Genomic DNA, 60,603 nt, shown 5'->3' with positions numbered 1-60,603 from the left:
AACGCAATATTAAAAAAAAGCACGAGATCTGTGAATCAACTTACTATTAAACAGGGCACTCCAACACGTGATTCGAGATTATATTTATAAATTAAAATTGATTTTATACCTGATCCAGACGTAAAATTGGTTTTTTATATGATCTTGTAGGATATGTGGTCAGTAATATGTTATTTTCTGTCATCGGAAAAATAAATAATTGATAGCATAGGTAATCTAGACAAACTCGAAAGGCTAAGGAGGTCATTTATACATGGGCTAAAATTCAAGGTATTTTAGTATAATTTAATTATTATCATTAATGAGTGATTTTTTTTTACTAAAATACAATAATTTAAAACAACCTGTACTTAAAGGTCATAGCTAGACAATATAATAAAAATCAATTTTCTTTATTTGATAGTCGAAACAGGTAAATTTTAAGATGGTTACTCTGTTCGGCGAATATATGTTTGTTTTATTTAATGTAACTAAAAAAATAATGATTCCCTGACAACTTCGATATAAATTATGAAGCCACACAACTCCCGAGACCAAGAAGCGTCCAAACGACGCCGCATAAAGGTGCAGTGTCAGTGTGTGGCATTCAGGACGCGACAGGGTTCACATGGCGGAAGATCAGCACAAGCATCTGTATTTTCTGGATGCTGAGAAATTTGGATATTTTTGCCCATTTCGCTACTTTTTATAAAAAAAATTCAAAAATTATAATTAATTGAAGTAATTAATCACAATAATGATAACATTAAGTCATTACATAGAGAGACACACACACAGAGAGAGAGAGAGAGAGAGCTCCCAACAAAAATGTTTTATGAAAAGAAATAGAAGGAAATCCTATAAGTTTTAGTTAGAATTGCTTTTAAGCAAGCAATCTTTTTGATATTTATATATTATTCTGGCCTTTCGAATTTCTTGTTTTTCCAACTGATCAACTTTCAACGTATTTTTCAAAACAATTGTCAATTCCAATGGAATTTTTAAAGGAATTTCAATATAGCTTTTTGGATTTCCACGTGATATTCCAACTTTTGTATACACATCGGGGTGTGTTTGTTTTTAATAAAAAAAAAATCATTGAAGGAACAAAATCCTTAAAAAAAAAAATTGACATGCATGTTATATAGGAGGCCAGCTGAGTTGTCATTATCCTCATTCTTCTCATATTTTTTCCTGGAATGATCTACAAATAGCCTCCACATCCTTAAAGCTTACTAGTGGGGCAGTAATGGCGGCTCGCTTGTTATTGGGTGTTCTTTGTCTCCTTCTTTATCTTCCTCCAAACTTAGTATCAGTCGCCGGTAATAAGATTCCGAAGCTTCCACCACCGTCGCATGGGAAAATTGTTACCATTCTCAGTATTGATGGAGGTGGTCTCAGAGGCCTCATCCCTGCCGTCATTCTCCGACGCCTTGAAGCTCATCTTCAGGTTCCCACCCTCATTTCAGCTTTTTTTTTTTGAGTTCATTTTTTTCATATACAGAAATTACTGGCTTCGGTCCTATGTAAAAGTTGCAACTTTTGGAATAGAGTTGGTCCTCTTTTTTAATTTAAAAGACAGAAACTAACGTCTTCTCAAGGTTTTCTCTTGTCATCCTCGGCTTCTTTAGATTATAGGCAGGATTGAACTAAGACCTTCTACCTTTAGAGAAGCTTTCATATCAATTTGGCTACAAAGTTATCGGCAGTGCTAAATATATATATATATATATATATATGTATGTATGTGATTCACTGTATATCCACATTGGTTATATGTTACTAAATTAATTAATTATTTTATTCTTTCTGTTTTAATTTGATAGACTTTCTCTTTTTTTTCTCACTCGGTTTTTCTTTTTTCTGTCTCTTTCTTACATAATCTCTCTCATCGTGTTTTCTCATTTATTAATACATTTCTTATACATTAATTTTCTTTAACTAATTTTAAGCAATTTGTTTATCTACATAGTTCAATTATTGTATTTTATATATGGCACACGGATGAGTAATTAAACCCATCAAAATGAGTTCAACCTGACGAGTTAGCTCATTAATTTAATGAGTTGGTTTCAGGAAATAGGCAAGAACGAGGAATTAAGGATCGCAGACTTTTTTGATGTAATCGCTGGAACCAGCACCGGAGGACTAATTGCTGAAATGCTGACAGCTCCAGACTCAAACCAGCGACCTTTGTTCGATGCTTCTCAAATTGTTCAGTTCTACAAAGATGAAGCTGCCAACATTTTCCCCCCACTTACACCGTACGATTATACACACACACACACACACATACGCAAATTCATGATTCATAAAGCCACATATTTTTAAGACTAATAGACTAACATTTGAGGTTTTATTTATGTAGCCCAAATCTGTTGAAGCCCAAGTACAGTAACGCTTACTTGCGTTATGTTACGCAAAAGATGTTGAATCAAACAAGACTGAATGATACTTTGACGAATGTTGTGATTACAGCTTTCGACATGAAGCAACTTTCACCTACGCTATTCTCAAATTATAAGGTACCATGTTTGTTCGTCGTTTCCTTGATGTTGTTGTCTTGCCTTTTGTATTTCATCGTGTGTCAAATTTTCGGTGTTATTTTTCTAGGAAGATTGCGTATCAACTTTTAAAGTTTGAGCCTTTTGGATTTTATGATACGTGTAATAGTAAAATCCAGCTTTATGGGACTATGATTAACTCTGTAAAATTTTAATTAGATACATTAATCATTGAGGAATGAAATTGTATCCCATTGTCTGAGTCCTGGGAAGTGGGAACTCCTTTTGGTACAGCTCCAAGTGTTTTCAGCCCAAATAGTTCCGATTCGTTGCTTTCCCATTCTTATCTCTCATCCTCCTTCCAAAATAACAAAAAGGACCTAAGGTTACATTGTGTTAGGAAGAACTTCATAATGATCATGCAACCTCCTATTCATACATAGGAGGGGCGGGGGGCCCTTATGCCAGTAGGTTACAAGCAACGAGTGGCAAAAACATATAGCTTAGTTATGAATTCTTATGAAGATAAGGGCAATTTTGTCAACTCACACATCTTAATTCCAGGCAAAGATCATGGTTCTTTAATTTAATGAAAATTCTATAATTGGAGGTTTGTAAGTTGAATCAATGGCTTAACAAGATCTTTAATTCTAATTTTGCCCAACTTTTAATCTTACACAATCAACTTGGTTTATATGCAGTTGGACGAAGTGCCGCAATTGAATGCTTTGCTCTCAGATATTGCTGTAGCCACTTCAGCTGCACCAACGTATCTCCCTCCATACCTCTTTGAGAATGCTGGCCAACAGTTTCATATGATCGATGGTGGAGTCATCGCAATTAATCCGGTAATGCCCCCCCAAAAGAATATTTATAATAATGCTAACAATTTTTTGGTAAATAAAAGATTTACATTGTTTAAACCTTGATGTTTGCCTCATTTTCATCTTTGTCGGCATAATGCCAATATTTAAGCGTATAAAATTGTTAGGGTCAATGATTTCGACTCTAACCAGAGATCGATGCATTCTCTTGGTCAACAAAAGCAATTATTTCCCATGCATGGGGGGAACAAAACAAATTAATAATAGAGCAAAGTAGAGGCTCGAATAATTTATTTTTTATCTGTTAAAGTTATTTTTGTGACAAATACTATGAGTATTTATTATTCACAATATTCTGCAGTATGAATCATGAAACGAGATAGAAAAACCTTCTATAAGATGACTTGTAATAGTTAACAGAGTGCTTTGAGTCTCATATTGGGATCTTTTGCAAGTTTAGTATGATTTATGAGTTTAAGGAGTTTTTCATCCTAATAGGCTAATATTTTAGCTTTGGCTCTTCTTTTGCAACCTGTGTTCATAACATAGGGGTAAGAATATGTGTATATATATGCACATGCACACACACAAATGGCCAAATTACGTAGGTCAAAAGATTTGTTAAAATTAACTAAAGACAATTAATATGTAAAAAGTATATTTTATTTTCCAAAAATTTCCTTACTTATTTTGGGGGGGGGTGGAGTGAGTGACAAAGAGAATGAGCAAAGTAAAATACTAGTGAAAAGATGTATGTAATTAATGTGAACATATATAACAAGTAATTATTGGGAGCAAAAATGAAAAAAAAAAAAGAATCGGTTAAAATTTCAAACATTTATTATGTGTATACTCCATTGTTTTTTTCTAAGGTAGAAAGAGAAGATTTTTTATAGTCTTATATGTAAGTTACATCATTAAAATTTTCATATAAATGTATGATTTTACCGGTTATTTGTTATTGTGTAGACTTTATTCTTATGAGATATAATGTAAATTAAATCAGGATAAAATAAAAAAATTATTTAATTTTAAAATAAAATTAATGAGATTTCAAATTTTCAATGGTCTTAGTGAAACGAGTTGGTAATAACTTATAATTATGGCAAGAGAAGTGTTATAAATAGATTCACATGTACCCAAAAGCTTTATCGGAGTGTATATTTACATATATAATTGATCTTCTTGGACGCTTATTATATATATGCTCGTAGGGTGTGGTTGCTTTAAGTGAAGTGACGATAAAGAAGAGGAAAAATCCAGAGATGTTCCCCATGATGAAGAACCCAAATGATTACACAAAATTCCTGTTGCTTTCATTGGGCTGTGGAGAAGCTGCCGTGAAGAATGAGTACAGTGCCGAATTTGCAGAATCATGGGGAGCTATGAAATATATTTTCAATCTGAAGACTTCTGCCAGTCCCTTAATAGATTTTATGTTTGATGGAAACATGGACATGTCTGAGTATCACCTCGCTTCTCTTTTCCAAGGCCTCAACGAGGAGGACAATTACCTTCGAATTCAGGTATTATTAATTAAATGAGATTATCAATTAATCTTAAAAATTAGTTTGTAACGGTGGTGATGATTAATTAGTTATTACAAGTATATATTTATATTAATGATTCCATCATTTTGCAGGATCATTCATTAACACAAGAGATGGCTCAAATGGACAACTCTAAACTAGAGAATTTGCTGAATCTTGAAAACTTCGCAGAGAATCTGTTAAGGAATGTGACTAAGAGATGGAACGTCAACACTTTCAGGCTTGAGGAAGTTCCCAACAAGGTTACAAATGAAGTGAATCTCAAAAGGTATCTACACACACACACACACCCCACAAGTACAAGTAAATATCCATGTTGGATAATTGAATATATCATAGGTTTATGATGTGGGAATTACACATGTAGGGTGGCAAAGATTCTGTACGAAGAGAGAAAGAGGCGTTTGCATAAGATGACGAACCGGAAGATTCAATCAAGAGTTTGAATATTGAAGAGATCGATCAAGAGGCGTTTGCATAATGTGGCCTTTGAAGAATCCAGTTATGCTCTAGATGCTTCCAGGTTCGTTTCATAACATAGGTTAATTTGTTCATGCTTTGATGATCTATGACGCGTTTTAATTAGATGAAGTTAAAGAGAGGCTTACATTTTGTGGTGTAATTAAGCTCATAGATTAACAATCTGTGATCCGTTTTGTGTATTAGCACAGAATAATGTCGCAGCCTTGCTGGAAACAATATATGGCTGAATAAAAATTAAACGTTATCTTCTTTTTTTGTTTTAATGGCAATAAAATTTTAGAAAGGGGGTTGAACTCACCCACAATCCAAGGGCAGGGAAACTAGCCCTTGATGCCCACCACCAGGTGCTGTGCCACTCCTGGCCAATCAATTTAATGTGGCTTCAAATATATCTCCCCAAGCGCCGCCGTGACAGTCTCAAGAAACAAACCTCTTTCTTTTTGGTGAGAATGTCCAATCCTTTGATCGTTGAAACCATGCTACGACTGGTAAGGTTCTCTTCTTCAATACACGAATCTTTCCATTTTTGAAGGAAAAAAAAGAAGCTTATTTTGAACCTTAAGTTATTTTAATTAATGCGGCCTCTGACATATCTCTCATCTCGGTATTTTTATAATGGGTATACAGGATATCAGAGCGACGAGAACACGATATTTATGATTATGATGAAATTTGGACCATCTAGAATTTTAAATTAAAATTTTTAATTTATAACTTTTTAATAATAAATTCATTTTTTAAAAGTGTCAGTTTTAAAATTATTTTTATTTTCAATTCTCTATCCATTAAAATATAAAATTGTTTAAAATACAAAAAATTTAAATTGAATCTGGATCATTTAAAATCAATTTGAATGGTTTAAACTAATTAAGAGGAGTACTCCATGCTATATGGAAATCAAGAGTTCATCATTTCTCTGAAGACATGATAATATCTCAGTCTTAATCTCTCATAACTATGCCTCTAATCGATCTCTTTAGCCATATGTAGAAAGCTAATCGTGGTCTCCATTACAGAATTCATTCTTTGTCACCTGAAAATGGTCCCAAATTAAGTTAATTATGGCAACTTGCAATTAGAAGCATTTCCCTCAAGATGGATGGAATGGGAATTAAAGTGCCCTCCTTATCATTGATAATTCAAAAAACAAAATTTTTCTTTCTAAGATAATTTATAACTCCCTCTCGTCTTTTATGTAAGGTCATATTAACGACTTTCCTGACATTAAGAAAAATTAATTAGCTAAAGTTAGTTAAATGTTGAAAAATTTAAATTACCTTTTGATTGATATAGCTCATTAATTAATGAGAAAGGACGAAAAAGCCATTATAAAGGGACAAGAGCATATTTATAGATTTGTTACAAATGTTTTATTGAATTTCATGAAGGGCCTTATATTAAAAATAATAAGCATAATGTTATAAATAGTATCGGAGAGCCTATTAATCATTTGAAAGAATAGGAATGTACCCGTGACTCTCTTTCTATCGGCGACATTCACGAGACCTTATCCACTACACGGCATCCAATTTTATTAAAAGCTTACCACTTCGTGCATAGATTTCATTTAAGCTTATAATTAATATATACATACATAAAAACTTACAACTTGATGTTTAGTTAAAAAAAGAGTGAGCTATGTTCTCTTCCTATTTTTTTTTCTTTTTTTTAATATAATAAGTTAGAGTATCTTTAAGTCATTTGTGGTCTAAGAAGCCCTCCCAACAATTATACTTTTCAGAATTTGAATTTGTGTTTTCTTCTTTACCATGGTGAGACCACTTACTATCTCAACCAATAGTTTGTTGATGTTTTTTCTTTTCTTTACTTCAGGCAAAAAAAAAAAAAATCAAATATTACTGCTTTGACCTGTTCAAACTTTCAGATCATTCTTTTTTAATTTTTTATTTTCCAATTTATCTGTCATAAGCACAAAATTCCACGCTTTCTGCCGGCTTTTTTTTTTTTTCCAAACCTAATTTGGGTATCTAAAATCCTTCTCATAAGAGTTCATCAGCAGGGTCCCTTTTGTAAAAGCAATTCAAACTTGTTTTTTTTTTTCAAATGGACTTTTTTTATTGGTTTTTGCCTTTTCAAATGAACTTTTAAAAACTATCCAAACGATAATTTGTCAAAAAGTACATCTGAAAAGGACTTTTGATGGCCAAAGTGTCATGGATCCAGACCTCAGATGAAAAAGATACAGATAAATAAGATGAAGGACAAAGATGAAATATATCTTCGCATATAAAAAAAATAAGTTCAAGACAAAAAGAAGTCAGCATAAAGATAACCAAAAAGACTCAATAAATTAGAGATAAATTAATCAATGTAACCTTTTGTTTCTTCACTTTTAATTTTAAATTTTTTCAGGAATATTCTTAACAATGGTCATAGTATAAACTAAAATATGATTATTTTTAAACGAAACAGAGGAGAGTACTGAAGAGGTCTCTCGAGACAAAACAGAAAGGATGCACAAATTTCTTTATTAGTCTATTAATAAATAAGCTTTCATATCCATGTGGGACTGCCGAGGAAATAATAATCTATGGATGGAAAATTTGAGGACTTCAGAGCAAATAATATTTGTGGGTGTGTGTGTGTGTGATTATTGTCGGTAATTAACTCATAGTTGAGATATCGTTCACGATATAGTCACATGCATTTGTGAGATTAGCTTTAATTATATACACTCACAGTATAATATGATATAAAGTCATTTTTGCAAATATTGATCCAAATAAGCTCTAATCAAGTCTAAAAAAGATTTTAAAAAATTATATAAACTGAATATCATTGCCCTTTGCCCCAAATCAAGACTGCCATTTTCAGCATGGGGGCCATGAAATCACCAGGACTGGATGGCCTGAATGCGCTGTTTTTCCAACACCAGTGGCAAGCAGTCGGAGAGTCTGCGGCTTATACATTACACAAAACACTTATTACCGACAAGATTAGTAATAAACGTTAATTTCTGATGGATTGCTAACAAAAATTTCATTGCTAAATTTAATGACAAATTAGCAATTGAATAAAATTATGTCACTAAATTTTATCACTAATCCATTAAAAAATCTATCAGAAAATATTTAGCGATGGAATTAGCCATGAAGTTTTTTCTGTCAGAAATTTCTGTCACTAATTTCATCACCAATTTTAATTATAAAATTTTAGCGACAGAAAAAATTTCATCGCTGAATTGTTTGTCAATGAAATTTTTGTCACTAATTCCATCGCTAAGTCTATTCCATCATAATTCCATCACTAATTTTAAATTTCATTATTTTAGATTATAACCTTATAACAATTTACTCCTCCGGTCCTAATAAGACCCCTTTTTTAGTATAATTTACACTACAAAATGGGTCTTATATTTAGGACCAGAGGGAGTATATAATAGCATAATTAATATTATAATGACTTAAATATATTTTTTATTGTAGAATAAATTGATATATTTGTGGAGTTGGTGTTAATAAAGATATTATCATCATTTATCTCATCATTAGATACATACTTAGAATAAAAGCACAATTTCTTAGAAAACTTGTTTATATTTCATTAAAATTAATTCCTCTTGATTATTAATAATAATTAAACAAATATGATATTAATAACATAACTATCTTAGAATTTAGTAGAAACACTCCCGTTAGGCTCAATTTCGATTGAGGATTGTAGAAAGGAAGATATCATTACCAAATTCAACCATTTGGACCCTTATCAGAAGCCAATTTGGTTTTATCCTTTTTTTATGCCAATAGAACAAAAATCTTGTCACTTTCTCATAATTCAGTAGAAACACTCTTGTTAGTCGCGATTTGGCATGTTGGTCTTCAACGCAAATACAAATTGCATGTAGAAAAGATTGTTAAAAAATAAATTATATAGGATACATATATAAGTAAGAGAATGTTGCTTGTCATATTCTATTCAAATCATTCAATTTTTTTTATAGAATAATTTATAAGATTTTATTATAGTAGCTATTTTTTGAATAACAAGATTTTTTTTACTAATTATAAATGGTTTTCATCAAATATATAAAACACATATAGATAATACATATATAATTAAATTATATATCTTATCAATGTTAATTTAAAAATTTAAATTTAAAAAATATATTTATAAAAAAATAATTTATGATTTAAAATTTAAAATTAGTGTCATTGGAAATTAATATTATATCAAAAAATTTTAAAAATAAAATATTATAAAATAAATAGTAAAACAAAATTATCATTTAATTTATTTTTATTTTTTAATAATACATGTGTCTATATAATTGTTTGTGTAAAAGAATATTATACATATATATATAATTTTGTGTACTAAGTAAATAGGTTCATTGCAGTTTAATTGGTAAAGCCTCGGGCGTGCACAAATGAAGTCTTGGTTCGAGCTGTGATGAAGTCACTTTAAGGAGGAATTATGTGGTGACGACACATGTCAGTTTCTTGCTTGCCACCTCACATGTCACCTTGTATTGACACGTGTCGCTACCACATAATTCCTCTTTAAAGTGACTTCTCCACAGCTCGAACCAAGGATCTCATCTATACACGTGCAGGGCTTTAACAATTGAGCTACAATGAACATACAAACTTATTATGCAAAATTAAATATATATATATAATATTCATTTACACAAATAATTATATACACATATATATTATTAAAAACTAAAATTAAACTATATGATAATTTTAATCATAACTATTTTTATGACAAAATAATTTTTAAATATTTATTTTATAATTTTTATTTTTAAAAAAATATTTTTAATATAATATTAATTTTCAATCACACTAATTTTGAATTTTGAATTGTAAATTATTTTTTCATAAATATATCTTTTAAATTTAATTTTTCTAATTAAAATTGATAAGATATATAATTTAGTTATATATTTATTATATTACATTATATTATATTATCAATATTTTTTTATATATTTGATGAAAATTATTTATAATTGGTAAAAAAATCTTGTTATTAAAAAAATAGCTACTATAATAAAATCTAATAAATTATTCTATATATAAAAAAGTAAATGATTTGAATAGATTATAATAAACAACATTCTCCTACTTATATATGTATCCTACATGATTTATTTTCTTAAAATCCTTTCTATATACCATTTGTTTTTGCGACAAAGATCAAAATCAATTTATATTATGAGTACTAATTATATCATGATTAAATTTTATTATTTAATTATTGAAATTCAAAATTTACTTTAACATTAGTTTGGCTTATAATCATATATTGAGGTGTTAATATAACTTTATTTTTTATTTTAAATTTCTATTATATATTACTTCTTTCAACATATTGTACATATAATAAATTTATTTCTTTCTTAGATCAATTTGTATAAGAAAGTTATTAATATTCTTATCATATTTCTTTAATTATTATTAATAATCAAGAGGAATTTATTTTAATAAAATACAAAAAATTTGTCTAAAAAATTATCTTCCCATTCTCAGTATGTATCTAATGATAAGATAAATAATGATGATATCTTTATTAACACTAATTCGACAAATATGTCAATTTATTTTATGATTGAAAATTGACAAACTCAATTATTTTTATATATTTTGATATCTTTCATACGGGTTTTGTCAACTTAATTAGTTCTTTTGGCCTTAATTGATTGTTAATTGATTTAATATGTTTTATTTTGAATTATTATTTTATATGGGCAAAATTGTCATATTTTGGTTTAATTATGATTAATTGATTTTTAAGGACAATTAATACTACCTTGTTCTTGAATTTTGTTTGTAGGTTTTTGAAAGATTTAAAAATAAAAATAAAAATAAAAAAAAAGAAAAAAAGAAAAAATATAATTAAAAAATAAATTAAAAAATATAATAATAAAAAGAGGGAGCAAAACGTTGTGTTTTGCTCTCCCTAACCTAATACACTAAAATCAGAATCATCATCATATTCGTTCAGCGAGAGAGGACGAGGACGGCGCTGGATAGAAACACACGAACAACTAGAGTGACGGCGAGCACAAACAGAAGAGAGCACAGGAGTGGAGACGTGAACAGAGCTTGACGGTGAGCTCCTCTGTTTTGCTGCCTCTGCTCGTGTCTCCATTGCCACCATAAACTGTATCTTCTTCCTCTCCACGTTGCATGACAGAACCAGTGACGACGTGACAAAACGAAGGACCAGATAATAGTGAGCTTCCATGGCAAAATCACACCACCAGATTCCATCTTCATTGTTCTTCATGGCTGGACCCAATTGGAATTTTGGTGGAGCTGTAGTGATGGTTAGGAGCAGCTAAATCCTTTCAACTCTCTAGAGCAATGGTTATGGCCTGAACTTAGAGTTTCAAAGGGGAGTTTCAGCTCTTCCAATCTTTACTTCTTTCATTGTAATTGTGATTTCTAGGTCTTAGAATGAATTTTACAATATTTGAATGTGCTGTGATAATTTATATTTGTATTGAGATTGGTTGCAACTGCTGGAATTTTTTATTAGCATTTGATATTATGCTGTAATTAGCTTTAATTTCTTTACATTGTACTAGGTCAGACTATGTTTTGAAATTATCGTGAATATTTAGTGATAATTCAAGGTGGCTTGGTTATTGGACTAAAAATGTTAATTGTTTTTCTTTGATTCTCTTTGGCTAATTGTACTGAAACAGTTTAATTGTGAGTAATTAATATGCAAAGTGGCTTGGTGTTGATTATTCTAATTAAACTGAGTCTAAGGGGTGGCCCTTAGAGTTTTTTGAATTTAGCTAACTCCCAAATTAATTGAAGTAATGATAGCCTTAATCATTGTGCTAGAGGATTGCTTTTCTATTTGCTGTCACTTGTTAATTCTCTTTACTTATTTCATTCATATCTATTTTATAAACTAAAAATCTAAAAATTATTTACTTATTTTGCACTCTTTTAAATTTCGCTAACTAGTTAGTTAAAAAGAAAATAAATCCCTTTCCAAGTCAATTCTTTATTTTTGATACTTCGTTTGCTTAGGATTTCAAATAAAGGCTCCTCAAAGTGAAACGACCCGAGTTTTGCACTATATCGCATTGTTTGGATTTATTTTTGATCGGGAACTTCAAGACGAACGACAAAGACTCTCATTAAAAATATATTTAAATCATTATATTCTTAATTATGTTATTATATAAATTATTATAAGATTATAGTCTAAAACAATAAAATTTAAATCTAGCGACAGAATAGACGTAATGACAGAAGTAATGGCAGAAATTTCATTGACAAACAATTCAGCTAGACCAAATTAGCAATGGAATTTTTCTGTCACTAAAATTTTCTAATTAAAATTAGCAACAAAAATTTCTAATAAAAAAAAATTCTTTCACTAATTCCATCACTAAATATTTACTGACAAATTTTTTCACAAATTAGCGACGAAATTTTTGTGAATAATTCGTCAAAAATTACTAACAGAATAATTTATTTATCACTAATTATGTCTATAATAAGCTGTTTTTTTTATAGTATGCCTTGAGGAACTTTAGTTTCCTCTCAACATCAAAAGCGGGATCGGGGCTTGCATCTCCTCTCCCTCAATGCAAATTATTTAGGAGGGAAGCAAGCTGAGCATTTTAATCCGTTGTGGGGACTAAGACAAGGGAACTCTCTTTCTCCCTACCTCTTATTTATTTGTATTGAGAAGCCAGCCCACCTAATTCAGGAGGAGATTGTGAAGGGAAATTGGAAGCCTATCAAGCCCTATAAGAATGGCCTTCCCAGTTCCCACTTATTTTTCACTAACAAATTGTTGACTTTTGTAGAAGCAAGTCTTCAATAGGCGCAGATCGTCAAAGAATGCCTACACAAGTTCTATCAAGCCTCAGGGCAGAAAGTGAGCCATGTAAAGACAAAAGTGTTCCTCTCTAAGAATGTGAGTGATAACGTCTTGAAATTCTTATCAATTAAGCTTGTTTTAATACTCTTTTATGGTTTTTGGAAGCTAAATGTGCAGGCTTACTCCCTTAAAGATGAAAAATATGATTTGAAAATGTGAAGCTTGATATGTGCTAACATTTGGGGATTATTTATGCAATACTTCTAAAATTCTTATTGTAGGAAGTAGCGAGAGCTAGATGATGAATGATAAGAAGAAATATTTAACCTATTTTGGTTGATTAGAAGAAGATTATGGGAGCAAAGCGAGCAAGGAACGAAGAACTAAGTGAAGAAGGCTAAGATTGCATAATCTGCTACGGCCCCTAAAGCAATCCGTCATGACCTCTAAAACAAAAAAGAAAGGAGACGTGTTTCATACAAGGCGCCATAGCGCCTAGCTAAATCTGCTGTGACACTTGTTCCTTTACAAAGAGCTTCCCTCTCTGTTCAATCCGCAAAGGCAAATGAGCCTATTTGCCGCACCATCTATCCCTGCGCAGCTATGCATTTTGCATTGTAACTAAAAATTTAGGGCATATAAAAGGAGGAACTCGGGATTTCTTGGTAGACTTCAACTTGAGAACCTGCTTAGAGGAGTTCTCTACTAGGGTTTGGAGGTTTTGAAGCTTGGGAGCTTTGGGCTTGAAATTTGAAAGAGGTTTGGAGCTTCATTCCTTATTTTCCTTTTTTTTTTGTTCTCCTTTATTTCTGTAATGGCTGTGAAATACCTTTGTATTGTGGCTCTTTGCTAAATACGTGTAGCTAGAGTAGTCATTCTAGGATTATTTTGATCTATTGTATGGATTAATACTTGTTTTAATGATAATGTTATGTTGTTTTTACCTTGACCTTAGTGCTTTCTTGTGATTGGTCACTACTTGGAGTGATTTATTTGATTGGTTGGAGCTTGAGAAAATTAAGCTAGTCCTTGAATTTGTGTAAAAGCATGCAAGATTGAAAGTTTATCTATTAAATGGATGGTTTGTTGATAGAATAGAAATATATTATTGACCTAACATTGTTCAAACAAGGTTTTGGTTTTCAAAGTGCAATCTTTTTAACAAAAACAAGCACTACAAAAAATTTGACTTTCAGTGGTGAAAGTTGCCGCTGAAAGTCCAAAAGTCACAGTTGAAAAGTTTTAGCGGCGACATTTTGTCACCACCAAGTCGTTGCTGTAGCGGCCGATTAAGTCGCCGCTGAAAGATGATGAGTTTGCCATATGGCAATGTCGCTACTGAAACATAAGAATTGCCGCTGATTGAGGATTCAGTAGTGACAATCTTTGTCACCGCTGAAACCTCAATTAGCGGTGACAATATACATCGTTGCTGAAAGCACAATTGGTGACGACAATATATGTCGCCACTGAAACCTCAATCAGCGGCGACTGTATATGTCACCGCCTATTACCTTTTCAGCAGTGACAAAATGTCGCCGCCGATTACCATTTTCAACGGCGACATTGAAAGTTTAATTATTTTTATAATATATTTATTGTACAATTTTTTATTTATATTTCTGATAAATATGATTGTAAAGTTTAATAAAAATAAAGTAATTAACTGACAAATATAATATATTAAATAATAAGATTTATAACCATCAAAGTGTTTTTATGTCCTTAACAAAATAAAAATTGTTCAATTAAAAGATACATTATATAATGGAAAAAGAAAATTACTTAGAGAGATCAATACTAGGGACGCTAGAAGTAGGAGTATCCACAGGAGCATTTAATTGCATCTTTTGCATAAAAGCAGTGAACTGAGCTTGTATTCTCTGCTCCATCAATTGCTCCATCCTTTGTTCAAGTTGTGTGCGCTTTGCTTCCATCTTTGCTCGCTCTGCTACACGTTCTGCTTCCATTTTTTCTCACTCTGCTGCACGTTCTACTTCCATCTTCTCTCGCTCTGTTGCAAGATTTGCTTCTATTTTCTCTCACTCCTCCTGAAATCTTCTTTCAAACTCTTCATACAATTGGGTATGCACATTCTCAAGTGAATCACTAGATTGAGTGTGTGAGGTCTCTTCCTTTGAGGCTCTGCTCTATAACCTTTTCTTCTAACATATCCTGACCTCTCACCAAGAACAGTTGTCAATATCTCATCAGAGGTCATTCAAGCATCACTCTCTAAGGATTGCTGCTGAACAAGCTCATGCATGCGATCCTATAATTTCAAATTACAAATAAAATTAATGAAAAAAATAAAGTTATTTAATTAAACATAAAAGATAAATATAACATATACACGAATCTCTTCAGATTGTGGATTCGTCCACTCTAACTGGCCATCTGCAGTCTTCCTAGTATATGTTATCTCCCAAACCTGATCTGGGGGCACAGGTTGTCCAGTGGTGGGGTCTCTCTATAAAACATAATATTCAAAAATAACAAATCTTGGAAAATGAAAAAATTGATAAGAAAAACAAAGTCAAGTGTTTGGCAACTTATTAGAAAGAACTCAACCTCTGCAAATGATCGGGGACCACATGTATGCTTTGTCACTTGTTTTCCTCGGTTTTGTGTGTTTCTAGCACTTTTATTCTATATCAAATTTGAGTAACTACTAAGTATATTGAATGATATAATTGTATTATCTATTTAAATAGTTAGTATTTAGTAAGATACCTTAAATGGATCTAACTGAAAATATGTTAATAACCACTCCCAATCTTCAAAACTTATAGTTTGAGGTGGATTTGCCAACCTTTCTTCATCAGTGTCAAATTTCTTATAGTGGGTATGCAAGTTGGTCTTCCAGTTTCTGAAAGCATTTTGCAATGTAGTCACTATCATTTTTTGAAACTTTTCTTCATTTGTTGCAACAGCAAGTTGAAATTTTTCCTAAAATAAAAATCAACATCAACATCAATACTTGTCTTGAAAGCATAAATAAACTAAGATATATATTTACTAAACATAAATTGTACCTTCACTTTTAGAATCATGACATCAATATAATTTGCGTAAACATTCTTCCATTCAGCACAATCCTTCAAAGATATTGTGGTTCTAACAACATAACCACAATAATTAGCTAACTCTCTTGCTCCTGACCCTACTGCTCATGTCATGTCATCAGTAAAAGTAAGCTGAATCTTTGCTCCAAATTTAGTCATTAAGTCCACATTGAGTGACTTATAAACTCCTCTACCTTTCTTAATTATATTAGAAGAGCCTATCATTCAAGTGAAAAAATAATACAATCAAAAGCATGTGATGTTGATTAGTTACTTATATTATATAAAAGTAAAAAAAATTTACCTGCACTACTGTTTTGAGTAGGGGGAGAGTCGGCAAGCAATTTCTCAAATTGTGCTTGTAGTGATTGAGGTGAAATGATATGTCTAATTGCAGGGGTAGAGTTAGTACCTCCACTACTTGTGCTGTCATGTCGTGTGAAGGAAGAGCTTCTCCCACCTCGTCCTCTCTTTAGCCTTGACATATCTTGCAATAATGAACAAAATGATTATTTTCTATGATAATAAAAACTACTCTTTAAGAAAATAGTACATATTAACAAAAATTACAAAATCTAACTTGTTAAGAATATATTACTAAAAACTACCATTTATAAGGATTGGAGTTTCATTCTGTTGAATCCTCTGTGGTACTGTCACTTGTATCATTATCTTCTATTTCATCTTCTATGTCACTTTCTTCTTCAGTATCACTATCATTACCATCAAACACATCTTTTTCATCACTATCTTCATGAATTAGTGAATTAGATTCACTATCATTAATAAATCCAATCTCCGTAGTATGAATATTCCCTCTTTGTGATGGTTCTCCTACTTGAATGAAGGTTTGGGGTTGTACATCTTCTCCACACAAGTCAATAAAGATATCATGTTGTATAAGACTTGCATTTAAGTCAACCACCAATTGTTGATAAGGCTTTTCATCAATCATTCCAACATTAATGCCATTAACAACATTAAAATTCTTAATCGGCATATTGAACAAGTCACGTGGATTCGTTCTAACAACAACAATCCAACCAGGTTCAACAATGTCATCCACATAAAAAACTTGCTCTGCTTGAGATGCTAAAATAAATGGTTCGTTGGTTTGTAATGAACATTGAGTGTTGATACTTGTGAACCCATACTTATACACCTTGTATCCTTTGCCATAGTTAGCGACATCCCACCAGTGACACTTAAACATGTATAATTTTTTGTTCTCTATGTAAGATAACTCATAAATATGCTCTAACACACCATAATATTCTTTATCAGCATTAGTATCATCACCCTTAGCCATGACTCCATCATTTTGAGTTTTTTTTCCTGTTGCCCGATCTTTTGCATGAAAACAAAATCCATTGCCTATGAACATAGAATAATGATTGACCACTCGCGATGGACCAATTGATAAACTTCTGAGTTCAGGACCTACAAGGCCTTGTGTGGACAACGCTATCACCTATTAAAGAAGAACCATTCCTTAAAATGTATTAATATTATTAATATAAACTCCAAAGTTCAAAGTATAGAACTTACTCGTGAACGAAACCAATCAGGAAACTCTTTATACTGTCTTTGCTCACTCATTAATCCTCAAGCTTCAAGTTCTCTTCTATGTTCCCTAAATGTTTTTCACACAAGTGAGAAAAAATATAAATTATAAAAAATTCATTCTTGTTAAGTTGACGTACTCTATGAATAGCCAAGTTTCTTCACAACTTTGGAGCACATACATTCTTGCTTGATAATACTCTTCATGAGAAAGAGAGATTGACTCAAAATGTCCTTTAGCTTCACCACTTTTCTTGAACACTGAAAGGTCATTACTTATATGATTATCATTAATGTCATCATTCCGATGTTGCACATTAAATTTAGTAGGAATGTCTTTCAATTATCATGAAAAAAAAGTTAGACTTTCATCTGCCAAATATCCTTCTGCAATTGATCCTTTAGGTTGAGCCTTATTACCAACATATGACTTGAGAGTTCGCAAATACCTACAACAAAAAGTTGAGCTTTATTGAATGGTTTTAAATGATAGATTATAAATATAATTATAAAGTAACCTTGTTAAAGCGAATTACCTTTCTATGGGGTACATCCAACGATATTGAACTGGCCCACCAACTTTTGCCTCTCTCGCTAAGTGTATAGGCAAGTGAACCATTATGTCAAAAAAGGCCAGTGGGAATATAGTCTCTAGCTTGCACAAAGTTATTTCTATTTGACTTTGAAGTTTGTTAAGTTCTTCACATGTTAAACACTTTGAACAAAGATTTTTGAAAAATCTTCCCAATTGTATTATTGGTTCACATACTTGGGAAGGTAGTAACTCACGTATTGCAATTGGAAATATTTCTTACAATAGTACATGGTGATCATGACACTTCAAACCAAATATTTTTTGCTCATGAATGTTGACACACCTTGAGATATTAGATGCAAAAACATCAGGTACCTTTAAGTTAGCCAAGAATTTACAAAAGGATTGTTTCTTTTCAAGGGACAATGTATAAGGAGCAGGAGGCTTATAAACATCATTACCATTCTTAATTGGGTGCAAATTACTTCTAATGCCCAAGTCCACCAAATCATACCTACTTTTTAATGTGTCCTTTGTCTTTCCAACTAAATCCATCACCGTCGACACAAGATTATTAGAAACATTTCTTGCTATATGCATCACATCAAGATTATGTTGAATCAACAAATTTTTCCAATAAGGCAATTGGAAAAAAATACTTTTTTTCCTCCAATTATAAGCCTTACAATTTGTAGGGCGCTTTCATTTTTGGCCTTTCCCAATTATTAATTGACCATCCTGAAAGATTTCCATATGCAGGAAAGTCATTTATTGTCCACAATACTGCTGCATACATAATAAAATTTGATTGAGAAAATGCATCATATGTTTGCACCCCTACTTCCCACAATTGTTTCAGCCCCTCAATCATAGGTTGTAAGTAAACATCTATTTTATTACTTGGACACTTTAGACCAGGAATAAGAAGTGTCATCATAAAGTATGGGCTTTTCATGCAAAGCCAAGGTGGCAAGTTATATGGTACCAAAACTACAGGCCAAATGCTATGATTGGCACTCATATTCCCAAAAAGTTGAAATCCGTCACTTGCCAAACCTAATCTAACACTTCTTGGTTCAATAGAAAAGCTAGGGTATTGTTGATCAAAGTGTTTCCAAGCAAGGGAGTCAGCTGGACATCTCAATACACCATCATTTGTGTGCTTTTCCTTATGCCACCTCATTTCTTTAGCTGTATCTCTTGCTATATAAAGCCTTTGTAGCCTAAGTGTCATTGAAAAGTGCCTTAAGACTTTCTGGGAAATTTTTTTTTCCTTTTTACTTGTTCAACTTCCATCTAGGCATCTTGCACTTAGGACATAATTCTTCATTTGTATGTTCCCCCCAATATAATATGCAATCATTTCCACAAGCAACAATTTTATTGTAATCTAAACCCAAATCACGAATTATCTTCTTAGCTTCATAGAATGAGTTTGGCACTAAAGCCCCTTCTAGGAGAACATCTTTCAATAGGGCCAATAGTGCATCCATGGATTTATTGCTATAATGGTTAAGGCACTTCAATTGAAGCAATTTTACAATAAAACACAATTTTGATATCTTACGACAACCTGGATAAAGTTCTGTCTCTGCATCCTTTAATAAGTCGTAGAACCTTTTGGCATGCACATTAGGCTCTTCACTCTCATTTAATTCATTGTTCATATCATTCATAGAAAGGACATTATACACATCACATACCATCCTTATAAGGTTCTCCTCCTCATAAGTATTATGTTCTACTACTGTACCTGAAGTCTCACAATCACTTTGACATCTAATGATTTCCCCATGCAAGTCCCACACCTTATAACTATCCCAGAAACCCTTACTCAGTAAGTCAACCCTGACATCTCTTCTTGCTTTGAATATAATATTCATACATTTTTTACAAGGACAACGTATTTTGCTTGTCACTTCCTTCTGAGTAAAAGCCCATTCGAGAAAACCATCTACTTCTTTAATGTATGTCAGATTGCTCTGTCTTTAATATCTAACCAACTTTTATCCATTTCTATTTCATAAAAGTTTGAAGATTAATATAAGATAGGAAAAAACAATAAATATTAAAGTGCAAGAAATAAATATATAGTTATATACATCCCACAAATATTATGAACGTGACAGATTTCAAGCTAATATCTCTATATAAACAAGCATGGTCTTAAAATAAAATGAGATTATCACAATTGAGGCACAAATTCATAATTCTTTTGGGAAAAATCAAACATATAATCAAATAAAATTACCTACAATACATGACTCTATTTTATATTTTAAATGGCTTTGAATGACAGTTACAATGAACTTTGAAAAAATATAATTAAGCCAAACAAATTCACAATTAAATTCCATTCTCATGGACAATTATCAAGAGACCTCCGTACTCCATTTTCCATATACATAGAAGTATTTTCAAGCAATGCCCATAAGACACATACCATTTAAGAAGGACATTGTATACTTGCAGTTATAACCCAAATGGAACATGCATTTATGAACATGTTTAAACAATCACATCAAAGTTGGTACGACAGGACATCATCGTGTTCATATCTTCTCACCCCAAAACGTAACCAGGTCTTATGATTTAAACATATATTATAGTGAACTTCATTAATCTCTCATCACATCACATGGCTCCAACATCAAAATTTCTGTGCCAGCCACTTAACACTAACCAACGTTTTAAGCATTGAAGGGATAGACCAGCACCAAACTCATATTGTTGAAGTATCACTCTTAAAATTCAGAGACAGCGACCCCCCAACACATTACACTACTAAGCTGTCTTATCGCCTCATGTCCTCCACAAAGTTGGCACTGTCCTCCAAACAAATATCACCTTTCTTTTCTTTTTAAATTGTAGTCTGACCTCACATGCAAGTTAGTGAAAATTTCAGGGGCATTAAGATTTATTTCATTAGATAGCGACGCATTCTTGCTTGGTTTCAAATTTTCACCGATGACCATCTGGAGAACTAAGTTTGAAACCATACAAATTAGATAAACCACATATACCTCCAAATAGTATTGTGATTGTTAGAATTACTTGTACTGGCCACAGGTTGCTCTTCATAAAATGAGTTGTTGGAATTAGCATCGGTGGTATTTATAAGTAGCCAAGTTCAAATTTTGTTGTTGTTTGCAAAGCTTTCTCTGACCGTGGGAAAGATCTTTTCTAGGAGGATTTTAGTCTAAAAGTAATTTTTCATTGATTATCTGCAGATTATATTAAATCTGAAAGGGAATTTAAAAAAAACACTACAATGTAACTCTCAATGAATAAAAAGAACAAGAGGAGATAAAGGAACTCACATAATCAATCACAGCAAACTAGTGAAAAGCGTAAATCTGAAAATGCAAAACAAGCTTTGCTAGCTTCGGCTTTTGTCTTTTCTCAAGCTTTGGCTTGCCCTTCTGTAACCAAAAAGACAAAGAAGAGTTTAGTTCCCTTGCTTGAAGCGAGAAGAAGAAATGAAAAGGACGAGACTTTGTGATGTTTTACCTGATTCGATGACTTTACTTCCCTTGCTGTGCGGCGCTGGTCAGTGAGTGCACGAAGGGAAAAACGAGGCAAATGAAATTTTCAGGCGATGGGGCGGGTTAAACAAATTGTTTTAGGTTTCAAATGACAAAGTTTATATAAAAAATGTCACCAAAACGCGTGTGGCTTCAGCAGCAAGGGGGGCGGCTTTTACCAGGTCATGTGTTCGAACCAGGAGGTGATTGGTTTGGGCATTTTTTAACCTTTTTTGTTCGAACCAGGAGTTCATTGGTTTGGTCATTTTTTTAACGTTTTTAGCCAAAATGAACGTGTGAAGAATAAATTGCCCATTTGTGAGATTCGGACAGGATACTTCAAGATTGAAACAAGCACAGGCGGCCAATCAAGCTAACGAACTTTGATGAAACTGTTGCAGCAGAAAGTATATATATAACGTACAACCGTAAATATTACTTTAATAATAAGTGAAAGCATAAAATAAAAACATTACTTTTCTTCCATGATAGCGATTTTTTGTTCCTTCTTGTGAAGTTATCCCTATATTTTGTTTGTTCATCTCTCAAGACGAGCTTTCATGATGTGAATTGGGCCGGCCAGCATTGTTATATGGCATTTTTTTTATAAAATAAAATAATAAAAAATAAAACATATGTATATGGATTATATGCACAGCCCCTCTTATTTCAAAACATTCTCATTTCTCCCCACCCCAAAATATTCTTCTTTTGCTTTGTATTTTTAAAAATATAACTTTTTATATAAAACAAAATAATATAATAAAATGAGCCACATATATATATGGAGAGAGAGCATATACACATACAAATTTGGTTATTTGGCCATATAAAAAAAATATTAGATCTGTATAAAGTTGAATGGATTGAATTATTATTAATAACCCACAATAATTACATGAGAAACTGATGCAAGAAACAAAAGGACGCATAAAATTAAAATAAATTTAGATAACAAACAAAGTATGGATCTGCAACCCGACTCATTTAGGCATTAGTGGGTATTGCAGGATTTCATAAGTATATTAGATTAATCACTTTTTAAATAAAAAATATAAATAGTAATAATATTTAAGTAACTACATACATTATTTTATTAACTATATCTCTCACATATATTTTAATTAATTGTATTATCTCTTTCAATAACTTTATTTCTCAATCCTCTCGTACATATGTTCATAATCAAATATCATTATGTCAATTAAGTGTGCTCACAAAAATTTAATTATAATAATCTCCCTCATATATTTAATTATGTTATCTCTTTCAATTATAATGTCCTTCTCTCTCACACACTTTATCTATTTTCCAATTATATTTACATCTACCTTTCACACACATTCTATCTTTCACTACTTTCCCCATCACTCAAACTTACATACTTTCTCATACATGCCTCCGCTTTATTTCTCTCCTATGTGCATACCTTTCTAATTCCATCTCTCAAACAATTTAATTATAGTATATGTGTTTTATACACACTCCAAACTCTCTTCCTCTCCCTTTCTCTCTCAAACACCACATTATCCTTCTTTTGGTCTCTCTCTAACACAACAATACATGAAAAAACAATAATTATCAAAATTACTTAAACAAATAAAAGATTATAATATAAAATTTTTACAAAAAAATTAAAAATGGTTAAAAAATATGAAAAAACTTTCAGTAGCAACAAATAGTGTCGCCGCTGAAAGTGTGTATCAGCAGCGACAATATTAGTCGCCACTGAATCACACTTTAATTTCAGCGGCGACAACTACTGTCAGTTTGCTAAAAAGACATCCTGTGGTGACAATTGTTGTCGCCGCTGAAAGCTGCATCTACAGTGGCGACAATAGGTAGTCGCCGCCATTACTCTCATTTTTGGCGGCGACAATTGTGTCGCCGCTGAAAGTTCTAACTTTTAGCGGTGACACTTATTGTCGCCACTAAAAGTTATAGTTTTAGTGACGACAGTTGTCGCTAAAAGTCCAATTTTTTGTAGTGAAGAAATTGTGAAAGTTTATTAAGATTGTAAAACTTAGTTTTGACTTGAGAGAACTTAATTAACATTTGTGGACCTTGGACTAACATATCTTATCATTGAAACACTAAATGAGAAGTTCTAATAAAGTTTTATGAAATACAATAGTAAGAAATAATCTTAGATCCTTATTTGTCTCAAAGTTAAGTTTTTAAACTTTGATTTTAACCTTTGTTTTCAAAAAGTACCTTTCTTAAACAACTTCATTGACACATTAATTTCATTTAACCTAATCATGAATGCAATTATGATTTTTAATTCATCTGGCCTTAGTCTTTGAATGAACGATACTTTTTATACTACTTGTGACCTATGGTTTAGCAGTTAAGCTAAACGGAAAACAGTGAGCCACGTAAGAGCTACCCAAATAAGCCAGGAGCTAGGCTTTACCCGGACCGCTGAACTTGGAAAATATTTAGGAGTATTGCTGCATCGTGAACGTGGGTGACGAAAGGGACGTTTGAATTTATCATTGATAAAATCAAAAGCCGCCTGAGTAATTGGAAAGTTCGTAGCCTCTCTCTTGCAGGGCGAGGAACGCTGGTCAAGTCCGTAATTAATACGATGCCGGTTTATACCATGCAGGCCAGCCACCTTCCGGAGAGCAAGTGTGATCGAATTGAAAAACAAGCTAGGGACTTCATGGCTGGCTCATCAGAGGAAAAGAGGAAGATGCACCTCATGTCGTGGGATACGGCGTGCAAAAAGAAGAAGCGCGGTGGACTCAGGCATGCACCATGTAAAACAACAAAACCAAGCCTTCATGATGAAGCTGGAATGGGGTCTTGTCAAAAATGGGGACTCCTTGTGGGTTCAAGTGGTACGCCCAAAGTAGTGGGGTGGAGATGATTTATTCCCCAATATAAATGCTCACAAGGCGGGAACGAACACCTGGAGAGCGATAAAAACTAACTGGCACCATACGAAGGCAGGAATATTGCAAGAATGTCAGACCCCAAGTAGTGACACGATGGTTAGATGGCGTTGGGAGAAGAGGGGATCCTTTACCACGAAATCAGCGTACTCAGCTCTAAATAACGCTAGTCCCCCACCAACTAGATCCATCTGATTGAAGGATTTATGTTCAGGATGGAACACGGGGTTCTTGATGGGTTTAAAACGAGAATGGGAGCTGGGCCTAAAAAAGATCCCAGCGGCAGCGACTCAGGGGAAGCAGTCGGACTAATTTGCATGGACACCACTCTCATAACATGGAGGCGTTTGATTCTTGAGTTAGTGAAGGCGTTGGAGGAGGCATATTCGCAGCTTAATGAAGTTGGAAGATTCCTACTTGTTGGGCTAGATAAAAAAAAGATTGCTTGTTATGCCTCGTGTTTGTAGAGACAGGTCCTACTGGATCATGAGTTAGTTTTCCTGTCCTTGAATCATTAGTGAGCCCAACTCCTTGCTAAAATGTTTGTATTAAAAAAAAATTGCACGGACACCCAGGATACACATGAGGACCTGCAAATCATCATGGAAATCAGAAACATGATCAACCGAGAGTGGCGAATCAGCTTCCAAATCATAGACAGATCTGCGAATGCCCATGCGGATTACCTTGCTAAGAATGCCCTGAACATGGGCATGGGCCTCCAAATCTACCCAGGTGCTTTGATTATGGAGATGGAAGCGCTTAGGAGTGGGGCCTAGTTCCTCGTCTGCAGGCCTTTTCCTTTCTAGCCTATGAAAACAAAAAAACACAATACAAAAATGTAATGTCTCCTGTTTCTAGAGGTCTAAGAATTGAGGTTGATTATTCTTGACCTATAAATAGTATAGTCTATAATATACTTCATATTTTGTTTACACACTGATAATGTGATTTTATATTTATTTATTTATTAAAACAAATATTAAACTCACGTCTTGAAACTTTTTTTAGGTAAAATAAGAGTATTTCTAAGTTACATTGGATTTGAGATTAATATCTTTTGAGCCTGGAATGGTTAAAGAATAGTCTTGCCAATAAATGTGTTTCCTAGGATCTGGACTTGTGTTCTCCTCTTTATGAGGGTGAGGCTGCTATTACTTCAACCAACAGCTTGTTGGTTCATGCCTTGAAACTTTGATCGTAAATTTAATGTAAAACTATAAATTCTCTTAATTAATTTGAAAAAAATATAAAAGTTATATTTCATATTTCTTCATTTTATTTACAGAATTATTATGCTTCTTTAAAAATTTATTTTGATGCCATAAACTATATAAATAATTCTGTTTTACAATATTATTTTATGAAAATATTCTGATTTCATAATTAATTCTTTCACGAAATCATTATTGTATTTAGAATTATATTTGTTTGCTGCAAGTTCTCAAACATCTTAAGCGTAAGGAGCCACACTATTCAATTTCTTAAATCTTCCTTTTTGGTTAATTAATATTTTTAAGTCATGAGAGAAAATAATAATCCCTCCATCGCCTTTTGATTGACACTAATAAAGAATTGTTTTTACAATTTTTTTTGGTTATTTTTAAGTTTTAAGACAGAATGGAGTAGTATCATTTTTACATGAACATACTCATCATTAATTTTAGAAGTCCAATGGAGCATTTATTGCTAAAATAAATAAATGACACATTAGAGAAGTTTATGAGAAAAAATATTCTGATATGTATCAATCTTTTTGTTTTTTGGCCAGCGCGCATGTATTAATCTTTAGTCCACAATAATATTCTCCAATAATTGAATATTTTTATCACTACGGGCCTTTTCATGAGCCCTCCTGAAAATTGCGTGTATACAGTTTTAATAGTATTATTTTTATTCTTTTAATTAGGAAGGATAAACGTTAGCGGAAAAAAAATTACGAAGGATAAAACTAGAATATTATTTTTTTTTGGCAAATTTAATAATAACGTATTCTTGAGATGCATAAAAATGTTGAAAACACCTTCTTAATTATAAGGACCAGTGTACTTGTTTCTTAATATGTGTGCTAAAACATTAAACATGTGAAAAAAATGGAGGTATAGTAATGTTGAAATGACAATTTTGAGGTCTGGCAAAAAAACAAAAATGACAACTTTGAGGACTAGCATCAGCGTCGCTCTCCCTCTGAATGCCTCACATCTACCAACAATATATATACAAATACACATACAGTAGTGGACTTTGATAATGATTGAAAAAAGTAATAAAAATAACTAGGATTAACTCTAGCTAAAGGAGCTAATCTCTCATGATTTAAATCCCTACTAAAAGAGGTGCTCACAATAAATACCTAATAGTGTCTCGAATAGAATTACATCCGATAAAAAGATATATGTGTCTAACTAAAAAAGAAGGAATAAATAAAAAGATAATCGGCATAAAATTTTCATTTATTAGTACACCTTCAATTTATAAGGGGGGTGATTGATTTAGACGAACAGTTATAACTAAATATTACATTCTTGGTCCTATATATAAATTTCAAATTTAAGGAGAGGTGTGGTTCATTTTATAAGCTTCAATTTGGTATTCATCTTAACATTTAATCTTTTTTTATTTTTCTAATTTGGCCCTCAATTATTTGTTCTCTCTCCTTATTATAATTTCTCTTATCACATTGCTCTACATACTCTTTCATTCTTTTTCTTATTTATTATAAGGTTATGTTTAAAAACAGAAATTTATTTCTAACCTATCTATTACTTTTAACTAATTTTAATTAATTGTTAGTTATCCGCAAATTAGTTATTTAAAACTATTAATAAAGATGGGAGGGAGTAGTAATCATAGCCTTGCATTCCCTGGAAAAGCAAATAATTTCTTGTGTTCTTTCTCAATCAATGTATAAATGCGTAAACGATGAGATAGATATGGGTTCTCTCTATCTCCTTTCTCCTTTTCTTTTCATAATTTTATATCCAGTTTTAAGCGCACTTCCTCCACCATAGTGTGATTAAAAAAAAAGTGAATGCTTCATATTTAATATTTTATAAAATATTATTATAAACATAAGTATATAAAATTAAACTGTTAAAATTTGACATGCAGAGCTCATAACTGCAGTATATAAAAATAGAAAAATTTAAATTTATAAAATAATAATATTAAAAGATATTAAATATGAACCATCCATTTTATATCACAAGGTAGAGATAAAATCGTAGGAAGAAAACGAGAAAGAGGAAACCGAGAGCATCTTTTCCCGATGAGATCTACTACCTTTTTTTTTTTTTTGCTTTTTGGTTCGATTTGTTTTGTCTCTTTCTCATTACTATTTTTTTATTTGTTGTTAACTAGCTCATAACTAAGATGAGGTCCATGATCACAAGGATTTATGAGATTATCTTGACACTTATCTTAGCTGGCGATAGCAGACAACGACATATAATTGAAGTGCCTATGGCATTAATAGATAATGCTATTTTAATTAAAATGCACATGGCCCTTCATTGTTAATTGCAGACCCAAATTTTTTTAATTAATTATTTTGATTCCGAAAGAAAAACATGATCATTTTGCCTTCATATATTATAATTAATGATGCCAATTGTAAACTTTTTTTTCATCATTTATAAAATATGTCACACTTTTTGGCATCGCACTCCTCGAATCCTTCTATAAATACCCTTCACGTCCTTGAACCCAACTCATCGAGATCTTTTTTTCATATATCCATTCTCCGTCAGTGTGAGTTCTTTATCTCTTTCTCAGTGAGAATATTAATGGCGGGTGAGAACATGAAGCTTCCAGGTCCTTCATATGGGAATATTGTCACAGTTCTTAGTATTGATGGAGGTGGTGTTAGAGGTATCATTCCTGCTGTAATTCTTCAACGCCTCGAGGCTGAACTTCAGGTTCCTTATTTTCTTCAAAATCTCATATATATGATGTTCTTTCATTCATCAACTTAATGAAGTTACTATTTATTCGAGGTAATTAAAGGATTTGTATTTCTTTTTTGTTTCGAGTTGGATGTTTCGATTTTGGCACATATAAGGGTCTGGATTCAAATCTCATTGTAAATATGAAGATCTTATTAGTAAGTACATATAAGCACGACGATGTTAACTCTTTATTATAATTTGATTGGTTGAGACTTGAGAGGCCCGATTTTCTTGAAATCTCGTATACATGATGCTACTTTATTTTACATGATTTTATTCATTAATTTAATGAATTTATTATTGGAGGTAATTAACGGATTTGCATCCATGCACGTGGATGACCCCTTATTATAATTTGATGGGTTGTATCTAGTTGAAGAGCTAGTTTACAATGTGATAAATCAATGTTTGAATCTTTATTAGGAGATATGCTCACATTTAATACCTGCTTCCCATGGAAGAATACATTCACTCCGCTTGTTCTTTCAAATCCATAATTTTTTCCTAAATTCTCCCTATTGGTTAAACATAATAAGGAGTTTTTCGTCAAGGGATTTAATTTCCAATACAAATAATTAAAAAAAGATACTTTAGAAAACAAACACATTTTTTTAACAAATAAATAAATTATTTTTTAATATCTGCAAATAAATTATCTAACTTCTACAAGATTATTGGAGGGAGTCTTATGCTATAAGAAAATAATTTTTTTAATATGCTGCAGATGTTTGTTCCTAATAATAATGGACTTATTATCCTTGGGACACGGATGAATTTTTATTTGATAATTGAAAGTACAGAAATTATTAAATTAACATTTATAATATATGGACAAAAAACAAGAAAAGATCGCACATCGTCCTGAAGGATCAAATTGTATACGGGAAAAGAATACTCTGCAAAGTAACATATATTTTCCATGTATCTATATTGGTAATTAATGTTTCTGGGTAATTAATTTTTTTTTTTGGTTGCAGAAATTAGAGAACAATGAAAATGTGAGAATCGCAGATTACTTTGACGTGATATCAGGAAGCAGCACCGGGGGACTGATCGCTGCTATGCTCACAGCTCCTAACCCACAGAATCGTCCTTTGTTCTCTGCTCCTCAAATTGTTCAGTTCTACAAAGATGAATGTCCCAACATTTTCCCTCAAAAAACATTTTCCAGGTACAATCCACATTTTCTCGTTAATATATATATCCTTTTTTTTAATTTTATAGTCTAATTAACAATAATGATATTTTATTATTTATGAAGCCCTGAGGAGGCTGAGGCCAAAACTCTGATGTTAGGGCCCAAGTATAAAAACGATTACTTATGTAAAATCACAAGACAGAAATTGGGACAAACAAGATTGAGTGATACTTTGACAAATGTTGTTATCACAGCTTTCGACCTTAAGAAAGTTTTGCCTACCTTGTTCTCAACTTATAAGGTACACTTTCTATTCTTTATTTAGAAAAAACCTATCTTAGATTAAGTCTCACTTTAGGCTGAACTCTCCCAATATGGGTAAAACTGGAACTTGCTATGTATGTTACTTCCTACCCTCTTTTACATAAGTCACTTTTTTAACTTTAATTTTAAAGGTGACATGTAACTAAGAATCAGAATAATAAAACCCGATATTAATAATAGGGCTTGTGTGATAATTTGTTGATGCAGTTGGAAGAAGTGCCCAAATTGAATGCTTTGTTGTCAGATATATGCATAGCAACTTCAGCAGCACCAACGTATCTGCCACCATATCGCTTTGACAATGACGGTGAAGACTTCCATTTAACTGATGGTGGTTTAACTGCACTTAATCCGGTAATTATACAACAATTACATTGTCATAACCCCAAAATTAATATAAAAGTTACATAACTAATTTGAAGATATTAAGAAAATTAATTAAATTAGCTATTTGTAAATAAATGTGTGAGGACTATTTTAAACCATCATTTTTAACCATGTGCATTGGAACCACTCCTTAGTAGGAACTACTTATAATCAGTGGAGATATTTTGAGGAAAACACTATAAATTTGAAAGACAAAGTGTGGATTAAAGTCTTATATTTAACATTTAACATTAAATTCTATCTCCAACTAGTTCTTATATTTTAACAAGAGAAGGTAGTAAATAATAATAATATTCATATATACTTGTTTTATTGTATTATTATAATCTTCACACACACACACACGCTGGTTTGATGGATTAGCTTGGATATTATTAGGGTTTGGTTGCTTTGAGCGAGGTAGCACAACAGAAGCAGAAGAATCCAGAGCTATTTCCGATGATGCAGAACCCAAATGACTATACCAAAATCTTGCTCATATCTTTGGGCTGTGGGGCGTCAGCGGTGAAGAATGAGTATGATGCGGATGATGCAGCTAAGTGGGGCCCCCTGAGATGGGTTTTGAATATTCGTCTTGTACCTTCAATCTCAATTACATCTCCCCTTTCAGAATTTGCGTTTAGTGGAAGTAGTTCCACCACTGATTATCACCTCGTTTCCCTCTTCCATGGCCTTCAAGCTGATGACAACTATCTTCGAGTTCAGGTATTTCCTGAACAACTCATTCTGTTATATCTCATAACAATACTCAATTCCACTTAATAAGTCTTCTTAGTTCAAGTTTGGGATAGCGTTAGCAAGCCTTAGAAGTTAGTTGAGATGGGAAAAAAAAAATTAGTTGGATGGAAAAGAAAATGAAGTTTGGTATGGCTTTAAAAGGCAACTGACTTTTTATTTAAAAGCAAGTTCAAGAAACTTTTTCTGACTTTTGGCTTTTAGTTTCTCTTCCAATTTAAAATTTTTGAAATTGACTTTTTAATATATCATTAAATTAAATTTCTGCCTAACTTTTTTTTAATAAAAATCTGTTCAAATATAAATCTTATTACACTAATTGACTTTTGCTCGAGCTTTAGTTTGTGAAAGATGATTGGGATAAAAGTTATTTTTGCCAACATTAATCCAAATATACTAGGGGGTATGAGCAAGTAAATTCCCTTATTAACTATGTCAATCAAAGGGCTGTTCGGAAAAATTGTTTAAAAGTTTTGACAATTAACTACTTTTAATTAACTAATTTTTTTTAATCCCATGAAAGTTGTTAGCCTTGTATAATTAGTAACATATGGAAGTATAATTTATGTTGGTGCAGGATGATACATTAACACCAGAAATGGCAAAACCTGACAATTCCAAACCGGACAACCTACAAAATCTTGAAGATTTTGCCGAGAATCTCTTGACGAAAAAGATTAAAAGAGTAAACGTGAACACTTTTGAGCTTTAGGAAGTTCCCGATAAGGGTACATACGAAGAGAATCTGGCAAGGTATATATATGTTTTATATATCTACACCCTAAAACATTAACTTGGTAATTTGTCTCCAAAGCTTTATTTTTATTATGTGCACGTAGGTTGGCCAAGATTCTGTACGAGGAGAGAAAGGCTCGCCTGGGGAGAATGGCTTCTCTGAATTAAAGGACGTCTGTGACATTCAAATTCTGTAATTTGAATCGAACTAGCCATGCAACATATGGTCATTTCAATTTATGTGGGTTACAAAACCAGTGAAATTATTTTTCTACTTTTGTTGATTTCTGCATCTCGTTCTGTTGTGTTATTAGGGATAAAAACATCGAGTTGTGAAGAATAATTAATATAGCTTCACACTTCATGTTCCCTTCTGTGTTGTAACTGTGCGTTTTGTCTTTTTCTCATCGCCCTTCCGTGGTTTTACGTTAGAATAAAGTTGAAACCTTGCTGGAAATAATGCATGATTGAATAAATACTGAATCGTTGTGTTGTTAACGACTTGGAATTTTTCATATTTTACATTATGAAATAATACTAATTAATAATATTCTCCATAACGTTTTAATAAAGTTATTAAATGAGACCTTTTAATTAATGATATATCCAAAAATTTCACTATTGATGAAGCACAATGATGTTATGCAATCTAATGTATTTTATCTTACCTAATGAGATAAAGCGTGTTATTATCATTGTTGTAGTGAGTGAATACTTTTAACTTCCTCAAAAATCATACATGAGTAGCATATGAATAAAAAATATACTAGGAAACATATACTATATTAGTATTTATAGATTATGAATTGAATGGCATATTCTCAACCCCATGCAACGAAAGTCATCCATCTCAAACAAATAGCTCTAGATGTACTCCCTCCCATCCTTGTTAGTGAACACCTTCTAGAAAATATGTTTGGCCATTTTTATGAAAAAAATTATAAATTCATTTCCTCAAACACATGCACGAGTGAAACAATTTTCTTTCTTTTCTTTTCTGGACCATTCTTTAGGTTTTTATAATGTAGTGATAGTGATCCAAGTGAAAAAGTGTAAAGCATCAGTATTAATTAACTTTTTTTTAAAATTCATCAAGAGTAAAACTACTCTAATACTCCTCCGTTCTTAAATATAAGACCCTTATACACATTAGTATCAGGGTCTTATATTTAGGACCAGAGGAGTATTCATTATATGCAAAAGCTACTTTAATTTTGTATAACTAGTTAGAATTTATCATCACATAACGGGATCGAGGTGATGGGTCCCACATATCAGAAAGAACTCACTCACACAGCCCATATGCCTTTGAGAATAAACTCATAGTATTTTACTATTTTTGTTTAAAACAAAGTTTGATCCTTTTGGAAAAACATGGTTATAAAAATATTGCTTTAGAAAATTATTATTCTTAAATGTAGTCTCTGGTTGCGATCAAAGAACTAGATTCCCAGTTGCGGAAGCAATGAAACGGCGAACAGTTTTTATAAAAGTCATCAGCGCAATTAAATAGAGCTTGACAAATATGAACGCAGCTATACACTACGCTGTGCCTAATTTTATCTATGACCGAAAAGGTTACTACAAAAACCCCTTAATGATTCAATAGTATGACCTCTTTTTCTAGTTTAGAATTTAATTTATTTTACAGTGAATAAACTATTCTCTCGAAGCTAGAGTAAAGAACATAAATATCATTGTTTCGTAGCATGAAAACTTTATCGAAAGTAAGAGGTTGCAAGTTCAATCTGGCACTTACATATTTTTACTTTTAGATCATTAGCGTCCGTGTCTTTAATTCAAAAGAGTAAAGATCATACGAGGAAAATAATTAGATTGTGAAAATATGTTATAGTCTCTTATGAACAAGGGATAGATAGCTTTGATCTAAGCTATTATTAGCCACCATAAATTCAATTTTTATGAATATTAAAATGGAGGGTTGAAGATTAAGCAATTAAGAGTAAGTATCAAAACCACCGAGCTATTCAAATTCTATTGAAACACATTCTGGTGGCGATAGTTGCCAAACTCTCACGCCACCTGTTAGAATTATTGAAAATATTTTTTAATAACGAATTAAATTACTTTTAAACAAAAAAAACAATTACAATGTTTTAAATATGATACCAAGAATTTAATATTGGATGCGTAACAATTTGAATATCCTCTTACTTACCCTGCCATATAAATAAGGAGATGGATCTATAAATAACTTTGAAATCCTTGAGAGGTTTCTCAATTACCGAATCCCTGTGTATTCATTAGCTTTCAAAGTTCCCTTTCTGGCTCACTTGTTCTGAGGTCTGATATATCATATACTTCATCAATGGCCTCCGTTTCTGAAAAAGTCCCTTCTCATTCTTCTGCAAAATATGTGACTATTCTGAGTATTGATGGAGGTGGTGTTAGAGGCCTCATCCCTGCCATCCTTCTTCAGTTTCTAGAAACCGAGCTTCAGGTGTGATCACGTTAATTTCTATCGGCTAACTTTACTTTTAGTCCTTTAATCTGATACGAGATTTCAGTTTAACAATCCCTAATTTAATAAATTATCTATTCAATCTTCTAAACTTGACAACGTTAGGCTCAAATCATGATGGTTTTTTGTGCCAATCATTGTTATTTTGAAAAACTAAACTTCATATGATAATATTTGTGAATGTTTTGTCAACGTTGAATTAAAAATTCAACATGAGAATTTTTTTTGTTAATTTTTTTTTGCCAAAGGCATGTTTTGGTAATGAAGTTAATAATGTGAACGTTAAAAAAAAATAAAAAAAGATGCTTTATAAAATTAATGAATCTAAATGAGTCCTTGTGTGAAGGTAATAAAGCACCAAAGGTGGACTCTTGCCATTATTTAGTTTACGCACACAATATTCAACAAATGAATTGGGTCGAGTGAAAGGAAGTTGGACTCCTTAAGAGTAAGATAGAAGGTTAATGAATTTGATAATATTTGAATATGACTTGTTACTAGTGTGAATATTAGACGATTTTGTCAAAAAGAACATAACAGTGGATCAAGTGCATTATGCCTCACTGAAAAAATAATAATTATTGTATTTCTTTTTATCCATTACAAAATTATTTATTTCCTAATAACATCTCTTTTTTTCAAAAAGAAAAAGAAAAAATCCTAAAAAATGACTGTTAAATTTTAAAATTCCAAAATCAGGTATTATTATAAAAATGTGTCATCATTTGCTTTTCAAGTTTAGTCATTTTCTTTACAAATATAATAACTAATACTGATTTGAAGTTTTGAAATTTAACAGTTTTTTTTATAGAATTTTTCCATTCTCTAACATCAACGTGGTGTGAATTTCAGAAATATGAGAAAAATGCAAGGATCGTAGATTACTTTGATGTGATTGCAGGAACAAGCACAGGAGGACTCGTTGCCACAATGTTAACAGCTCCTCATCCAAATCACAAAACTCGTCCTTTGTTCACTGCTTCTCAAGTCGTTGAATTTTACAAAACCAAATCTCCTGAGATTTTCCCTGACGGACATGCACTTTGGTACGATCCGTGTCCCTTTGTTTACGCTTCTAATCATAAATCAATATGATGTTTCTCTGTTTTTTAATTAAAAAAAAAGTAAATGTAACCATGTCGAATATAAAATATTCTTTCTTGATTTCACAATGTTTTTAGGTCTAACAAAAAAAAAAGTACTTTATTTGTAAGTTGTGACATCTTGGCCAAGCCAACTGGTAAGGTTGCAAATACATAGACTTTTCATTGGAAGATTGTGTGTACTTGAAGATAACTAACACACTTCACCACTTGAGTATCATTCAATGTTCGGTAATTTAATTTTCTCGTCCAATACCAATATGGTTAGTCCAGTCCCTGATGTTGATATTATTGTGATTTTGATCCCTGAAATTTGATATCATTTTGATCTGTCTAAAGATTTTTGGCTCTTGAAACATTATTTTTTTAATTTCAGGTACCAAATAGGATCTTTAGAACTTTCATTGAAGATTGTGTGTAAATGCATTTCTATATTTGCAGGAAAAATAAGATCTTAGATTTAATGGAAGCCGTGACAGAACCCTAAAGACAAAGCCAATCCGATGAAGGAATAGCGTCAATGGCTAAAACGGCAGCCCTTAAGGCTCTTGAAGTAGAGACTCAGGGTTTGTTGGTGGGACCCTCATATAACAGAAGTCCTTTACAGAAAATTTTGCAAGACGAATTAAGAGAAGTTCGTCTTCATGATGCTTTGACCAACGTTGTCATCCCTGCCTTCGACATCAAGCGAATTGCTCCTACCATCTTCTCAACCTTTAAGGCATATTTTTGGGTCCTTTTTTCTATGTATGTGTGTTTATATATATATTTTTTCTGTATTAAATATAAAATTTAGTTAAAAATTTATTTTATTTCTAAATATAAAACTCAATTCATTTTGTTTCTCAAATTTATAATTTTTTTTTAAAACTATTTCTTATTGATTGCACATATTAAGATTTCTGTCATGGTACATGTAGTTCCAATATAAATGATTAAATAGGGTGTTTTTGGGGGAAAAAAACTAATACACACATATATAATAATTCCTATATTAAAGACCGGAAAGAGTACATAAATCATTCATGAATGTTTTCATGTTGATTAAAAAAAATATAGTTTATGATCTTAAAATTATTTCATCTTTCCAAAAATACTTCTAATTTTTACCCACCTCTCTCAGTCATTTTTCCTACAATAATTATTTAATAATATAAATAGAAGGGAATCGCTTTATATACTTTATAAAATTACTTATAAATAATAGTGAAGGTAATAATAAAATTCTTCAACATATACGTGATTATATATAAATATAATTTTCTAAATAGAAGTTTAATTTGGTTGCATATATGCAGATAGAAGAAGTGCCTGCATTGGATGCCAAGCTTAGTGATATATGCTTAGGGACTTCAGCTGCGCCCACATATTTGGCTCCCCATTATTTTGAGAATGCAAATCAAGAGTTCCATTTGATTGATGGCGGCGTATCTGCTCTTAATCCGGTAACTAAACTACTTACATTTTCTTTAATCAATATTTATCTTTATGTGGGTCCATGCGCTAATGTCAAAGAGTCTAACCTAATATTATATTAGTTTTATATATTAGTTTAAAATATATAAAATTCCCCTAAATTTTGGATGAATTGCATATAACCATGACCTTGATATTATTTATGTTAATAAATATAAAAAAGAAAAATTATGTACAAATACGCTTTTCGAATTTCATCTAATACAAGTAAATCTCAACGATATGACATTTACAAGTTAAACCTTCATATTTACAAGACGAATTGTATCATTTGCAAATTTAACTTGTATAAATATTAATCCCTCATGACCTATTAGTATTAACTAAAACTCAGAAAATGTATATATATTTAATTTTTTTTTGAAAGTATACTATAGGGTTATCAGAGGCTTACCTACTAACCAAATTTGGGCATGGCCTATTTAATGAAAAAATTAAGGTTAGATTGAAGCTTACATCTAGGCCTCTGAATAAAGTAACATGGTCTATAAGCTTGTTGGGATAGCCCTGTATGCTTATAGGGATTAATATACACATAAACAGAACTTGGACCTCTTGTACTGCTTAGTTCAATTATCAATCCTTCATAATTTATTTACAGATCACGGCATTATGTATATATTATAGGGTTTAGCAGCCATTAGTGAGGTGGCTCAACAGAAGAAGGCAAACCCTGGGATCCTTCCCATGATGAAGGATCCAAGTGACTTTACTAATTTCGTGATGATATCTTTGGGATGTGGCACTGAACCTAAGAACGCTACGCATGATGCTCGAAAGGCTTATTGGTGGGGCACTCTACGTTGGATATTTGGTCCCGTAATTGAATTTATGTATGGAGGAAGTCAAGACATGATTGATTATCACCTTCTTACTCTTTTCCGTACAACCGACCTAGAGGACTTCTACCTTCGAATTCAGGTATATTATTGTATAATCTCTAGTAAGTGCCATCAACAATCATGTAATTCAGTTAGTGTGCAATTAGGTTAAATACTCGTTGAAAGAGTTTTGTCATCTTAATTAGTTGTATTATTCACAGGTCACCAATAGTATAACTCACTCGATCTTTTGGCCTAAGGGGATCTTTTGGTTTGCCTAAAAAGCACTTAAAAAGGTGTTTTTATATAAGTCGAGGCAAAACTCTTCTTACATACTTACTTTATATACTGTAAAACCAGTTTTAAAAAACTAATCTAAACACCTCTTTTGTGCAGCACACGAGGCCGAAGATCTAGTGAAGTATTGTTACCAGTCCTCCTTCCGCTCCCTTACATATAAAATGTCTTCTAAAAATAAAAAATATTCTATTTTCACGCAGGTAATCATGAGGTTGCAAAAATTACAAATATAAATGATATTTACAGCCCTTTAATTAATCATGGTACAATTGGAATAATTATGATATGTTTTAACAAATTTAATAACCTTCCGTAATCTGTGTTTGTCTGAAACATGTTATATAAGGAGTCAGAGGTAGTAACTTGTCTTGCGAGATGGATGATGCATTAACCAATCTCCGTGATGATATAGGATGACGCGTTAAGCGAAGAGATGGTGAAATTGGACAACTCATCAAAGCAGAATTTGGGCAATCTTGAAACATTTGCGAAGGAGCTCTTAAACAAACCAGTTAAAAGGATGAATTTGAACACTTTTGAGTTCAAGCCAGTTCCTGGAAAGGGTACGAATGCTGACGCTCTTAAAAGGTATATCAATCTGTATTGTCATTTTTTTTTGTCATGACATATAATTTTTTTTTGAATATTTCTTTGTTGTTTAATATATCTGAACAACTTCAACAGTAATAATTATTAACTAACTTCACAAAGGTTAGCTCAATTTCTTCCACATATATATACACATGTTAATTACAATCTCTTGATTTTTAGATGTTATTTTATATTTAACATTTTCACATTCAGTGGTGGTCTATTTAAAATAAGTATAGCAAAATCATTATATTAAATTACTATCTCTACTCCTTTAATATAAGATCCAATTGACTGATTTGAGGATATTAAGAAAGCCAAATAAATTAATTTAAAATATTTATATTTATTGTTTTTCTCTGAACTAATTTTCCAAACTTATAAACTGATATATAATCTAATAATACACATAAATATTCTAAAGAGATTTAATATATATTATAATTAAATAATTTATTTACTTCTTTAATCTCTCAAAATCAGTCAACTGGCTCCTATAGGCTGAAGGTAATATATGGTTCTTGAACTTAACTTTTGTTCAGAAAAAGAGTTTAAAAAAAAACATTGGGGTTACAAGGGGCAAAAACAAAAAAAAAAAAAAAAGGAAGGAAAAACACTCAGTGGCCAGTAGCTACTTTATAAATTTCCTGGCAAACAATTGAAGATTATGTTTATTGTTTATTCTGTGTAGGATGGCGAAGCTTCTGTACGACGAGAAACAGAATCGTCTGAAAGGAAACAGCAGCAACTAATTATTTTTCATTCTCTCTTTCTTGTGTGTGTGTGTGTGTTTTATGTTTGCATTTAAATTTCTATGTTTCATGTTGTTGTATTTCAGTTCATATGGATTAATGTTGTGTTGAGTCAGTTCACACTTTCCTGTGGTGTTATAGCCTTCTTATAAAACATATGACTAAATTCCATTTTACATATTAATTATATATGCTTCAGGATTAATGTATCTTACCTTAAAATAGATTAAGTCATTGATTAGATAAGAGTTACTTCAACTTTATGCAATATCATTTTGCTTTGGTCCCTTAATTATCGAAAGAAATTTATTTTAGTCTTCTAATTAACATTAACACCATTAGTCTCAAACGATGAGTTTCTTTTTATGCCAATTATAGTTAATTTTAAAAATCTAAACTCAACGCATCGGCATTTAAAAATGCTTTGTTACTATTAATATTTAAAAATTCAAAGATAGTTCTTTTGTTAATAAAACTAACGGTGTTAGGATTTAAACGACTGAAACACTTTATAAAATCATTGATTAAAATTAAACCTTGTATTAAGTTAAATTATGAATGACGTATTTTTGCACATTTTTTCATTTTGAATCATTAAGACCAGGTCTTAATGATTTAATTTTATTTATTTTTCAGCCAACGATTTAATTTAATTTAATTTATTTTTTACATTTCAACAATTGAATGATACATTCATGAAATATTAAATCCAAAGCATCTAAAGTGGAGAGAAGCTTAATTATATCCACCGCCCCCTTTCCTCCCTTTCGTTCGCATCTCTGAATTATTATGTGTGACTATACATAATATTCCCAAAAAAATGTATTCAAAGTGAAATTATTTATCTAATATAACATTTTTAAAAAAAATATAAAATGTACACACACAGGCAAAGTGTGGAGTAATGCTTATTTTAGGTCCCCCACCCCAAAACAAACCAAAAATAATAGACCGGCTACAGATTTTTTTTTTTCAATTCCAATTTTTGATGATGATGATTCAGTTCCATCTATTTTATATGGTAGTTACTTGATATCATATCAAAACGTACGTGACATTTTGTAGAAGATAAGAGACTGCCTTAAGGAAAATCATTGGATGGCAAATTTTCAGGAAATTCTGGGGATAATCACATTAAAAATTTTATTGGTGAGAAGAACATGATAAATTTTCATACACATAAAATAGTAATAGTCTGTAAATTTTGTACCACAAAATATCGGTACTCTGATTTAAGTCCTTCTCCCCAATAAAATTTTCAATGGAAAATTTGTTTCCCAAATTTTCACATGTAGTTAGAATGCAATCAGGATTACTAAAAATGGATTCAAAAGAAACGAGCCAAACAGCTTCTTATCCCTATCTTTTATATGACTTAGGGTTATGCAAAACCACGAGTGCAGATTTTAACTCTCTCGTCGCTTTATCCTTTAATGGCATCGGCCTCTTTTTTTTGTAACGCATTTATATTTTTTTGGCCATATTTCCAATTCATTTATTGCCCCGCGTGTATACTTGTTCGTTAAAACCAAAACAACAAAAAACAAAAGAAAGACAGGAAGAAACATAATTAAGTATTTATTTAATGGACACGTAAAATAAAAAGATAGATAAAAATATTTTTCTTTTTAAGACAAAAAATTATAAATAAATGTGAAATAATACTTCCTCTAGTTTTGAATGCAAGAGTCTAATAACTAACTCACAAATGGTTAAGAAAGTTAATTAAATTTCTGATTTGTAAAAACTATGCACTACGTCCGGTCCTTAATATATGTTCTTTAAAAAAAAAAAAATCATAGTTTTGGCTCTCACAATGGATTTTGAGCATTAACCAAACAGGCCCTTAATTTGGTGTCACCGCCACTGGACCAAGCATAACATGACTGTGGAGAAATGCTTTTATTATTTTAGGTCCCCCACCCAAGAAAAGAACAAAAAAATAATAGAATGGTTCCGTCCTATTGCTGGGATTTTATATTTTCATTTTTGATAACAGGTCCCTCCCATTCTCTATATATATGTGTGTGTGGCATTTTCTTGATGATATGAGAGAATCATGATGGAAAAAGTTTTTTAGATCGCCAAATTTTATCATCAGAATGCAACCTATGATTACAAATGAGTTCCATCTCAAAATATTAGACAGAGAAGGTTATAAAACGTACAACAAAAGAGCAAGAAAAGTTAATAATAGAAAAACTCTTAACCCTACTTCTTCAATTTTCAAACACTTAAATTACTAAAATGGGTTCAGGTGTATCCAATATAGTGAAATATTTTGTCAGGTGCATCTATTATCCTAATGTATTTTATGGCGCATTTAGCGTGCTAAGTATTTTTCTAAGCACATCTAATACTCCAAAATATTTTATAGTGCATCTAATATTTTGAAATATTTTTTTAGATACGTCCAATACCCTAAAAAAAAATACTAAAAGATACTTTATAGTGCTTGATACACATTAATATTAGACATTTTGATAAATTAGTGATGAATTTAAAATTGCTAATGAAATAATATTTTAAAAGCACATCTGCTTCTGAAAAATTAATATACTTTAAGAGAAAAATTACACTGCAAAATATTTTAAGGTGCTGAATCAACCTTTAAAAAAAAAAATTTTAGCATACTGAACGCACTGCTGGAAGCACATGCTTCAGGTTGCTTTAACCCTATTAAAATCTGTCACGCCCCAATTTTTTTAATGCCTAGAGCAGAAATAAGAGAGATCTCACACTCCCAAGCCTAAACATATGTAAACAATTGTATAACTAACGTTTTTAAAGTAATCATAAACAGAAGGATCTCATTGAATAAAACCCATCATCTGCTAGCACATTTCTTTTTGAATAAAATTTGGAGGTCTGCTCCCCAGTACCAATGTATCTAATTACATTCCAAAATAACCCAAAAGACTAGGACCTAACCCAAGATTACGTGGAGCATCTAACTAATAAAATAAAGACATACGAGTACTCTTGTAGTTACATTAGCTAGCAATTACTCAAAATAAAATTACATGTTCTGGATCTTTGATAAGGCTCTTCACAGCTCAGCTGGTAGTACAGAGTCTGGAGTGCTATCTGAGGCCAAAAACAAACTATTGGTGAATAACATCCCATTTATCAAATTTAAATGCATTGCTAAAAGAAAAGAATGAAATAACTTTAAATTTGAGTATTAATATGGCAAAGATTTAAGATCTATACAACGTATGGCTATAAATTAAAAAGGTTAAATATGTGATTAAACTCAATAAATCCGTAAAAGCACTTTTCATAATAAAATAACTTGCAATACAAAAAGTATAAAATGTTATATCACATGTAGGACATCAACAGAACGAAACAACAAGCGCGGCTTGAAGCCACGAATACAAGCATGGACACATAGTCCATGAGAGGCAAGTAACCAATCAAGCGTAGCCGGAGCCACGAAACAAGCGCGGGAACTATGCCCACGAATAATCAAGCGAGCTCGAATTTACCGTGGCGCGCCAAGGACTAACAGTACTGCTGCTAGTAACCAGCGTTCTGTATTCAGTCCTCTCAAAATATGTACAAACATGCATGGGATCAATCGCTGACATATAAATATATGGATATATATATTATTTCTAATAATAAAATTCTTTAAAGAAAATTTTGTAACAGGTAATCCCCAAGATACGAATTTTCAAGTAACATCTTCAAAACCTCTATGCAAATTCCAAACATAATTATTAATTAACGGAATAAAGTGCATGGTAAAGATTAAGAGTACATTTTGTTCGTCATAACAAGCAAAATTATTCCTTCAACAAGTAACATGTTAAGACATTTAATGAGTAAAACAAATTTGACAAGATTTTAAATATGATCACTTTGATAAAATGAAAAATAAAGAAAAACTGAAAGTTTAATTGAGTCAATAACAATAAAAGCTTACTCGTAAACACTATAATAATGGGATGTTATCCACTCACCTCTTGTGCTCCCACCTTTAAATGGTTTTGGTTTATAAAACCTTGAGATAAGTTCACTCCTCAATCCCCTAATAACCCAAAATCAAAATGTCAAAGCTCCACTAAAAAAAATCACAGACTTTCTCATTTATAAAATTTTTGACATCACATTTATACTTAGGATCAATATTTTTATTATTATTATTTTTTATCTGACTTATACTCATACTTTTTAAATCATTCATCAACAACCTCAACCAACCTTAACAACCCAACCAAGAATATTGCAAACATCTACGGATTAGCACGTGAGCTGGGAACATTACATATAACTTATAACTCTACATAATCAATAGCACCACCCGTACTAACAAATTCAATTTCTCTATATATAAAGACTGCTAGCTCTTACGTCCTTCAACCACTTCATGGAGACCAATGATTATATCCTAATTAATCCAAATAATATCTATTTTACTCTCCTCCGTCAAGATATCATAGCAACACCTATCAACAATTCTTTTCCTCATGTAAGCATTTTACCAAGCATATTAAAGGCATTCAAAACTGGTTCGCAGGACTAACATTCATCCAATCTAAGAACATTCCTCAAACACTTGTTTTTTTTTTTTTCCATTAACACGCATCATACGAAACAAAATAAACAGCACTACCCAATCACAAGCCTCAAATGATTCCTCCGATCAAAATTGTAAATTACCTTTCAACAAATAAGATCCTTCCTACCTCTTCTAAATAGGCCCAAGAGTTCTCCTTTCTGAAATTAACTAGATGTAACCGTGAAGGAGAAGAAATATGGCTCAAAATGCCTTTAATCGTGCACTTTAGTAGAACAGAATCGTTTTTCCTTAAATAGGCATAACTCTTGACAGCAGCAGAAAGAAAATGGCAACGAAGAGATACTAGAGGCGCTGAAAGATCTTGCAACTCCTCCTTGTGTTTCAGCTATGGAAATCGCTTAAGGAGGAAGAGAAAGAGAACAACGAACTGAAATATTAAGGAGGAAGTAGCAGATATTAGTGCGGAACAGGGGAAGGAAGAAAAGAGAGAGAGAAGAGGAAAAAAAAGGACCTTGACTGAAGGAGAAGACAGTGGCAGCGAACGGCGACATCAGTGGAGTCGGACGGAGGTAAAGAGTGGCTGGGGTTTTCAGCTTTCAAGTCGCGAACCTTCTCCTACATCTACTCCCTCTTTCGCTGAACCAAAAACAAAAAGGACGATGGCATTATTTATCTGATGCCACTTAGTTTTAGTTTTTTTTTTTTAAGCATTTGGGGAACTCTTATAAAATAGGAGAAAAAAGATATTTTCCCTGAACAATTGGAGGATTCGAACCTGGGACCTTTAATCTTTTAACACCATTTACTGCCAGTCACCTCCCACCTCCTTGTTGTGCTCCAGCTACAACAATTTATATAATTATTACGTAAATTATAATAAAAGTTTCAGGTTATTACAAAATCTCCCCTCTCGTCTAACCTAACAAGTATTTTAACTCTTCCCTTTCTATTCACGTCCCTTTTTTTTTTTTTTGCAATATACATGCTTTTTTTGTGTGGACATAGCACCTAAATTTTAAAGACAGATGACCTCAACATTAAGGGAAAAAGAAAGAAATATCAGAAAACGACTTAAAAGTCTATTTAACCCAAACTAATGATCAGTTAGAAATATTGTCACGAGTTATGTATCAACTAGGCACCAATTGGGCAGGATCTTTAATTCCTTCTATCTTCTTTTTCAAATGTGTTCATATCCTTTCGTCATCCTCATTTCCTTATGAACTTATTTTCTTCTTATATTTTTATCGGATGTCCCCAAGGGACACTTATTTTCTTCTTATATTTTTATCGAATGTCCCCAAGGGACACTTATTTTCTTCTCATGTTTGTCCTTATGAAGCTCATATTTCAACTTGCTATGTTTTTCCAACGTTTTCACTGTTATATCTTTCTTACCCTTTGAAAATGCTTTTGGAATGAATTTTAAAGCTACCCAGTCCAGCCCTTCTTTACTATGTCATTATCCACACACATTCACATGATGCACCACTATTCAACGGTTTAGATACACGTTCACAACACTACGCATTGTGATAATTTTCAAGTCATGTGAAAACGTACTAAAAATTCAACATTACACACACATATACACCCCTCATATTTTAATTTGCTTTATTTTTCAACATATTCACAGTTGATTTTCCTCAAGATTAAGGTGCAAATTTACTCAAAAGTTTTTTACTTTGGAGCGACGAGCACCAAGAAGTTTTTTTAAGTGTAAATTTGTCCTGAAAGTTTAAATTCATATCAATTTTGCCCCTTACCGCTAAAAAACTAGCGTTAACTATCAAAATAATGACATTAATTGTTAACATTTTTAATGGTAGAAGACAAAATTGCTACAATTTTAAATTTTCAGGGAAAATTTTCACCCAAAAAATTTCTGATGCCCAATGCTCTTAAATGAAAACTTTCATGATAAATTTGCATCATAAACCATTTTTCTTATCCTTTGAAAATGGTTTCAAAAATTTTTTGGAGACACCCAATGTCATTTATATACATATATACACACATTTTGGATCCACATGAACTCGTGTATCACGCAGCATCCCATAATTTCAATATTTATGAACATGCGCGCACACCTCATATTCTCAAACTTGTCTTGCATTGAACATGCAAGGTCTCTAACATCTATAAATAGCTTTGAATTGATTGAGAAGTTACTCATCAAGCTTTCTTCCCTTCCTCACTTATTGTTCTGAGCTCTCTGTATCTCAAATACTTCACAGATAATGGACTCGTGGCCCTTGTCAGCAGTTACCAGAAAACTCCTTCTCATCAGTCGTCTTCTGCGAATTTTGTGACTGTTCTGAGCATCGATGGAGGTGGTGTTCGAGGCCTCATCCCCGCCATCCTCCTCCTCCATTTAGAGAAAGAGCTTCAGGTTCCATAACTTTATAATTACTTCTTTGTTTGGCTATCTGACTAGGTTTCGGGTCAAATTCAGAGTACATAGCTCTGTGTTCTCTTACTTGTCAAACAGAGGGGCATATATATCCCCATCTTAACTTTTTTTCCTCCTTACTTCTATTACTACCTAATTAATTATTATTTCTTCTTTTATGTATTCATTGCAATTATGTATTTCTCAATGTATACTATTCCTGTCAGTCTTTAATATAGGAGCTGACTGGGAGTTGAATTTGATCTAAACATAAGATTTCAGTCCATTTTATCTCTCTTATTTATCATGTTTTCTTAAACCATAATTTACTTAACTCATAAATTGATATATAATCTAATGTTACACAAAGATATTCAAAGGATGTCACATTTGTTTAATCAACGAATTTATCTAACCAATTAGTTAAAGTCAAGTAGTTCTTATATTAAAGTTGGGAGGTAGTAGGATCTTTTTCCACTTTTTTCTCATCTAATTAACCTCAATGTGGTGATTCCCAGGCTTGTGCACATGATGCAAACGTAAGGATAGCAGATTATTTTGATGTGATTGCAGGAACAAGCACAGGAGGACTCATCGCTGCCATGCTTACAGCTCCTCATCCAAACAACAAAACTCGTCCTCTATTCGATGCTTCTCGAATCGTTCATTTCTACAAAACTAAATCCCCTGAGATTTTCCCTCAAGGATGCAGAAGATGGTAATACCCCCCTTTTTCTGTAATAAAAAATCATCTAAAATGTAATACTGCCCTCAGTGCTTGATTTATACACACACACACACACACAAAAGATCTAGTTTGTTGTTCAATATGAGCTACAAAGTAAATCTTTTATATTAAGGACTGGAGGTAGTAACACTTTTTGAAGAAAGAAAATTATGGGAAACCGATGAAAAATAAGAGAGACAGAATTAATCTTGTCAATTTTTAGTTAATAATTATTCCTTGAAATTTGGAACATGACAAATATTTAGGGATTAAATAAAAATTCAAATCAGGATTCAGGACATGTATATAGAAACAGGAAGTATATTAATTTCTACCTAGAGAAGATATAGAAAAGATGTCTTACTATGTGTATAATTAAAATACAAGAGTGATGTAATTAAATAGTAAAACCATAGACACAGAATCAACACCTGGTTTACTTTATTAAATGTTATAATGAATATTTTTAGAAATTGAGACTTCCTGATTTTGTTATGTGAATATTTCTTTTTAATCAATCTTGTAATCCATTGGATTCATATTTATGATCCAAATGTATTTTTATTTATGAAGGAGAATGAAGATTAATTTTATCCTGCGATCTATAACCGATAGTGTGGGACGATTCCTAGATCAAATCCGAGATAAATTTTTCCCAACAACGTTTATGGTTCATCATGAAACTCTGAAGCCTCTTAAAGCTGAGGCTTACGGTTTGGTGTTCCCAAGTTATGATGCAAGTCCATTACGTAAAATTTTGGAACTTGAATTAGGGAACTCATGTCTTCGTGACACTTTGACTCACGTTGTTATCCCTACTTTCGACATGAAGCAGCTTGCTCCTACTATCTTCTCAACCTACAAGGTAATCTCTCCCATCTCAAATACTATCCTATTTATAAGATCTTAATTGTTTTTAATTGGCTTGATCCTTTTTATAAGATCATTGGGATTGTCTGAAGTGTGAACATTAAATGTATTTTTACCAATTTTAGTTCTAATTAATTCTTTTCTCTCTCATTATTTTTTTCATACATTGTCTTTCATCTTTTTTTCTCATTATCTTTGTCTCTCTCTTATCCTCTTATGTATAAGGGCATATTTCAAAAAAAAAAAAGGTTCCTTACATATTTATTACTTTTAACTACTTTTAACAGATTTCTTAAACTACGCAATTCAATTATCAGGATCTTATATAAAAGGACCGAAGGGAGCATGAGACACTAGTAACTCATGCCTAGCTCACACAGTCTTATAAAATTAGTTAAAATTAATAATCTGATTAAGGGAAAGTTTCTTTAATGAAAGGCATTTTTTATGTTAGGCTGTATATAATCTTAGGCTGTATATATAGGGTTCAAATTATAAGTGCAATTTTCTATTATTTTTTTTTCCTCCTTTTATCACTCTCTAAATGCATCTCATGCAATCAATCATCAATTTGTGTAGCTAATAAATTGGAACTCGTGTATAACTCACTTTGTTTTGTTTGATACAGATAGAAGAAGTGCCTTCATTAGATGCCAAGCTTTCTGATATATGCTTAGGGACTTCTGCTGCACCCACATATTTCCCACCCCATTACTTCGAGAATGATAAGCATGAGTTCCATTTGGTTGATGGAGGCGTATCTGCTCTTAATCCAGTAAATGAACTCTTCGATCTTTCACACACACACACACACACACACACACAAAGCATGTTGCTCCACATTTTATTGATAGATTATGTCATTATATATATATATATATATATATATATAGGGTTTGGCAGCCGTTAGCGAGGTGACTCAGCACAAGACGGCAAACCCTAAGTTGTTGCCTATGATGAACAATCCAAATGACTACATACGATGCTCGAAAGTCATTTTGGTGGGGCCTTCTGCATTGGATAAATCCCATAATCGAATTTTTGCAGTGTGGAAGTCAAGACATGGTTGACTATCACCTTGCCACTGTCTTTCGTGCAGCTGGTCAGGCTGAGGAACATTACCTTCGAATTCAGGTACATTTAGTTAGCTGTCCCATCATCAAATTATGTCACCTACGTTGTCTCTGCCTCCAAATTAATCACAATATATATATATTCAAAAGGTTTAGGAGTTCTATTCGAATCAAATCATGTAATCTAATACTTTTAAGATATCACTAATCACATAAGCAAATGAATTTTTATGCCAATCTGCTTCATGACGCAGGATGATGGATTAACAGAAGAGACGGTCCAAATGGATAAGTCGTCAGAGGAAAATTTGGCGAATCTTGAAAAATATGCTATAAAGCTCTTAGACAAACCTGTTAAAAGGTTGAACACTAACACTGTTAAATTCGAGCCGGCTCCTTGAAGTTAACTTGCCCTTAATTGTCGCTTTGGGGTTACTCCAAAAATTAACCGAATTAATGCAATATAGTGCAAAACTCGGGTCATTTCACTTTGAGGAGCCGAAAACGAAATTAAACCCTAGTAAATAAATGCAAGTAACCTAAACTATAAAAAGAGATTTTTGATTTTGAAAAGCTGTTAATTAAATACTAAGAATCAAATTGAAATTAAAATACTTTTTTTTTGTTTTTATATAAAAGTGATTAAAATGAATGGAAATTAAAGAAATGAAAATGAGACACACAAATAACACTGATAAAAATCAATCCTCCAATTCAACAACGCAGGCAATCATCACTCTAAAAGATGTGGGAGTTAAAAACAATGAATTAAGAATTATAACTAAGCTTTTGATCCAACAACCGAGCCACCTCGAGTTGCCACAAAATATTTTCCTAAAATCCCAACTTACTAACTGCAACCAGAATAGTAAAATGGGAGTAAGGATGCTTAAAACCAATGCTTAATTAGAACTCTTAAATCCAAAATAATAGAATTAAAGCTAGCAAGAGACTATATGATCCAAAATTCCAAGCCACCTTAGAAAATCACAATATATTAATTCCAAAATCAATATAAATGTCATAACCACAACATTATAATTGAAATCAAAACTATAAACAGCCCAATGTCAAATACTAAACAATAATTCAGTCACAATAATCTCCAAATATAATCAGATTAAGCAATACAAGATTTTCTAATAATCAGAATAACTATCCTAAGACCTAGGAATTGTTAAACAATTATTAGACAGGAAATTAAAGTAACTAAACTCCCCTTTGATGATCTAAGCTCCTGCCATTATTGTTGAATTAGAGAATTGTGAAGCTAGCCACGGTTTGCCATCAAAAGTGCCATAATCAGTCTTCCGCCGTATCCAGCCATGGAGAACACAGTGGAGATATCAAAGACAGCGACGGAACAGTGCACACGGTGAAGACTGGTCCTTTGCTCTGTCACTCTCCCTTGCCGCTGGTCTCGTACCAGGTCCCTCGCGCCTCTGTTTTTGGTCTTCGCCGTCTCCAGCTCGCTTCCGTGTTGTCTTCAGCTTCTGTCGTGCTCGGGAGAAGACGAAGGTGAAGAATGGTGCCGTCACTCTCCCTTGCCGCTGGTTCTCGTGTGCGTCGCGTCTTGTTGCTCTGTTTTTTACTTCTCAAATGCTGTCCAACGTGTGTCTCCGTCAAGTGCCCCCTGCCACCAGGAAGGTTCAACGGAGAAGATGATGAATGGTCCTTCCTCTCACGCCGTCGACCAGCTCTTTCCTCTGTTTCGCCTCTCCGTGCCCTCCAGCCGCCTCGCGTGTGTGTCGTTCTCCCTCTGTTTCGTGTGTGTTCGACGTCTTTTTCCCCCCCGTTCCTGTTTCGCTGGAGATGATGATTATTAGGTTGGGGCAAAACGCAACGTTTTGCCCCCAACTTATTATTATTTTTTCTTTTCATTTAATTTTTTTTCTTTTTTTTTATTTATTTATTTTTTATTTTTGAATCTTCCAAGAACCTGCAAGCAAAATTCAAGGATAAGGTAGCATTAATTGTCCTTAAAAATCAATTAATCATAATTAAATCAAAACATGACAATTTTGCCCCTATAAAATAATAATTCAAAATAAAACAAAATAAATCAATTAAGGCAAAAAGGGACCAATTAAGCTGACAAAACTCATATAAAAGATACCAAAATATATAAAAATAATTGAGTTTGTCAACTCCCCCACACTTAGCCTTTTGCACTCCTGGGCAAAACTTCATTAAAGAAGAATTCAATAAAGAGACTCAATGCAAGCAAACATAAAACTAACTAAGCATGAATGTGCAATTAACTCAAGCAACCTTTATTCTTAATTAATCAACAATTATAGAATACTTCAGTGCAAAGAAATTAACACAAGAAACATAGCAGGATAAAAGAAGAGAAACATAATAGAGCTCACATAGGGTACAAGTGTTTCACTCATCTCTTAAATGGGAAAAATTTCACTCAATCCACCTAGATTAGCACCTACCATAAGCTTGTAGAGATTCTAATATCTCCACTACTAACATACCTTAGACTCATGATCAAGGGGACTTGAAGGGTTGTAATGTTGGAAAGCAAGGTCAAATGAATGAAATGAACTAGCAAATGAAATGCATGAGTAATAAAGTATCAACTCAAAGTGAGCTTAAGTACAATCATAAAAGAACACCAAAGTGCAGATTTTAACCTTTTGAGACAAAAATCATTGCTCTTCAAACCACCATGGAATGCCTTATTTCAAATTTATTCTTTTGTTGCAACTTATTTTCTCTCCTTTTTTTTTATAACTTTCTTTCTTTGGCTTTTTCTAAACATTTTCTTTCTTTTTTTTTATTGCCTTTTTCTATTTCTTTTTCTTCTTCTTTTTTTTTTTTTTTTTTTTTTGGCATCCAAACCCAAGAAGGCAAAGATATAGATATTAATGATGTACTTTTCAAAATGAAAAACCAAATGTAACTCATGCAAAACACTTGCTTAAAAAAATGAATGGAATGAAAGTGAAGGCTCAAAGGGGTGAACAAAAGTTAAATGAAGTGGTTTGTGTTTGGGTCAAGGTTTAGAAATGAATGCCCCTATCATCTTCACAAATCTAGGTATTAATGCAGCTTTGAAAAAGAATCTAAACAAGTTCTAGAGGTTAACCAAAACTAGGTGAAAATCACACAAGATGAGAAAATATATAGCTCAACAATCCTTCCATTAAGGCTTTCTCTAAGATGTTTTCTCCTTAAGAATCAAGCTATGAAACAAGGTTAATAACATTGCACCAAAAGTATTCTACTATGCTAATCAACTAAGAACAAAAATCACTCAAATCAAATGCAATCAAACTCAGCCGTGCAATATTCACAAGCATTGTGCAAAAAGATTTTTAAAAGAGATGCCCAAGGATTACAAAAGTCAAGAGTCAGCAACAGAGAGAACAACAACTCGCCCATACAGCAGTGCAAAACACTGAGGCGAATGAAAACAGGAGGACATAGAAACCACAACAAAATTCCCAAGCAAGAATCACTCTCAAATCATGCGATGCAATTCAGAAATCAACCAATAAGGCAGAGAAGAGAGCAATTATAGCAGCAATACTTAGGAAACAGGAGCAAATCCAAAGGCAAAATTTTTTTTTTTTTTTCAAAAGAAAGCTCAACAACTCAACAACAATCCCTCCCCCACACTTGATCAATACATTGTCCTCAATGTAAGAAAAACAACATTATCTTAACATAAACTCTCGGGTGAAGTGGAAGTTGTGAAGTCCGATTTGAAATCGAAGCACAACACATCACTATCACGAGGAAGAGAGAAGGGAGAGGTAGGATAAGATAATGTGAAATGAAAATAGACAAGTATAAACCAAGTGATCAGAAGAGATGGCTGAATCAAGAGGAAACAAGACAAACAACTACTAAACAGAAATAAACAGCTACAACTACAACTACTGGAAAAGTTCCCTCCCCCATACTTACTCCTAACTATCTCAGCAAACAGATATCACCAGCAATACAACAGAAAGTAAAAGAGTAGGGTGGAAGGGAACAACCGGGTGATCAGGGAGGTCTGTGATTCTCATGGTAGTGCTTCAGTAGATGGCCGTTGACTTGTGAAGTTATACCGGTCTCCTCATCTACGAGCTCTACCGTGCCAAAGGGATATACTTTAGTAACTCTAAACGGACCTTCCCACTTGGTGACAAACTTCCCGGGCATCAGCTTCAACCGGGCTTTAAACTTTAGAACCTTGTCACCTTCATAAAACTGCTTCCTCAGAATCTGTCTGTCATGAATCATTTTCAGCTTGTCTTTGTAGATTCTGGCATTGTCATAGGATTCAAGTCTCATTTCTTCAAGTTCTTGGAGTTGCATCTTCCGATTGACTAGTGAAGATTCGAGATCTGCATCACATGCCTTGATTGCCCAATAAGATTTGTGCTCGATCTCCATAGGTAGATGGCAAGCCTTGCCATAGAGCAACCGGAAGGGGGACATGCCTATAGGGGTCTTGTAGGCAGTCCTGTAAGCCCAAAGAGCTTCCTCAAGCCTTTCACTCCAGTCCTTACGGGATGGTTTCACAATCTTCTCAAGTATTCGTTTCACTTCCCGGTTAGAGACTTCAGCTAACCCATTCGTCTGAGGGTGATAAGGAGTGGCCAGCTTGTGATTGACTCCATGTTTAGCCAATAGAGACTTGATGGTCCTGTTGCAGAAGTGTGTTCCTTGGTCACTGATGATTGCTCTTGGAATGCCATACCTGCAAAAGATATGAGAACGTAAAAACTTGGCAACAGTAGAAGCATCATCTTTCCTAGTTGGCACTGCCTCTACCCATCGAGACACATAATCTACTGCAAGTAATATGTATGAAAACCCAAAAGACGAAGGGAAGGGACCCATAAAATCCATGCCCCACACATCAAAGATTTCACAAAAATGCATAGGTCTTAGAGGCATCTCATGCTTCCTACCCAAACTCCCAAACCTCTGACACTTATCACAAGACTTGCAGAAAGAATAAGCATCCTTAAATAGAGAAGGCCAATAAAAACCACACTCTAAAACCCTCCTAGCAGTCCTATTAGCACTAAAATGCCCCCCACAAGATAAAGAATGTGCAAAGGTAAGGATAGAGTGGATCTCATTATTTGGAACACAGCGTCTGATGATCTGGTCACTGCATTGCTTCCACAGGATTGGAGCATCCCAGATATAGTATCTTGCCTCCCTCTTCAGCTTATCAATCTGAAATTTAGACATAGAAGGAGGTATAAGGTCAGTGACAAGATAATTAACTATATTAGAATACCAAGGCTCATGAACAGCCAAGGCAAAAAGTGCAGAATCAGGAAATGAGTCAATAACAAGATCAGAAGAGTCAACTCCCTGTGTGCCTTCAGGTAACCGACTAAGGTGGTCAGCTACATGATTCTCCGCTCCAGCTCGATCTCTAATCTCGATATCAAACTCCTGTAGCAGCAAAGCCCATCTCAGCAGTCTAGGTTTAGACTGAGGCTTCTTAAATAGGTATCGAACCGCTGCATGATCTGTAAAAACAACCACTCGAGAGTTTATAAGATACTGTCTAAACTTATCCAAAGCAAAAATAATAGCAAATAGTTCCTTCTCCGTAGTGGTATAATTCACTTGAGCGGAATCAAGCGTCTTGGAGGCATATGCGATGACTCTAGACTGTTTCTCCTCCTTCTGTCCAAGCATGGCACCTACTGCAAAGTTAGAAGCATCACAAGATAACTCAAAATGTAAATTCCAGTTAGGTGCAGTGAGAATAGGAGGTGAAACAAGCATAGATTTCAAAGTGTCAAAAGCATGTCTACACTTATCATCAAATTTAAATTCAGTATCTTTTTTCAATAAGGTAGAAAGAGGCAGAGCAACTTTACTAAAATCCTTAATAAAGCGCCGATAGAAACCTGCATGTCCTAAGAAAGACCTCAAATCCTTTAAACAAGTAGGATAAGGAAGGGATGAAATAACTTCAATTTTGGCCCTATCAACCTCAATCCCCTTTTGGGAGATGAGGTGACCTAAGACTATCCCTCTATCAACCATGAAATGACACTTTTCAAAGTTTAAAACCAATTTCTTATCAATACACCTCTCAAGAGCCTGCTCTAGGCTATTCAAGCACTCATCAAAACTCCCACCGTAAACAGTGAAGTCATCCATAAAAACTTCCATGTTTTGCTCTAGAAGATCACTAAATATCGCCATCATGCACCTTTGAAAGGTGCCTGGAGCGTTACACAACCCAAATGGCATCCTTCGATAAGCAAAGGTACCAAAAGGGCATGTGAAGGTAGTCTTGTCCTGATCTTCAGGAGCGATAGGTACCTGAAAATAGCCAGAAAAACCGTCAAGAAAACAATAGTGAGACTTTCCTGAAATTCTTTCCAACATCTGATCTATAAAAGGTAATGGAAAGTGGTCCTTTCTCGTAGCATCATTCAACTTCCTATAGTCTATACACACTCTCCAAGCATTTTGAACCCTAGTTGGAATCAGTTCATCATTTTCATTTCTCACTACTGTGATACCGCTCTTCTTTGGTACTACTTGTACCGGACTTACCCACTCACTGTCTGATATGGGATAGATGATCCCAGCACTCAACAACTTTGAGACTTCCTTCTTAACCACATCCAGAATGAGAGGATTCAGTCTCCTCTGTGGTTGCCTAACTGGCTTGGACCCTTCATTCAAAAGGATCCTGTGTGTGCAAACTGAGGGATTAATCCCCGGAATATCCCCTAAAGACCATCCTATAGCCCCTTTATGACTCTTCAACACAGAAATCAATCTTTCTTCTTCAGAACTACTCAAAGAACTGGAAATAATAACAGGCAATTTAGAATCAGCAGCAAGAAAGACATATTTCAAATTAGAGGGGAGGGGTTTCAGTTCTAAATCAGGAGGTTGCACAACAGAAGGAACTAATTTTTATGTCAAGTGCATTCAATGCAAGTGGCATGTCCATATGGCTTAGGGAAGGAGATATAAGCTCATCATGATGTGTATGTCCTCCACTTCCCAACTCAGTGCCATTCTTGGATGACCTACAAAAAGAAGGATCGGTATCAATTTTATCAACAGAAACATCAAGTAAATCACAAGAAAGAGTGGGATTAGAAGTGACTAAGTCAGTAGCAAGCTTGTTGCTAGCCTCTTCTAATGTTCCAGCACCACTCAAAGGAGAAGCTACCGGTGTAGCTTGTGTAACAGCTCCTTTATCATCAGTACCTGCAGAATCAACAAACTCGCCTTTCTCAAGGCTATCATCAAGTGTAATGTTCAAGGCAGAATCACAGTTAAGACAAGATGATGCATCAAAATCATGAGAGATGGAAAGGAGGTGATCAACTTCTAAACAGTTAACACACACCACGTCACCATAACATGAGCAAAAAGAAGAAGAATGAGGGGTAGATAAACAAGTAAATGCATCATCATGCTCAACAATCTCACCATACCAGTCATGTTCATGCATCTCAGATTCATGCAAATCATCAACATCATTAACAGCACAATCAATCAAATTAACACCCAAGTAAGAGCAATCTGCATAACCTTGACTCATAGCATCAGAAATGTTGAAGGTAATCTGTTGGTCCCCAAAGCCCATGGTAATGACCCCGTCTTTCACATTAATTATGGTTTGGGCTGTTCTAAGAAAAGGTCTTCCTAGAATCAAAGTGCTATCGGCTTTAATCTCATCAGTCATATCTAGCACATAAAAGTCAGCTGGGAACACAAGACCCTTCACTTGCACAAGAACGTCCTCAAGAAAGCCCTTAGGATGTCTCACAGTCCTATCAGCTAGACCTAGCACAACACTGGTGTCTTTCAAGGCATGAATACCCAAACTCTCATAGACAGAGGTAGGCATAACATTTATGGCTGCACCTAAGTCTAGTAAGGCATGTGAAATGTTTGTTTTGCCTATGGTACAGGGAATAGTGTAGGAACCCGGGTCTTTACACTTAATAGGCAGCTGTGGCTTGAAGATAGCACTAACACTAGACCCCAGTTGGATTCTCTCACTATGCCTATACTTCCTCTTGTTTGTACATAGATCTTTTAGAAACTTAGCACACTTAGGCATCTTTTTAATCAAATCAAGTAATGGCACATTAACCTCAAGTTTGCTAAACATTTCAAAAAGCTCATCATTATCTTTCTTTTCAACAACTTTCTTACTCATGAGATATGAATGAGGAAAAGGCAAGTCAGAAATATTTACCTCATCACCTTTGGAAGATGATCCTTTCTCTATTGGCTCTTTGGATTGAATGGAGGTCTCTTGAGTGGCCTTGGGAATGTCTTGAGTGGTTTTAGAAGGAGGAGACTCAACTTCTATCTCTTCGTCAACCGGTTCTTCACCCTCTTCATCATCTTTGAATTGCACTGTCTTAGCACCAATTTCCTTACCGCTTCTCAATGTAATTGCATTCAAAGATTTAGGATTTATCACCGTGTTGGAAGGCATTGAACCACTAGCCTTAGCTTGCTGTTCACTCACACCATTTGACAACTTAGTGACATAAGAAGTCAAATTAGAGGTTCTAGTTTCCCATTGCTCCATCCTATTCTCTAGGGCTGCAAATCTAGCTTCAGATTTAGCTTCAGACTTAGATATGTGCTCAGTCATTGCCTCAATGCCCTTGAGTATTCGAGAGAACCGCTCATCATCCTTAGACTGTGATTGCTGTGGGGTAGACATGGCTCTAGAAGATTCTCCTTGTAACCCTCCATAGTAAGATTGCCCTTGAGGAACCATATTCCCTTGAAACCCTTCTTGAACCTGCCTATTGTCACCTCCTCCCCATCGGAAATTTGGATGAGCTTTCCATCCTTCATTATATGTGTTTGAGTATGGGTTCCATTGCTTGGATTGATTGGCCCTTCCTTGATACATGGCAGAAACTTCCTCATATCTATGAGGGCAAGCAGCAGAGATGTGCATAACAGAGTTACAATGCTCACAACTAGGTGCAGTCATCTCCATAGAATTAGGAGTCCGAGTGTCAATAGGGGGAGTGTGAGATGCAAGCTTATTCAACTGTGTAGTCAAAGCAGCAATTTGAGAAGTGAATGTGTCCAATTGAGGAATGTGGACTGAAGAAGGATTAGTATGCATTGCATTGACATTTTTAGACTCCCTGATGCTATACTGTTGATGGTTCAATGCCATTTTCTTGATAAGTTCCCATGCCTCCTCAGCAGTTAAATCAATAAGAGAACCCCCAGAAGCAGCATCCAACATCCCCTTATCTTGGGTCTTAAGTCCATCATAAAAGTATTGGACTAACTGCTCATCTGGAATCTGATGGTGTGGACATCTAGAAAGTAAGTCCTGAAAACGGTTCCAATAGTCATAAAGTGACTCATCATAATCTTGCTTTGCAGAGTAGATCTCTTTTCTCAATGTGGAGGTCCGGGAAGTAGGGAAATACTTCTCCAAGAATGCTTTTCTGAGGTTGTTCCAGTTATGGTAGGCATCTGCCATATAACTAGGCAAGCTCATGTACCATTCTCGCGCTTTGCCCTCCAGAGACAAGTGGAATACCTTCCAAAGAACCTCATCCAGATTAGCCCCAACCGGCTTCATGCTAGCACATACCATAGAGAGAGATTTCAGATGTTTGTACGGGTCCTCACCTGTCAAACCATAAAATTTAGGCAAATTATTAAGCAGTGGACCTTTAATCTCAAAATTAACATCAACATTAGGGCATGCAACATTAAAAGGATCATAATTTGCATCAGAAGTAGTGGCTTCCCTAATAGTTCTTCTTCTAGGGTTATCTCCATTATTCTCTCCTACTCTGTCATGCTCCCCATTATGTCCATTGCCCCCTCTCTCATTACCACCATTGTTGTTACCATTAGGATTATTAACTGTTTCCATTATGTCACCTAAGTCAACCACCAAATCTAGATCAGTTAAATTGTCTAGTTCAACCTCACTAGTCCTTTCTACCCTTGAGTCTTGTCTAACTTCTCTTAAAGAACTTTGAAGCTCAAAATTGGAAGGAACTAGGGTTTTAGACCTACCCTTTCTTGGCATAAACAATCAATCAACCAGAAGTAATTAAGCAAAAGAAAATAGATGAATGCAATGCAATGAATGAAAAATGAAGATATTTAGTTGTATTTTTGAAATTTTTTTTTTATGCAAAGGAAGAAGAAAAAAAAATGCTATGAAAAATCAAAAGAAACAAATGCAAACTACTAAAGAAAATGCAAAAACTAACAAAAATGAAATCTAAAAAGGCTCAACAAATGAACCCCAATCAAGGCTACTTGACACTTAATTACTAGGGAACCAATTTCTTGGCTCCCCGGCAACGGCGCCACTTGAAGTTTAACTGCCCTTAATTGTCGCTTTGGGGTTACTCCAAAAATTAACCGAATTAATGCAATATAGTGCAAAACTCGGGTCGTTTCACTTTGAGGAGCCGAAAACGAAATTAAACCCTAGTAAATAAATGCAAGTAACCTAAACTATAAAAAGAGATTTTTGATTTTGAAAAGCTGTTAATTAAATACTACGAATCAAATTGAAATTAAAATACTTTTTTTTTGTTTTTATATAAAAGTGATTAAAATGAATGGAAATTAAAGAAATGAAAATGAGACACACAAATAACACTGATAAAAATCAATCCTCCAATTCAACAACGCAAGCAATCATCACTCTAAAAGATGTGGGAGTTAAAAACAATGAATTAAGAATTATAACTAAGCTTTTGATCCAACAACCGAGCCACCTCGAGTTGCCACAAAATATTTTCCTAAAATCCCAACTTACTAACTGCAACCAGAATAGTAAAATGGGATTAAGGATGCTTAAAACCAATGCTTAATTAGAACTCTTAAATCCAAAATAATAGAATTAAAGCTAGCAAGAGACTATATGATCCAAAATTCCAAGCCACCTTAGAAAATCACAATATATTAATTCCAAAATCAATATAAATGTCATAACCACAACATTATAATTGAAATCAAAACTATAAACAGCCCAATGTCAAATACTAAACAATAATTCAGTCACAATAATCTCCAAATATAATCAGATTAAGCAATACAAGATTTTCTAATAATCAGAATAACTATCCTAAGACCTAGGAATTGTTAAACAATTATTAGACAGGAAATTAAAGTAACTAAACTCCCCTTTGATGATCTAAGCTCCTGCCATTATTGTTGAATTAGAGAATTGTGAAGCTAGCCACGGTTTGCCATCAAAAGTGCCATAATCAGTCTTCCGCCGTATCCAGCCATGGAGAACACAGTGGAGATATCAAAGACAGCGACGGAACAGTGCACACGGTGAAGACTGGTCCTTTGCTCTGTCACTCTCCCTTGCCGCTGGTCTCGTACCAGGTCCCTCGCGCCTCTGTTTTTGGTCTTCGCCGTCTCCAGCTCGCTTTCGTGTTGTCTTCAGCTTCTGTCGTGCTCGGGAGAAGACGAAGGTGAAGAATGGTGCCGTCACTCTCCCT

General features: G+C 33.2%; 5 protein-coding genes across 5 annotated transcripts; 4 read left to right on the top strand and 1 right to left on the bottom strand.

The window, feature by feature from the left end:
- The first annotated feature begins 1,228 nt into the window (after positions 1–1,228).
- Positions 1,229–5,303, top strand: LOC114763294 (patatin-like protein 4). The gene is made up of 7 exons (XM_028952918.1): positions 1,229–1,429; positions 2,056–2,243; positions 2,348–2,504; positions 3,185–3,331; positions 4,522–4,833; positions 4,950–5,125; positions 5,225–5,303. The coding sequence occupies exons 1-7, from the start codon at positions 1,229–1,231 to the stop codon at positions 5,301–5,303; spliced, it is 1,260 nt and encodes a 419-aa protein (XP_028808751.1).
- A 23,230-nt stretch (positions 5,304–28,533) lies between these two features.
- Positions 28,534–31,991, top strand: LOC114763293 (patatin-like protein 2). The gene is made up of 6 exons (XM_028952917.1): positions 28,534–28,665; positions 29,673–29,866; positions 29,957–30,134; positions 30,365–30,511; positions 30,923–31,249; positions 31,857–31,991. Exons 1-6 carry the CDS (start codon positions 28,534–28,536, stop codon positions 31,989–31,991), a joined length of 1,113 nt encoding a protein of 370 aa, XP_028808750.1.
- Positions 31,992–34,343: 2,352 nt separating this feature from the next.
- On the top strand, positions 34,344–36,086 carry LOC114763292 (patatin-like protein 2). The gene is made up of 3 exons (XM_028952916.1): positions 34,344–34,475; positions 35,349–35,542; positions 36,041–36,086. The coding sequence occupies exons 1-3, from the start codon at positions 34,344–34,346 to the stop codon at positions 36,084–36,086; spliced, it is 372 nt and encodes a 123-aa protein (XP_028808749.1).
- A 33-nt stretch (positions 36,087–36,119) lies between these two features.
- Positions 36,120–39,539, top strand: LOC114763291 (patatin-like protein 1). The gene is made up of 5 exons (XM_028952915.1): positions 36,120–36,320; positions 36,898–37,044; positions 37,703–37,996; positions 38,609–38,784; positions 39,479–39,539. Exons 1-5 carry the CDS (start codon positions 36,120–36,122, stop codon positions 39,537–39,539), a joined length of 879 nt encoding a protein of 292 aa, XP_028808748.1.
- An 11,507-nt stretch (positions 39,540–51,046) lies between these two features.
- Positions 51,047–53,944, bottom strand: LOC114763328 (uncharacterized). Its single transcript, XM_028952954.1, has 2 exons — positions 53,054–53,944; positions 51,047–51,068 (listed from the first exon to the last, which is right to left on the bottom strand). The coding sequence occupies exon 1, from the start codon at positions 53,570–53,572 to the stop codon at positions 53,135–53,137; it is 438 nt and encodes a 145-aa protein (XP_028808787.1). The 5' UTR covers positions 53,573–53,944; the 3' UTR covers positions 51,047–51,068; positions 53,054–53,134.
- Between the last annotated feature and the right edge of the window lie 6,659 nt (positions 53,945–60,603).

Source organism: Neltuma alba, unplaced genomic scaffold (genome assembly GCF_004799145.2).
Source record: "Neltuma alba isolate B1F8T4 unplaced genomic scaffold, ASM479914v2 tig00011274_pilon, whole genome shotgun sequence".
Classification (NCBI taxonomy): Eukaryota; Viridiplantae; Streptophyta; class Magnoliopsida; order Fabales; family Fabaceae; genus Neltuma; species Neltuma alba.
The sequence above is the reverse complement of the archived record's forward strand: the minus strand, read 5'-3'. Positions and strand labels throughout refer to the sequence as shown.

What these genes read in the sequence shown, in the direction of transcription:
- LOC114763328 (XM_028952954.1), bottom strand. Translation starts at nt 53,572, where the DNA reads ATGTCCCCCTTCCGGTTGCTCTATGGCAAGGCTTGCCATCTACCTATG.
- LOC114763292 (XM_028952916.1), top strand. Translation starts at nt 34,344, where the DNA reads ATGGCCTCCGTTTCTGAAAAAGTCCCTTCTCATTCTTCTGCAAAATAT. An exon ending in TTCTAGAAACCGAGCTTCAG is followed by an intron (nt 34,476 to 35,348) that starts GTGTGATCACGT and finishes TGTGAATTTCAG; the next exon opens with AAATATGAGAAAAATGCAAG. An exon ending in CCTGACGGACATGCACTTTG is followed by an intron (nt 35,543 to 36,040) that starts GTACGATCCGTG and finishes CTATATTTGCAG; the next exon opens with GAAAAATAAGATCTTAGATT.
- LOC114763291 (XM_028952915.1), top strand. Translation starts at nt 36,120, where the DNA reads ATGGCTAAAACGGCAGCCCTTAAGGCTCTTGAAGTAGAGACTCAGGGT. An exon ending in ACTTCTACCTTCGAATTCAG is followed by an intron (nt 37,997 to 38,608) that starts GTATATTATTGT and finishes GTGATGATATAG; the next exon opens with GATGACGCGTTAAGCGAAGA. An exon ending in AATGCTGACGCTCTTAAAAG is followed by an intron (nt 38,785 to 39,478) that starts GTATATCAATCT and finishes TATTCTGTGTAG; the next exon opens with GATGGCGAAGCTTCTGTACG.
- LOC114763294 (XM_028952918.1), top strand. Translation starts at nt 1,229, where the DNA reads ATGGCGGCTCGCTTGTTATTGGGTGTTCTTTGTCTCCTTCTTTATCTT. An exon ending in GCCTTGAAGCTCATCTTCAG is followed by an intron (nt 1,430 to 2,055) that starts GTTCCCACCCTC and finishes AGTTGGTTTCAG; the next exon opens with GAAATAGGCAAGAACGAGGA. An exon ending in GAGTCATCGCAATTAATCCG is followed by an intron (nt 3,332 to 4,521) that starts GTAATGCCCCCC and finishes ATATGCTCGTAG; the next exon opens with GGTGTGGTTGCTTTAAGTGA.
- LOC114763293 (XM_028952917.1), top strand. Translation starts at nt 28,534, where the DNA reads ATGGCGGGTGAGAACATGAAGCTTCCAGGTCCTTCATATGGGAATATT. An exon ending in CCTCAAAAAACATTTTCCAG is followed by an intron (nt 29,867 to 29,956) that starts GTACAATCCACA and finishes TTATTTATGAAG; the next exon opens with CCCTGAGGAGGCTGAGGCCA. An exon ending in ACAACTATCTTCGAGTTCAG is followed by an intron (nt 31,250 to 31,856) that starts GTATTTCCTGAA and finishes ATGTTGGTGCAG; the next exon opens with GATGATACATTAACACCAGA.